General features: G+C 48.9%; 2 protein-coding genes across 2 annotated transcripts in view; both read left to right on the top strand.

Moving 5' to 3' along the window:
- The first annotated feature begins 19,074 nt into the window (after nucleotides 1–19,074).
- On the top strand, nucleotides 19,075–55,130 carry OPRD1 (opioid receptor delta 1). Its single transcript, XM_029229318.1, has 3 exons — nucleotides 19,075–19,425; nucleotides 51,753–52,102; nucleotides 54,572–55,130. The coding sequence occupies exons 1-3, from the start codon at nucleotides 19,211–19,213 to the stop codon at nucleotides 55,111–55,113; spliced, it is 1,107 nt and encodes a 368-aa protein (XP_029085151.1). The 5' UTR covers nucleotides 19,075–19,210; the 3' UTR covers nucleotides 55,114–55,130.
- A 7,683-nt stretch (nucleotides 55,131–62,813) lies between these two features.
- Nucleotides 62,814–70,941, top strand: part of EPB41 (erythrocyte membrane protein band 4.1) — a 212,491-nt gene continuing 204,363 nt past the window's right edge. Inside the window, exon 1 of the mRNA XM_029228300.1 lies at nucleotides 62,814–62,864. The gene's annotated coding sequence lies outside the window, so the exon portion shown is untranslated. The remainder of the gene's footprint in view (nucleotides 62,865–70,941) is intronic.

Here is a 70,941-nt window from a genome sequence, read left to right as displayed (position 1 = left end):
AACTTAAGGAAAGAAAAGAAAATCGTATGCTGATGTTGCTAAGACCTACAGTAAGAACGAATCTTCTATCCATGAAATTGTGAAGAAGGAAAAAGGAATTTGTGCTACCTTTATTTATTTATTTATTTTATTTTTTTTGCGGTACGCGGGCCTCTCACTGTTGTGGCCTCTCCCGTTGCGGAGCACAGGCTCCGGACGCGCAGGCTCAGCGGCCACGGCTCACGGGCCCAGCCGCTCCGCGGCATGTGGGATCCTCCCGGACCGGGGCACGAACCCATGTCCCCTGCATCAGAAGGAGGACTCTCAACCACTGTGCCACCAGGGAAGCCCATGTGCTGCTACCTTTTAAAAAATATTTATTTATTTATTTATTTATTTGGCTGAGTCGGGTGTTAGCTGCAGCACGCGGGACCTTCGTTGCCGCATGCGGCATGCTGGCTCTTTTAGTTGCGGCATGCTTGCGGGCTCTAGTTCCCTGACCAGATATCATATCTGGCCCCCCTGCATTGGGAGCGTGGAGTCTTAACCACTGGACCACCAGGAAAGTCCCCAAATTTGTGCTACCTTTGCTGTTGCACCTCACACTGCAAAAGTTGTGGTCACAATGCAAGATTAAGTGTTTAGTTAAGATGAAAAAAAGCATTAAATTTGTACAATAAGATATTTTGAGAGAGGTAGACCACATTCACCTAACTTTTATTGCAAAATGTCATTATAATTGTTCTATTATTGTTGTTAATTTTTTTTTGTTGGTTTGTGTTTTTGAATTTTATTTTGTTATTTTATACAGCACGTTCTTCTTAGTCATCAATTTTATACACATCAGTGTATACCTGTCAATCCCAGTCTCCCAATTCATCACATCACCATCCCCTCCCCCCGCCCCCCCTGCCCCGCGGCTTTCCCCGCTTGGTGTCCATACGTTTGTTCTCTACATCTGTGTCTCAATTTCTGCCCTGCAAACCGGTTCATCTGTGTCATTTTTCTAGGTTCCACATACATGCGTTAATGTTGTTAATTTTTTAAAAAAAATATTTATTTATTTAATTTATTTTCCTTATTTTTTTTGGCTGCGTCGGGTCTTACTTGCGGCACACAGGATCTTTGTTGAGGCATGCGGGATCTTTTTTTCCTTATGGCACGCAGTCTCTTTGCGGCGTGCTGGCTTCCCTCTAGTTGCAGTGCTTGGGCTTCTCTCTAGTGGCGTGCGGGTTTTCTCTCTCTAGTTGTGGCGCGCAGGCACCAGGGCGTGTGGGCTCTGTAGTTTGCGGCACGCGGGCTCTAGTTGAGGTGTGCGAGCTCAGTAGTTGTGGCGTGTGGGCTTAGTTGCCCCGCAGAGTGTGGGATCTTAGTTCCCTGACCAGGGATTGAACCTGCGTCCCTTGCATTGGAAGGTGGATTCTTTACCACTGTTAATTTCTTACTATGCCTAATTTGTTTACTTTTTTGTTTGTTTGTTTTGGCTGCACGGGCTCTTTTTTGCGGGCTTCACTCTAATTGCGGTGGGCGGGCTTCTCTGGTTATGGCCCGAGGGTTTCTCTGTAGTTGCGGCAGGCGGGTTCAGTTGCCCCGCGGCATGTGGGATCTTAGTTCCCTGACCTGGGATTGAATCTGCGTCCCCTGCACTGGAAGGCAGACTCTTAACCACTGGACTGCCAGGGAAGTCCCACTATGCCTAATTCATAAATTAAACTTTATCATAAGTATGTATATATAGGAGAAAACATAGTATATATCTGGTTTGGTACTATCCTCAGTTTCAAGCATCCACTGGGGGTATTGGAACGTACCTCCCAAGGACAAGCGGGGACTGCTGTGCCGTATGTATAACGCGTGTCATGTATGCTTCAATTCAACCATATGAAATTGCTGTTTTGTGTTCAAATATGGTTGAGAGGTAAATTCATATGGTTTGACCTAATAAGGACCCAACAAACACAGGACATTATTTTTATTGTTGTTGGTATTGTTATTATTATTAAGTACCTCCTCTACAGAAATATCGGCGAGAAGACTGGAGTTCTTGCAGTTGTTCAGAAGGAGAGATGGAACAATTTGGATGTGATATTAAAGGGAAGGGGAGGGCTTCCCTGCTGGCGCAGTGGTAAAGAGTCCACCTGCCAATGCAGGGGACACGGGTTCGAGCCCTGATCCTGGAAGATCCCACATGTCACGGAGCAGCTAAGCCCGTGCACCACAACTACTGAGCCTGCACTCTAGAGCCCACGAACCACAACTACTGAGCCCACCCGCCTACAGCCCCCGCTCCGCAGCAAGAGAAGCCACCACAATGAGAAACCTGCGCACCGCAATGAAGAGTAGCCCCTGCTCACTGCAACTAGAGAAACCCCGCGCGCAGCAACCAAGACCCAACATAGCCAGAAATAAATAAATAAAATATATTTAAAAAGAAAAAAAGTGAAGGGGAGCCAGGCATATCGGAAAACAGGACTCTCAGGTGACAACTGTTACCATCTTGATAACAATTTCTCTCACTTGGACCATTCACTAAATGTACCTTGGCCTTTAGGTTCTTCTAACCTGTGTTTCCCTTTCAAACCCCCAACCCCTCTGCAGATTCTACCTGGACCATAATCTGATGAGGGGGCTAGTGGAAGCAGGTGAGGAAGAGTCTGGGCTGCAGAGAGGAACCAGGGCGGGATCCGGGTGGGGTCTCCAGGAGACAGGTGGGAGAGGCCTGGCTTCCTCTGGCCGCAGCTCTCCCTGACAGCAGGGCCGGTGGGTGTAAAGGGCTGGGGGCTTCAGGAGGGCACTGGAGGCTGCAGACAGAGGAGGCCTTTTCCGGGATGCAGGCAAAGGGCCAGGAGCCAGCCCTCTGGAGAGCAGCACGGTCAGGTCCCTCTCACTCTCACTGTGGAAAGAGAGAAGGGAGAGATGGGCAACTTACGAGGCTCCTTGGGAGCTCTGTGTTCGTTTTCGCAGACACTTGAAGAGCAAGATGAGTCTTGTTTCCAAGTGCGGTGGAGGAAGGGCACCCAGCCTACATCCTCCCAGCCCCTCTCCATGTCCCCTACTGGCGTCTCGGCCACTTCAGCAGGACTGGCAGCAGAAGTTGTACTGATTTCTAAGAAAAGGAAAATAGCTTTGTTGGATTTTTTCTGCTTATTATAAAAGATTTAGACAGCTGCATAAAGATTATCTATCTATCGTCTCTCTATCATCTATCTATCTATCATCATTTATCTATAAAGTAAACAAGATCATGGCATCCTTCCATCATCCAGATATAGCCACCGTTAGCATTTTGGTGGCAAGATTTTCACACTTTGTTTTCTTATGCTTTCATATCCAGGTGACCCAGAAGTCAGCTGGGGTCTTAAGATGAAGATAAGGTGGGCTTGAACCCTTCCTCCCATGCCCATTGGAAATTCCAATTCCCTCCTCAGAACTGAGTTACCCCAGGGAGCCTACATGAGCCCAGTCACATCTGGATCCTACCTTGCCAACTCCACCGAAATTCTTTTATTATTATTATTATTTTTAATGTATTTATTTATTTTTGGCTGCGTTGGGTCTTCGTTGCTGCGCCCGGGCTTTCTCTAGTTGCGGCGAGCGGGGGCTATTCTTCGTTGCGGTGCATGGGCTTGTCATTGCGGTGGCTTCTCTTGTTGCGGAGCACGGGCTCTAGGCGCACCGGCTCAGTAGCTGTGGCTTGCGGGTTTAGTTGCTCCCCTGCATGTGGGATCTTCCTGGACCAGGGCTTGAACCCGTGTCGCCTGCATTGGCAGGTGGATCCTTAACCACTGCGCCATGAGGGAAGCCCTCCACCGGAATTCTTAGTCTCTGCTCTGTATCCTTTTGGCTGTTCTCGTGTGTAACTCCTGGGGCAACAGGACCAGATGGTGACTGAGACCTGGAATTCAGCTCCTTTCCTCCATTTCCAGAAACACTCCCTTCATAAGAAGCCAGGTATATACATATTGCAAACATTACTAAGGTAGGAAGGACAATCATGGGGAATACAACCATTTAAAATTGAATGTTGGGAACTTCCCTGGTGTCCAGTGGCTAGGACTCTGTGCTCCCAATGCAGGGGTCCTGGGTTCAATCCCTGGTCAGGGAACTAGATCCCACATGCATACCACAGCTAAGAGTTCACATGTCGCAACTTAAGATCCTGCATGCTGCAACCAAAGATTCCGCATAGATCCCACATGCCGCAATGAAGATCCCACACGTGGTAACGAAGATTCTGCGTGCTATAGCTAAGACCCAGTGCAGCCAAATAAATAAATAAATAAATATTTAAAAAAATACAAATAAAATCGAGTGTTGACAAGCTGTTAAGAAAAGTCCTTGGATCCTCTCTCAGGGCGCCCATCCCACCCTCCTTCCTTTCCTTGTTCCTTCCACAGTTCATGTTGTTCTTGTTTTTTTAAAAATAAATTTGTTTATTTATTTATTAATTTAATTTTTGGCTGCGTTGGGTCTTCGTTGCTGCGCGTGGGCTTTCTCTAGTTGTGGCGAGCGGGGGCTACTCTTCGTTGCGGTGCACGGGCTTCTCATTGTGGTGGCTTCTCTTGTTGCGGAGCACGGGCTCCAGGCGCGCAGGCTCGGTAGTTGCAGCATGCGGGCCCTAGAGCGCAGGCTCAGGAGTTGTGGCGCATGGGCTTAGTTGCTCCGTGACATGTGGGATATTCCTGGACCAAGGCTTGAACCCGTGTCCCCTGCACTGGCAGGTGGATTCTTAACCACTGCGCCACCGGGGAAGTCCCTCCCTCATGTTGTTCTTAATGCATCTCTCTCACAGGCTGGTCTGAGAGTTAATGCCCTTGGGTGCACACTTTCCTCCTCAAGTGGTTTATCAAAGTGTGATCTTAAAGAGAGACAATTCTCTCCCCAAGGAACCTGCTGCCATCTGTTAAGATGACAATTCTTTCCATCCTGCTAGACACATCTCTCTCTTTTTTTTTTTTTAACAAAAATGAGCTCATTCTATACATCCTCTATGACAACGGAACTGATAGTCTTTCCTCCATTTTACAAAAGAGGAAACTGAAATGAGTCTTGCCTGTTGCCTAAAAGCTGCTCTACCCAGCTCTTCACCTGGGCAGGGAGAGCTATGCCCTGGGGTTGTACACACTTGTAAACATCTCTAATTAATGTGCTTAATATTGCGTTTCTTTTTTAAAATATTTATTTATTTATTTATATTTGGTTGCACCGGGTCCTAGTTGCGGCAGGCGGGGCTCCTTAGTTGCAGCTTGTGGGCTCCTTAATTGTGGCATGTGAACTCTTAGTTGTGGCAGGCATGTAGGATCTAGTTTCCTGACCAGGGATTGAACCCAGGCCCCCTGCATTGGGGGTGTGGGGTCTTAACCACTGTGCCACCAGGGAAGTCCCTTTTGTTTCTCATTAGTTTCATCTTCCCTTCAGAATGTAAACTCAGTGAGGTCACAGGCTGTGCATTTTGCTCACTGCTCTACCTTCAGAACTAAGCACAGAATAGGCTGTTTCTTCAGAGAAATGGAGTCAACAGGATGTGTATATGTAGAGAGAAATAGTTATTTTAAGGAATTAGCTCAGGTGATTATGAGGGCTGGCAAGTCGAAACCCTTGGGCTGGGCTGGCAGGCTGGAGACCCAGGGAAGAGCAGTTCGAGTCTGAAGTCTGTCAAGTTGGAGAATTCGTTTTTTGCTTAGGGGAGGTTAGTCTTCTGTTCAGTTCAGTCCTTCAACTGATTGGATGAGACCCACTCACATTATGGAGGGCAATCTACTTTACCCAAAGTCTGCCAACTTAAATGTTAATCTCATCCAAAAACACCCTCAGAGAAACATCTGGAATAAAGTTTGACCAAATATCTTTTAACTGTGCCCTGCCTAGTTGACACATAAAATTAACCATCACGATATACACATGATAACTATTTGTTGAATGAGTGGCAGAGTGAATGAATGAATGAACGAATGAACTTCAGGAGGGTGAGAGTCTTGCCAGGGTCACAGAGCTGGCAAAAAGAAGGCCCAGGTCTTCAGAACTCAATGCAGGCAGCTGTTCTTTCCACCCTACCACAAGGCGTCTTGGAATGGTGACCAGAGCCAGCCTTGTGTGGTTCCTAGGGCTGTTGTCAGAGCACAGAAGACATTCTCCTGCAAGCATTTTACATTCCACAAAGGTCTTTGCTCATGTCTGGCATCATTACAAAATGCTCCTGTCTGACATTATTACAAAATGTCTCTTTTGATAGAAATTGCCACTACCTATGTGACCTGAAGCAACCAAGAACTTATTCTTTTACAAAAAGGAGAGCCTCGCCTAAAATCTTCTCCTGCAGGCATGAATAAGCTAAGAGCTGAACACTCTGGTGTGAAGATCTGACCCTAACCCACTAACCTACTCATTAAATCCTTGCATGCTTCCCTTTGCGCTCCCTACTCTCCAGCCAGACTAAGCTACTTCCTGTTCAAGGTACAGACCCTGCAGTTAATTCTCTCTGTTGTGTTTCACCTGGTGCTGTTATCACATCTGGAATGTACCTCCCCCTCCTCTACATTTTATCCATCTATTTATTCAACAAAAATTTCTTAAGCACCTACAACAGGGCATGTAGTGGGACTTAGCACTGGAGACACAGTGATGAACGGAGAGATAAGGTGTCTGCCCTTCTGGAGTGCACATGCTAGTATTGGGAAAACAGACACAACTCCAGCCAGCAAACTGAAGAAGATAATTTCAGGTGGTGATAAGCGCTGGGAAGAAAAACAGGAAGTAATAACTGTTTGCAAGAGGCTGGCGTGAAAGATAGTGATGTGGGGGAGGAATGTAATTTAGATTGGAGCTCAGGGCTGCTGTTTGAGGTGAGACCCCAGCCACGTGGGGAGTGGGGGAAGAACATTCTAGGTAGAAGGAACAGTTAAGTGTAAAGAAAAATCTTGTACCTATTATGTAGTTTCTGTCAGACATGTGCTAGGCTCTGGGAATACAAAGATAAATAGGGTATGGTCCTTTCCCCTAAAGAGTTCCTTATTTGGAGGGAAGACAGAAATGACAGCTGACACCCTCCGGGAGATCTATCCGGACCAGCAACCAATGACCTCACCCCTGGCAGCCATATTTGTACTCTGCGGTTATGGCTGATTGAGTCGGGGGGGGGGGAGGTCACCTGACTTAAGCAGGACCAATCAGGTTTCCTTCCCTCAGGACCACTGAATAGGGGTTCAGACACTACCCTTGCTTGTAGCTGGCACTAGAACCTTTATGAACTTAGTATGTCTTGAGCAGCTATCGTCAGGGTGACTAACCCTCCTGATTTTCCCAGGACTGAGAGGTTGCCGTGGAAAAACTAAGAGAGTCCCGGGATGGTTGGTTGCCCTATTTGCTGGGTTCCAGGCTGAGTGTTAAACCTGAGAATTTAGGAGCTGCGGGTGGTCAGACCCATCACTTTGGCTGGAGCTGCAGAAGAAGCTGGTCTGTAGATAGAGAAGAATGGGGCGAGGTGAGAAACAGAGATTGAGTTCCTGGGATTCTATTCTTGGTCCCAGGTCTTTCCAGAGCCAGTCTACATCCCTGACTATGTATTCTCTGACACCCCGTTCCCGTACAATAAATCTCCTTTGTCGGCTTAAGTTAGCTGCAGTGGGTTTCTGTTACTTGCAACCAGAGAGACAATGGCTGTAAACAACTATAACTCAGGAAGTGTATGCTTAACAGGGGTGTCTGCAGTCCGGGGTACAGTGAGGATGTGGCCTCCCTACTTTGCTACATCCCCAGGAAAGCCTTTCCCAACTCAAGCTATGGTCTCTGTCTCTCAACTCCCAACACTTCCATCTGACCCTTGCTCATAACACTTACTCCTCCCTTATAATGTCACCTTCTAGCCTGTAAAGATTCAGGTACTTTGAGAAGTCTTTGTACTTCTCCCCAAACATAGTGTCTAATGTGGCTTTTATATGGAAAGTGCTTGGTTCAGTTATTATATGCAATAAAGGGTCCTACACAGCCAGGGGAGTGTGAATATTCTTACTGGGTAATAATAATATCTTGCACTTGTGCAGTGCTGCCCTATATAAAGCTTTTTTTTTTTTTTGGCCGAGCTGTGTGTCATGCGGGATCTTAGTTATGTGAACCTGGGCCCTCTGCAGTGAGGGCACAGAGTCTTATCACTGGACCACTAGGAAATTCTCTATAAAGCATTTTCAAGTTCATTAGCTGATGGGCATCCAACTCTTCAAAATTTGAATATTAGTATTAATAATAGTAGCTGCTATTTATTTTGTGCATACTCTATGTGCTAGGTGGGAAAAAAAAACTTGAGGCTTAGAGAGAATAAGTGATTTGCCCAAGATCCCCAAATTTATATGTTACGGATCTGGCCATAGAACCTTATTTTCAGGCTACAAATCCATGCGCTCTCTGCCCTGGCAGGATCTCTGGGGCAGAGTGTAGGCTGCTGACCCCTCCCCTGGACAACCTGTGGTCTGATTCAAGTCCTTTGGGCTAGCCGTGCCTCTGCCTTGACCCTCTCCAGTAGGGCAGGCCTCAGGTCACTCAGTTTGCCAGTCTGGCCAAGTCAGGCGAATTCGGCTCCCTGGAGCCGCTGTGGTTGCCATGGCACCATCCCTGGGCTCCTCTCAGTGTAAACCTGGGGGCTAGCTGTTTTGAAGCAAATTCTCCCACGAATGTGGGCAACTAGCAAACAGCCTGCCTCTCCTTGGAGTTCTTTTTGATGCCTCGCAGGTGGGTCTTAGGGCCATGAAGTTCAACTCGTCCATTTAACAGGTGAGGAAACTGAGGCCCAGGGTGCTTAATGTTTCACAAAGAGGTTTTGTGCCGTGGCCAGGAGGGTCTCTGGAGTCAGAGAGACCTGGGTTGCAATCCAGCCCCTGCATGACATTGGGCAAGTTCCTGAAGTGCTCTGAGCCTTGGATTCCTCATCTGTAAACTGAGGATCATGACATTTCTTCCCTGAAAGAGTTAGGCGAAGGGTTAAACCACATCATATACATAAAAGTGCTTCCAAAGTGCCTGGTATGTGAAGAGATGCAGTTGCCCAAGGTCACCCTGCCTGGTGTGGGAGAAAGCACATTGTTACATGATTCAGGAGACATAGGTTCTGGTCTTGACTTTGCTACTAATTTGCTGCGTGTAAGTCCCTTCACCACTCTGGACCTCAGCATCTTTTTTTTTAAATTAATTAATTTCTGTGTTGGGTCTTCGTTTCTGTGCGAGGACTTTCTCTAGTTGCGGCGAGTGGGGGCCACTCTTCATCGCGGTGCGCGGGCCTCTCACTATCGTAGCCTCTCTTGTTGCGGAGCACAGGCTCCAGACGTGCAGGCTCAGTAGTTGTGGCTCATGGGCGCAGTCGCTCCGCGGCATGTGGGATCTTCCCAGACCAGGGCTTGAACCCGTGTCCCCTGCATCGGCAGGCAGACTCTCAACCACTGTGCCACCAGGGAAGCCCCTGGACCTCAGCATCTTTTTCTGTAAACGAAGGGAGGGTTGGATGAGACGATGCCTAAGTTTTTTTTCCCCAGTCCTACAGTTCTGTATATCTGGTGACAGAATGCTAGTCTCAGGGCTCCTAATGTTGTGTTTGTTCACCACACCACCCTGCCTCACCGCCAAAATGGCCCTGGGAGGTCAGCACCCTGAGCCCCAGGGCCCTTTGCAGGAGGGGGAGAGATGCCCCTGAAGGCAGGATCTCTCCACAAGGGCTGAGACTGTCGGCACTCAGTCTAGTCCCCCAGTGTCCTCCTCTGGTTCAGAGTCCTGCCCAGGCTTTGGGGGGAGGACAGGAATGGGTGGAAAGCGGAAGAAGGAGGCCAGGGACTTGCCGGTGGGGAATACGCATCTGATGAGGTCAACTGAAAGCAATTTCTAATACCGTCAAGTGTGGAGTGTGGAGGTGAGAGAACTGCAACGTCAGTGCTACTGGAGAGTAATTACTGAGGTTAGACAAGGAGGAGAGATGGGAGCGGGTGGCATTAGGGATCCAGTGGAGGGAATGGGAATCCAAATTCGGGGCAGGAGGAGGTGAGTGGTGGGAAGGGGAACTGAAGGGAATGAGCGGAGAAGAAAAAGTAGAGAAAGGAAAGGGAAGAACTACTTTTTGTAGAAGGAAAATGACAGCCTGATAGAAAAAAACAGGAGACAGATGGAGCACGTTCACTTCCACCATCCTGTGGAGGCAGGCGGGGAGGTAGTGTGCACTGTCCTTGAGGGTAAGTCCGCGGAAGGCCCTTCTCCCCACTGTGCAACGCTTGCTGGGCTGGGCTGCTGGGGGCCCGGGCCTCCGAGGCCCCTCGCCTTCTGCCTGTAGCACCGAGGCCTCTATTCACGCAGAGGTAGTTGGCACTGAGCTGGGGAGCTCTGAGCCTGTCCCGTACTCTCCTCCCAGCCACTGTTCCTTCCCTGCTGCCGCTCACTCATCTTTCAAGCCCAACCCCCCTTTTCTTTTAAAGATTGTTTTTTGATGTGGACCATTTTTAAAGTCTTTATTGAATTTGTTACAATATTGCTTCTGTTTATGTTTTGGTGTTTTGGCCGAGAGGCACGTGGGCTCTCAGCTCCCCGACCAGGGATGGCACCCCTTGCATTGGAAGGCAAAGTCTTTTTTTTTTTTTCGCCACACTGCGCAGCATGCGGGATCTTAGTTCCCAGACCAGGGATCGAACCCAGGCCCCTTGCATTGGGAGTGTGGAGTCTTAACCACTGGACCACCAGGGAAGTCCCTCAAGTCCCTTCTAATCCCTCCCCTCATCACCCCCCACTCTAAACAAACACATCCTGCAATTTGACACTTGGGGATGAACTCCAGGCAGGCCCCAGCACACTTACCCAACACTGGCTAAATGCCAGGGATGGATCCATCTAAATCTGGGACCACTTTGCCTCACAAGATTGAGAAAGGAAGTTTGATACAAACATGGGTTCTTGTTATTAATATTAGGCATGATTATTGTAAGAATGGCACTAGCTAAGACAAGAGCTTATTGAGGACATCCCTGGTGGCACAGTGGTTAAGAATCAGCCTGCCATCGCAGGGCACACGGGTTCAATCCCTGGTCTGGGAAGATCCCACATGCCACGGAACAACTAAGCCCACATGCCACAACTACTGAGCCTGTGCTCTAGAGTCCACGAGCCACAACTACTGAAGCCTGCGCACCTAGAGCCCGTGCTCCACAACAAGAGAAGCCACTGCAGTGAGAAACCCGTGCACTGCAACGAAGAGTAGACCCCGCTCACTGAAACTAGAGAAAGCCCATGCACAGCAACTAAGACCCAATGCAGCCAAAAATAAATAAATAAAGTAAAATAAAATAAATTTTAAAAAAGAGCTTATTGAATGTGTCAGGCACTGCAACAAGTTCTGTGTTTGTATTACCCCAATTTTCTCCTTCATAATCCTATAAAATATGTATTATTATCACTTCCTCTTAACAGGTGAGGAAAGTGAGGCTTTGTGAAGTTGAGAAACTTATCCAGAATCACATAACTAGCATGTGGCCAACCCAGTTTCAAACCCATACTCTTAGAGAGCTCCACCTCCCAGTCTCCAAACAAAGTTGTAGTCATGCCAATAAACCATGTCTACTTATTCTTGTGTCATTCTTCTTGGATGTTACCCACACACTGGTACCTCCTTTAGGAATGCTTTAAGCTACAAGTAACCAAAAAGCCATGACTAGGAGTGGCTTAAACAAAAGGTCTTGAAGTCCAGAGCCGGGATACTTAGAGTTCAACAACATCACCAAATACCCAGGCTTACTCTATCTTTCTACTGACAACCTCACCTACTGGTTTTTCATTCTTATGCTTATTGATTTGTAATTGCAGGATGGCTGCTATAGCTCCGGGCATCAAGGGGTTTGGGCAAACAGTTTTCTTCTGATGCCGCTTTACTTTTTATTCTGGAAAAAATGATATCAAGCAGACTTCCCTAAACATCTCATTGGTTACATATCCACCCCCAGACCAATCACTGATGTAGGAAGTTATGTATCATGATGGCTCCTGCTTAACAGATCACACCAAAACCTAGGGACTGGAAATAAGCATTCATTGTTGCTATGAGTCTGTGGATCACTGAATAGTTCTGCTGATCTGAGCAAGGCCTGGCTGATCTTGGCTGGGCTTCCTCCTGGGCCTGAGGTCAGCTGTTGGGTTGGCTGGGAGTTGCCCGGTCTAGGACGGCCTTACTTCCTCACATGTCTGGTGTTGGCTGGTTGCCAACTGGGGTGATGGAGTGACTAGGTGTCTCATCCAGCAGGTTAGCCCAAGCTTGTTTCCATGGCAGTGATAGGGTTCCAAGAGATTGGGTGGAAGAGGGCAAGGCCTCCTGTGGCCTGGACTCTGGACTGGTACACTGTCATTTCCATCGTATTCTTATGGGCAAAGCAAGTCACAAGCTGGGCCAGGTACACGGGTGGTGAAATAGATTCCATTGCTTGATGGGGAGAGCTGCATAGATGCAGAGAGTAACGAAGAATTGTGACCGTTTTGCAATCTACCACAGATTACCATGATTCATTTAGGCCAATTCATCCCCTGAGGCAGGGAAAGGGCTCCCTTACCCCAGATCAAGGGAATACCCCTACCTCCTGATCAGGTTACGGGTTGCAGGAAATAAAGGGAGGACATGGCTTGTGGGCAGACTTGACAGTGTCTGGACAGGGGGTTAATCCCAGGCACAAGGAGGAGGAGGGAGGTTTTGCAGCTTCAATTTCTCCAGGTCACCTTTCTTCTTCTGAAGAGGGTAATTTTCATCTGCCTTTTGTTGATGCCTGGTCTGGGCCTCATGACGGTTCCTCTAACAGGCATATGCATTTCCTCCATGACACTCAGATGCAAAAAAAACAATTAAAAATAAATAAATAAAATGAACTCTACCTCTGCCCCCATCCACTAGGGTTGTGGGAAAATCCAGAGTCAGTCACTGGAGGGCAGTCCAGGGGGTCATCTTAGTCCTTCTGCCTGAGGTTTGCCTGATCTAGGAAACATGGGGCAAAGCCTTTGGCATTTGGTCCATTCAGGTTCCTTCTGAGGTGCTTTTGTCCAAGCCCCAGGGGTCCCTTCGAAAGCAAGAGACTCTATCTCTGCTCTCTTGACCCTGAACTTATTGCAAAATTTCCAGGCCCATGGGAATTCCCTGGTGGTCCAGTGGTTAGGACTCTGCACTTCCACTGCCAGGGACCTGAGTTCAATCCCTGGCTGGGGAACTAAGATCCCCACGAAGCCGCAGCGCGGCCAAAAAGAAAAAAAAAAAGAAAATTTCCAGGCTCTTACTAACCATTAAAATCTTCACTCAAGGAACCTACGACCTCCTCTGTCCTTCCCTTCTCAAAGAATCAAACTGTATCCTGCCTTGGTCACCCTCTCTCTCCAGCTCCATTCCCTCCTCTTCCTGACAGACCCAGGCCTCCCGGCAACATCTGGGTGGAATAGTTTTCTAGGAACTCAGGACCTGACTATGCTTCTGGGAGGAAGATGAGCCCCAAGAGAGCGGACGATATGTGATAGAAATTAATCTGAGGGAGGAGGGAAGAAAGCAATATCTCAGTTGAGACGGGGTGGGGGTGTAGGAGTAGGTTAGGTGACAAAGGGGCTTGGGAGCCTGAAGTAGAGTATTCCAGGCAGAGGCGCCATCATCACAGTAATAGCTAACATATTGAGCACTGCCTACATGCCAGGTTCCGTGAAGCAGGTGCTTTTGCTGTTCCCACTGCATGAAACTTTCAGAAGAAGTTAAGGAACTTACCCAAGGACGTGCAACTAGTGAGTTGCTGAGCTGGGATTTTCAATCCAACCAGTCTGATGCCAAAGCCCCACTCTTAACTACTTAGATGAACACAGATGTGAGAGAAGCAGGTTATTTGGAGAACCATAAGGAGTTTATTTTGGCTGGAACATAGCGTGTGAAGGGGAAGGTGGTACAAGAGGCTAGCAAGGCAGAGAGAGGTGCACGTGTGAAGAATCCTGCAGCCACGTTTCTGCTTGCGGGCGGTGAGCCTGGAAGCAGGGGCTCAATTTCAGAGTCTGTTTCAATGATTTCAGCAAGAAATGATGATGCACAGACTAGGCAGACAGTAGTAAAAACAAAGAACAATGGCAGGATTCGCGGGTTATTAGGAAGAATGCACACGACTTGGTGATTACCTAGAGGTGGGGGTTTGGAGGAGGGAAGAGAGAGGGGTCAAGAGTGACCCTCAGGCTTCTGATTTGGGCAACTAGACGGAAGGTCCCAACGCTATTTCCTTCGCTGGCTTGCTATGAAATCATCTCACCCAGGCTCTCTAGCTATCTGTCATCCTAGCTATAAAATGAAGATAATGAAACCTGACCTTCCCATTATCCAGATGGGGTCAAGATAATATGAAGTCATCAATTTCGAAGTGCTCCGGAAAGTCAAAAGTACTTTGCAAATGCAAGTGGTTATTATTTTATGGTTCTTGCTAAGGTCCTTCCTCCTCCTGGGGCTTGCAGATGGAGCCAGACTAAAGGCAACCCAGGGGAGCTGCTCGCTCACTCACTCACTTAGAGGCAGCCACACTATTTCCATCAGGCAGTGTCTCTTTGGCAGGTGGGAGCCACAGTCCCACGTACTAAATTGTTAATAGCTTCCCCGGGGAGTTCCTTTCTGCTCCGACTCCTTCAGAAAATTTCTGTTTCTCTACCACTGACGCCTTCTGATGCCCTGGGTTGGCCCAGGATTCCCCATCCATTTTTGTTTTTGTTCTAATCTGAAGTCAAGGATGGGGTCGAGGAAAATGGAATCGTTTGGCAGCCCAGGCATGGAGGGCTGCATCTTCTCTGCTCCACCAAGAGCAGGGACGGACTCAAGAATCCCCTGAGTTCACGTGACTCATCGCCCTTCACACGGGGAAACTGCTGAACAGAGACAGCAGCCATGGGTTCTGGTGTGTTTTGGGGTGATGACTTTCTAGGATCTGCTCTGAGAGGCAGTAGTGTGGTTGTCAGGAGTGGCTTTTGGGCGGGTCACAGAGACCTGGCTTGGCATCCCTGCTGTGGCGTAGGCACGTTAACCTAACCTCTGCAAAACGGAATAACAGTAGAAAGACCTCACACCTCTAGAGCTGCCGAGAATTAAATGAGATAAGCCACAGAACACTTGGCCCCGTGCGTGGCACACAGCAAGTTCTCTCTAAATGGTAACCAACAGGATTATTTATGAGTTGTGACCACAGAAATGAGACTGTCTTTTAAAGATAAATAGACTAGGGGCTTCCCTGGTGGCGCAGTGGTTGAGAGTCTACCTGCCGATGCAGGGGACACGGGTTCGTGCCCCGGTCCGTGCTGGGCCCGTGAGCCATGGCCGCTGAGCCTGCGCGTCCAGAGCCTGTGCTCCGCAACGGGAGAGGCCACAACAGTGAGAGGCCCGCGTACCGCAAAAAAAAAAAAAAATTAAAAATAAATAGACTAGAACACTCACATTCGGGTAAGGATTGATCTCTTCAAAGTATTCATTTTGGGAGGCCATTGGGGAAACCCCTTTAGATGCCTTTCAAGTTTCCATGTGTCCTTCCAATGTCCTGGGTGGGGAGAGGAATTCAGCTCCTTAGTCATTTGGGGCTGCTATAACAAAGTACCATAACTGAGTGGCTTATCAACAACAGACATTTATTTCTCACAGTTCTGGAGGCTGGACGTCTCAGGGTGCCAGCAGGGTTGGGTTCTGGTGAGAAACCTCTTCCAGGCTGCAGACTGCTGCCTTTCGGCAAGCAAACTCTGAAAAGGCACAGCCCATGACAGCACGTGTGCTTTCTTAGCAATTATGTCGCTCTTTACTTGGTCATTTACATATCCGTCACAGCTTCTTGATTGCGAGCTCCTTTAAGAGAGCAATGGTCTTACTCATGCTCCTGGTTTCGTAACTCGTGCTCATGCAGCCCTTTCTCAGTTGGAAGAGCATCTGTCGTTTCACCAGATCCTCACCCAAATCCTGCCCTTCTCTACTTTATGGATGATAAAACTAAGGCTCAGAGAAGTTAAGGGAAACTCTTTTTCTGTCATTTGCCTCCACCATAGCTATGGCTTTCCACCATAGCATTTCCTTACCCAGGAAGGACTCAAAAATACAATGAAATTTAAATACAATGAAAAAAATACAATGAAAAAAAATTCTCTTCAGCCCAGTATGGCTGGGGTATGCGATTAGGGTGGGGTTAGGAGTGGAGTCAGAAGAGGGCGGCAATAAACCCTGGTTAGGACCAGACTGGGGAGGGCCCCAAATGCAACGCCAAGGGGTGAGGACAGACTTGCTTGGTGACAGCCAGAAGCCAAGGGTGGGGGGTGGTGGAGCGGGGAGCTAGTATAGATGGTCCCTGATTTACGGTGGTTCGATTTATGATCTTTTGACTTTACAATAGTGCAAAGCTGGTACACGTTCAGTAGAAACCATACTTTGAATTTTGATCCTTTCCAGGCTTGTGATATGCGGTATGGTTCTCTCCTGTGATGCTGGGCAGCGGCAGCGAGCCGCAGCTCCCAGTCAGACAGGCAATCCCAACAGCAAATAACCAGTTACAACATCCCGCACCCACACAACCGTGCTGGTTTTCAGTACAGTATCCAATAAATTATATGAGATAGTCAACACTTGCTTATAAAACAGACTTGATGTTAGATGGTTTTGCCTGACTGTGGGCTAATGGAAGTGTCCTGAGCATGTTTAAGGTAGGCTAAGCTATGATGTTCGTTAGGTTGGGTGTATTAAATGCATTTTTGATTTACCATGATATTTTCAACTGACGTTAGGTTTATTGGGACGTAACCCCATTGTAATTGAGGAAGATCTGCACTTCAGTTCCAAATAAGATGTGATTGCAGAGTTGATGCAAAGGGTTTTAGTTGCTTAAAAGAATTCCTAGGTCCTATATGAAGCTATAAATGCTGTGTCTCCCTCATCAGAATGGCAGCTCACCAAAGTTGGAACTGAGCTTTCTAGTCAACCACGCATCAAGCACTAAGGTGGAGGTACGGAAGTGCACAAGACCTATTGTAGACGTGATGCGCACAAATCCAATGATTGCCCAGATAAATATGTGGGGAATTCTGTAAGGAAGAGGTACGGGACGCTATGAGAATAACAAGGACACCTGGTCTAATTGTGTGTGTGTGTGGGGGGGGGGCAGTCAGTGAAGCTTTCATGGAGGAAGTGGTATTTAAGCTGAAACTTGAAGGATGAATAGCACTTAGCCTGAGGAAATGGCCGAGCCTTCCAAGTGGAAGAAACAGAATACGCAAATGTCCTGAAGTTGGAAAAACTTTGGCTTGTTGGAGGGGTTGGGAGGGGGCCAGGACTCTAGTAAAATAGCCCTCCTTCTTCCTGTCTCAATGTCTCTCCCCTGGCACCAGAAGAGTCTCTGTGGATAGCAGCCCCTTTGGGACAAGGGAGAGAGTTTTGGCAGCATATGTGACCACAGAGCAAAAATCACCAGTCTGACGAGTCCTTAGATGATTGGGTGGGACAGCCTTGGGGTGGGGAGTCTGCTGTAGCTTGTAGAGGGGCTTGGACAGCAGCTGGGAGGGGAAAAGAGAATGGACAGAGGGTGAACTTGGGAATTCTGTCTTTGTTCTCTCTGGGAAAGGGTAAGAGCCTTGCACATAGACAGATGACTCAAGCCAGGGAGTGATGTGAATGAGGGGTCCTTGTCTAGCCACTCACAGGGCCAAGAGTGTCACCCCAGAGCCCAGGAGCCCCAATATTGTCCCATTCCATTCCCCTTGGGACTTTTATTCATCCAACAAGTATTTCCTGAGCACCCACTATGACCCCAGCCTTCCACTGGGTCCAGGGATCAATCAGGTCTGGTTTTCCGAAGGAGAAAACAAACTTGGATAGAAATAATTACCATATGGGATAATTTAGTCTAGTCTTCTCGTCTGTAAACTGGGGACACTAATAATAGAATCTACGCCAAAGTGTTGCTGCATGGATAAAGGGCTCAGCACAGTGCTGGAACAGTAGGGAGAATGTTCTGGGAAGGACAGGAGTCCCAAGAAGGAGGATGGCTCTGGGTCTGGGCTGGTCAGGTTAGGGAGAAGGTGTCAGAAATAGCCCCCTTCCATTTGCACCTACAGCAGCCAGAGTGATCTGTAAGGTGGTCTTTGAGACCCTGCCCACCACCTCATCCCCTTCTCCCCACACTCCCTTTCTGCCTTCTCCTCTTCCTGGCCTTTAAATCCCTCTGACCACAGGGTCTTTGCACATGTGGCTTCTTTGTCTGATATGCTCTTCCCTAGTTTTTCCCTAAGTCAGTCCCTCCTCACACTTCACATCTTACCTTAGGTGTCATTTCCTCAGGGAAGCTGTCCTGACCCCTGGGTTTTGTAGGTCCTGCCACAGGAATGCCTTGCTTTCTTTCACTTTTCCTCCGTGTGTAACTGTATCTTCATCAGTATGGTCCTGGGATTGATGTCTGTCTCCTCCAGTGGGCTGTAAGGAGGCAGGGGCCGCATCTGGTTTTATGCACTAGTGGCTCCCCAGTAGTACCTGGTTCTTATATTCGGCACCCAAAAAAGATCTGTTGAGCAAATGAATGGAGTAAAAGAAAGCCATGGGTAGTAATGGTTAGTTACGGAGCATTTACTGTGTACCCGGCACTGAGCTAAGTTCTTTACCCGCATCATCTTACTAATCTCCCCAACAACCCTCTGAAGGAGGTGGTGCGATTATCCTCATTTTTCAGAAGAGAAAAATGAAGGTGAGAGAGGTTAAGTGACTTGCTCAAGGTCACTCTGTTAGTGCAGGAGTGGGAGGTGGGATTCACATGGAGGTCCTTCCAATCCCCAAGCGGCAGAGGATGCAGAAGTGAGTCCCAGCTGGGGTGGGGGCGCAACCGAGCCGGCAGAACATCCCCAGGGAGAGAGTGGGTAGCTTCCCTGGCTCCACTCCAAGTTGGTGGTGCAATGCCCGGCCCCCGGTAGCGGGCGCAGACTGGCTGCCGCCTCCGGGCCACGTGGTGCGCGCGGCGGGCGCGTCCGAGGAGCCCGCAGCGGCTCCTGGCTCAGAGCGGTCCGGGCTCGGAGAGCGGGCGGGAGCTGGGGGCCGGGCCGGTGCGGGCGGCGAGGCGGGCGGAGGGGGCGCGGAGATAGCCGGGCTGTCGGGGCGCAGCAGCCGGCGGCGTCGGGGCCGCGGCCTCGTCCCTTGGCGCGCCGCTCGCACCGGGTTTCTGCGCCCAGGGCGCACGGCGGGCAGGGACGCGGCGCCGGCCGCCTGGCCGCCATGGAACCGGCCCCCTCCCCCGACGCCGAGCTGCGGTCCTTGCTCCTCGCCAACGCGTCGGACGCCTTCCCCAGCGCGGGCGCCAATGCGTCGGGGCCGCCGGCAGCACGGAGCGCCTCGTCCCTCGCCCTGGCTATCGCCATCACCGCGCTCTACTCGGCAGTGTGCGCCGTGGGGCTGCTGGGCAACGTGCTCGTCATGTTCGGCATCGTCCGGTGAGTGCGCTGCGGGCTGGTGCGTCGGGCTATGCCCCGGGGTGGGGTGGGGACTACGGACCTGGGACCCTGACCTCAGACCCCGCACTCCCGGGGCCTCCGCACTTCCTGAAGGGGGCGCCCGGGGCTCAGCGGAAAGGCCACTTCCATCTCGAGGGGGACGCTGGCGCGCGCGCGTGCGTGCGTGCGTGTGTGTGTGTGTGTGTGTGCGCGCTCCCGCGTTTAACTAATAACATTTGATCATCTGTTGGCATCCCCTATTTCTCTATCAATCTATGTGGGACAGTTTGGCGACAGTTGTGTGTCTGTCACAGTTTGTGAGTGCGTGATTTTGTTTGTGACAGTACAGATGTGTGTTTGGACCTCCAAAAACCTGGTAGGGGTGGGCAGAGATGCCGGAAGTGCCATGGGCCTCTGGGGAGACAGCAGTGTGTGGGCTGACTGCATCATGCTGAGGGGGCACTTACCAAGTCACACTTGGGGATCTTCTGCTGGGGTCCCAGTGTTGGTGTGTGTGCTTGTCTCACACTGTCAGTTTGTGATTCTCTCTGTAGGAGCACGTGACAGTGTGACTTGTTTCTTGTCAGACCCCTGAAACCCTCGGAGGAGGAGAGCATCCAGAGTGGCTTTGGACACTTGTGTTCATGCACCTGTGTGTGCGTTTGTTAAGGAGTAGCCATGGTTCCTGGGTACAGTGGGCCAGCTAGTCGCTCTCTGCTTCCTTCCCCAGTGGCCCTCTAGTCCATGGCTCTGGACGTGATTCAGAGAGACCTCAGATCCTCCTCACAAATGCTCCCTCTCACCTTCTCCTCCTCTCCTCTAACAGTCTTTTGTTTTCTGGAAAAGACAAAAGTGATTTGTTTGGGCTGGAGTGGAGTTTGTACTTTCATCTGAGGAAGTGAAGTTCGCTTCTTGGTATCTATGTTCAGTGCGGGGACCTTCTCAGAGAGTCTAAAACATCACTGGCTTGTCCAAAAGGAGCCTTCCTGACCCAGCTCTGTCAGTGCAGACACTGGCAAAAAGAATTGAAAGGAAACTCCTATCCTTATAACAACAAAGATGCCCGGGTATTTACTGTTAGTTGGAAATGGGTCATCCACGGTGGTTGACCAAGAGTACAACCCTGAACATCTCTGGGCTCTGGTGTCACCAAGCCGGGCAGAAGGCACAGGGCAGATTGTGGATTCTGAGGTGGGAGATGTGAACTGTGGTCTTGGTGCAGTCACTGATGCCTATCACATTGGGGGCCCATTCCCCCTGCCCCACCATCTGCCCCATCTGCCTCAGTTTCCCTGTCTGAGGGATAGAGACCCAATCTCCTCAGTTGGGAGTATGAATTCCAGAGTATGGGGTCTCTGCCAGGCAGGGTGCAGTATACAGGAGAGTTGCGTTGGTGTGTGGGTGTTGAGGGAGCTTTGGCGTCGATGACTCCAGGGGAAGCTTTGCTCCCCCAGGAAGAGTGGAGGGCACAAGAACGTCCTGTGCTTTCAGTGACTCATCACCAGCCACAGTGGGAGAGTTCCCCCAAGCACAGGCAGGATTGATCTTTGCTTTGCATTTTTGTCGGTGATGCTCCCCACTTTACCTTCGGAAGTAGTGTGGCCTGTAGACTTGGGTCAACCTGAGTGTTAATCCCAGCCACGAACTGGCTCTGTGACTTGGGTAAAACACTTAGTCTCTTTGAGCCTCAGTTTCTTCATCTATAGAATGGGGGAATAGTAGAAGCTTCCTCGACAGGGTTTTTGTGAGGTGTCACTGAGCGAGCGTATGTAATGCAGCTGGCGTGGTGCCTGGACCCAATAAGTGGAAGCTGTGTGTATGATGCGGATGAGCAACTTTCCAGATTCTTCAGAATCCAGTGCCTACGACAGAGGAGAGTGAGGGGGCGCTTGTCCTAAGGTGGGCCTGGGAGTAGCTCTGATTCAGGGAGTCCCAGGTTCCTGGCACTTGCGCTCTCTAGGGGGGCTCTAAGTGCTCTGATCTGGGGAAAGCTGAGTGTCAGTGTGTTCGGTTCCATCTCCGGTCTCTTTCCTGGGGCCTCTGGCTGGTGGGCTGACGAGCACAGCTCCCGCTCTACCACTGAGCCAGGGGAGGGCCTCTCACTTCTGAGGGTCCACTCAGGGCAGGCCCTGGGCTCTGCCTGCTAGGGTACTCCAACCAAGCTTCCCAAAATCTCATTGTCAAATGCATCTTGGAAGCAGCATAGCTGGCCCCTCAGGTCCCTGTGTTGCTAAGATATTTCCTGGGCCAACCATCTATGTGATCACTGTATCTCTGGGCCCGACTGATTTAATCCTCACCTACAACCCTGTGGGATAGGTATTAGCATCCCCTTCATTGTCACCTCCATTCTACAGGTGAGGAATCTGCAGTTCAGAGGGAGGCAAGGTGGCCTGTCCCCCTTAGGTCCCACAGCTGGCTCCAGACCCAGAGTAGAACCCTGGTCTTGTCCAGAACTTTTTCCGGAGCTGCCTGGGATAGGGGACAAAGAATTGCATGGAAGGCGGGGACAGGATCCTGTCCCTCCTCTTGTCCTAGGATTCTCAGAGAATGATGGAGACAAAAGGACGATGAGCCTACACATTTCTCAGCACACGTATTTTAGGCTGCCGTCCTTGGGGAGGGGAATGACGGGCCCCTGCACTTAGTCCTTCCCCACTGAAAGGGAGGCTAGGGACAGGGCAGCTGCCTGGGGCTTGGCTTCTCCTGGTAAAGTCCCAAGAGTAGTGCAGGGAGAGGAGCCAGGATGGAGTAAAGCCTCTGGTGTATCTGTGGTTCCCTGACACCCCATGCAGAGCCCAGCCCCACCAATAAGTGACTCAGTTGACTGGTTGAATGAATGAGTGATTGAATGAATGAATTCTGCCTGTCAGTCCTGAGCTGAACCTATCTGGGGAGCAGGGGAAGGTTTGCAAAGGAAGATCCAGAGAACCACTGAGGCAGAAAAGCAGGGAGGTGTAGTGGCAGAGCTGGGGCTCTGAAGTCAGATGCATCAACGGGCAAATCCTGATTCAAAGCCACTTACTTGCTGTGTATTTGGACTAATGACTTCACCTTTCGGAAGTTCATTTCTTCACCCGTAAAGTGGAAGTAACAGCAATGCATCTGGGGTTGTGGCGAGGATTAAATAACACGTTGTGTCTGAGCCTTTTAAGTCCTTTGAGAACAGGGAGGGTCTCTATGTGAAGGAATGAAAAGAATTAACTCATTCAAGAAAAATCCTATGGATGCGCTGTGCTAGATGCTGAGATATGATGGTGGGGGAGAAAATCTCCCGTCCCTGCCCTCATGGAGCTCAGGTCTGGGAGAAATAGACATTCATCAGCCAGCCAGCCAATGGATTTAAGTTTGTAGCCGTGGTGAGGGCCGTGGAAGAGTATGAGGGAGCTGTGGGAGCCCCCGAAGCGGGGAGGGTCTCACCTGGTCTGGAAGTTTAGGGAAGGCCTCTGAGGAGCTGAAGGATGAGGAGGGGGTAACTAAGTAAAAAGGTGAGGGAAGAGCCTGTGACGGGAAGCCTGACATGGATGAGGGGCTGAAAAAACAGAGCATGGGTATCTCAGAATCCCAGAGCACAAAGCACTCTCCGTTCCCTCCTCCCCCCCGCAACTCTGACCCTCTCCTTGATCCACGGACCCGCCTGAGAAGCCCACTCATCCTTCTGGATACATGAGAGGGGCCTCTGGGAATTGCGCTCTGAGCAAACAGCCTGTGGTTCCTGAGGGCTCTGTGAAGTGTGAGCAGGAGTTTTGGGGATGTGTGGTCCCCAGGCAGACACTCCCTACTCCTGCAGGGTGAGTTCAGCCAGGGTGCTGACTTGGTGGGTCTTTAGAGCAGACACCCAACAACCCCTCCTTCTGGGTGCAGTCGTACCCTGAGCAGGGCTGGCATCTCAGAGTCCCCATTGGCAGCCCTCTAGGCAGGGTGGAGTGTGAAGGGCTTAAGGACCCCTGCATCTCCGATGGGTGATCCCATCTTCCCTCTACGTGGCTCAGGGTTTCCTAGTTTGCCTGTCCTGAATCCAGTAGGAGATTGGAGTCAATGCTTCTCCACCTGGTCTCTTGTCCGCCTGCCCTGACCCCGGCCTCCACCTCTCCCTGACCCTGGTTTCGGCAGGTTTGCACCTTGCTGTGTCTCTCACCACCCCCATCACCCCCGCCGGGCCTCCCTGCCTCTTACCAGCCCGGCCTGCCTCTTCATGACTCTGTTTCAGACTATGCGTTTCTCTGCCCCTTGAGCTCTTCCTGGGCTGGCGTCTCTTCTGACTCTTGTATCAAATGTCAGCTCTGCCACCTGCTAAGATCCTTAGCAGGGTGGATGGCCACTCTGCACCGCAGTTTCTCTATTTATAAAATGTGGATCGTAGCACCTGCCTCAGAGGCACCTTCATCTTAAAGATGACAAGACGACGTTGGTAGAGCATCGTGTTTTCCCTCCCATCCCAGGTGACCGCAGCACAGAGCGGGCGGGGGAGGCTGGGCCTGGCAGCCTGGTGTGGGGCGGGGCCGTGACAGGTGAGTAAGGGTTCTGGGTGTCCCCTCTGTCTACTACCGAGGTGCCAGGGGTTGCTGGGACAAGTGCTCAGGGTGAGAGCTCTGAGTCCCCGTCCCGCTCTTGGGGACACAGCGTGAAGCCCTTGCCTTCTTGTCTCCCTCCCCTCTCTTGTCCTGATTGGGATCTGCGGACGCAGGGCTCCTGGGCCAGGAGAGATCCCAGTGAGGTGACACAGTGCAGTGGTGAAGGTTCATGGCTGGGGGTCAGGTCATGCTGGTCTCCATCCCCGCTCGACCATGTCCCAGTGTTGTGGCTTTGGGCAAACAGCTTAACTCCCCTGAGACCCATTTCTGCATTTGCAAAATTGGGGTGATCAGGATAGGTTATTGGGAGCATTAAGTGAGATCATGAACGTGAAGGTCATAGCACAGCACCTGGCACATAGTAGGCCTTCAGTATGTGTCAAATGCCGAGATTAACAGGCACCCCTGCAGCTGCTCCAGGCAGGCAGAGCTGACTGTCTACACTTTCCACCTTGGGTCCTTTCCTGTTTCCTGCATCGTCTGCACGTTCACTCATTCAACAAGCCTTTGCTGATGCTGACCCGTGGCAGGCCCGTCCAGCCTCAGCTCCCACTGACCAGACTCTCAGCTTAAGCCTCAGCATGGCCTCTGGCTTCTGATGTACCCCCAGGACCCCCTAGTTAGTTACAGCTCCAGGGACAATTGCAGCTTCCTGGAGCTGAGGGAGTCCAGGGGGGCACCTGACCCAGCCAGAGCAGGTGTCTGTGCTGAGTCGTGAAGGGGGAGCAGTAGTTGGCTCCACGGAGAGGGGGGTAGAACGTTCCAGGCAGAGGGAACAGCACAAGCAAAGAAAGCTTCAGTAGATGATCGCATGGCAGAGCTGCAGAGGGCAGGGAGGTTCACCGTGGCAGAATGGAGAGAGCCAGGGGCTGGGCTGGCTGTGAGGCTGCAGAGGCCATAAGGACCAAAGCGCGGGGGCCTTGCGGACAGGTGTCCTCCTCACCGTGGTTGTCAGCAGCGCATGCTGTGTGTTGAGCTGCGGCCAGGCCCTGGGGCCAGTGATGCACCCACCGGCCTTCCAGAATTCCTGGGGGAGGGTGCAAATATTAGAGGAACTCCATGGACCAGCCCCAGGGAATTGGAGGGAGTCATTCTGGTGAGGGCGGGTGGGGAGGGAGGGCGGAGGAGGGGCCTGGAGTCCGGCCCAGCGTGGCTGTGTTAGGGGCCAGAGGCCGTGCTGTGGCTCGAGTTGTGCTAGACAGGTTCTTGGGGCTCATGGTAAGGCAGCCATGCTGGGAAATGAAGGAGCTTTTGGTCACAGGCCATGGGGAAGAGGACTTTGGAGCAGTCTGTGCAGAATGGAGTTCAAGAGGACGAATTTGCTGTGGGTGGGCTTGGGGTGGATTGGAAGGGGTCAGCTCAGGGTGATGGAAGAGAGCTGGGTGACCTGGGACAGGCCCCAGAAACCCTGGCCTTGGTTGTTCCTTTCTAAGCCGGAGCGCTGTGGGACCTGCAAAAGGCAGGAGGCTGGGCCAGATGAGCTCTGGCGAGGCAAGTGGGGAGGGCAGCAGCCCTGGATGGTGTCCCCGAGCCTCCTGGCCCTGCCCCAGGGCCTAGCTTCCCAGGTCTTGGGTTCATTCCCTGGGAACATGTGTGACTCACAGACACACCGGGGAGAATCCAGAGGAGTCACTCCCGCGCTCCTGCCACGTGCCAGAGGCTCCTCCAAGCTGCGTGACAGGCCTGCGAGGGTATGAGAGATGAGGGCGGGAAGGCTCCGAGGGAGCCTCTCACAGCCAGAAGGAGGCACACCCAGGTCTTTCTGACTCCCAAACCCCTCCACATCCACTCTGCCGCTGCCATCCATGGGACACATGGGGAGTGGAGGCGAGAGCTGGGGCTGTCTAGTTAGAGGAGGGAGGACCAGGGCTGGGGAGGAGGGCAGATTGCTGTCTGCAAACCTCCGAGGCCTCTGTGTGGGGTGACAGCACTTGGGAGTCTGGACATCATAGCCAGACTGACCTGGGATCACATTTACTAAGAGAGTGAGCTTGGGAGATACATACATAACCTCTCTGAGCCTCAGTTTTCTCATCTGTGAAATGGGAGTAGCAATACCCTCATAGGGTGGTTATGAGAAGTTCATGAAGTTTATGTGAAGGACTTCAGCACAGAGCCAGGAACTTGGTAAGTATTCTATAAATATTTTCTATTATTATGTCTGTTTAGAAGAGGAGTGAGACTTGCTTCTCACTCATTTGATCGACATTTATCAAGCCCCAGAGGAACTAGAATTATTGGGTGGATGCTACAGGGAAACTTTGTCAGCTCAATACTAGACATTTTTTTTTTACAGTAAACACAGTATCATAAATCACCACAAGTAACACTGTAGTTATTTCAGAAAATACTGAGACGATTAGGCAGCGACAAACATTACCCATAATCTTACCATAAAGAGAAAAACTTTGTCGTTTTGGTGTATTTCCTTCCCATCTCTTTCTGTGTCTCTCGCTCTGTGTTTGTTTGTATGTGTGTGTGTGTGTGTGTGTGTGTGTGTGTTTTAATGACATCTATATCATACTACATTGAAATAATGATCACATCATATATAATATTTTGTAAGCTGCCTTTTCACATACCATTATGAGTGTATTCTCATGTTATCAAACATTCTTTGAAGACATGATTTTTGACAGCTGCATTGTATGAATGTCTTCTATATGGGGAGACTTACATCGTTTCTCATATCATGCCAGTCTAAATAATATGTCTGTGAACGTTCTTGAACCCATATGTTTGTGCACATCTCATATTATTTCTAGAAGAAAGTTTCTAACAGTCAGAGCTCTTCAGGAAGGTATGGGCTGCTGTGTAATATAGGGAGTTTCCTGTCCCTGAAGCTATGCAAGAGGGCACTGGCAAACCACTGTGTGGAGGTTTGGCGATGGAGATTTGGGTGGAGAAAAGGTAGACATACATAATTTCAGGCTCCTTTCCCCACAGCTGAGACTGGAGGAAGAATGCTTCTCAGATTCTGTGATCTCAGATTTCCCTTCTCCCCTTCCTGGCGGATGATGCCTGAACTTTAGAGGACGGGGGCTGTGCAAGGGCAAGGCATGATTTCATTAACCTCGGAGTCCTGGGACCTCGAAATCTAATTGGCTACCCAGACATCATAATATGCACAGGAAGAGGGATAATCGTGGCGTAGAGCAGAAAGCCCAGCTTAAATTAGCAATTTATCATCTTGCAGGCTGCAGAGGCCCCAGTACCATCTGGGAGGCATCGGGTGGGGTGGGGTGTCTGCGTTGTGTTCTATTGATTTAGAGCTCCCAGTTCAGCTGCAGAAATCAGCAGCTTTGTCTCTGGCCGGGGTGGGTGTGTGCAGCAAGAATTTTTTCTTCTGTAGCTTCCCAAGTCTTTCTTGATAAGTGGAAGGAACTCAAACTTCAGAGTCCTGTGAGGTCAAAGAGTCCCATTCAATAAACATGACACAGGGAGAGGTAGAAATGGCCTCACTCCCCTCCCCTGCCGAAGTAACCTTTTCACCAGGGCGTAGAATTTTGAATCACGGGTCATTATTCTCTTCATTGCACATTTATTTTGTGCCAGGCACTCTGCTTAGAGATGTATACATATTATCCTATTTAATCCTCATAGACCTCTATTAGGTGAGTGCAGTTGCCCTTATTTTCTAGATGAGGAAACTCGAGGCTCAGAGAATGTTTGATATAACATGCTCAAAGTCCTGGAGTCGGATTGAAGTCAGGTTATTCTGATCGCAGAGCCTGCACTTTTTTTTCTTTTTAATTGAAGTATAGTCGATTTAAAATGTTGTGTTAATTTCTGCTGTCCAGCAAAGTGATTCAGTTATACATATATATACATTCTTTTTAATATTCTTTTCCATTATGGTTTATCTCAGGATATTGAATGTAGTTCCCGGTACTATACAGTAGGACCTTGTTGTTTATCCATTCTATATATAATAGTTTGCATCTGCTAATCCCAAACTCCCAATCCATCCCTCCCCCACCCCCCTCCTCCTTGGCAACCACAAGTCTGTTCTTTATGTCTGTGAGTCTGTTCTTTTTTTTTGGCGGGGGGGGTGGTATAGTTGTTTTACAATGTTGTGTTAGTTTTTACTGTACAGCAAAGTGGAGTTCCCTGTGCTATACAGCATATTCTTATTAGTTCTCTATTTTATACACATCAGTGTATACATGTCAATCCCAATCTCCCAATTCATCCCACCCCCCACCCCCACCCCCACTTTCCTCCCTTGGTATCCATATGTTTGTTCTTTATATCTGTGTCTCTATTTCTGCCTTGTAAACTAGTTCGTCTGTACCATTTTTCTAGATTCCACATGTATGCATTAATATACGATATTTGTTTTTCTCTTTCTGACTTACTTCACTCTGTATGACAGTTTCTAGATGCATCCATGTCTCAACAAATGACCCAATTTTGCTCCTTTATGTGGCTGAGTAATAATCCATTGTATATATGTACCACATCTTCTTTATCCATCCGTCTGTCGATGGGCATTTAGGTTGCTTCCATGACCTGGCGATTGTAAATAGTGCTGCAGTGAACTTTGGGGTGCATGTGTCTTTTTGAATTATGGTCTTCTCTGGGTAAATGCCCAGTAGTGGGATTGCTGGGTCATATGGTAATTCTATTTTTAGTTCTTTAAGGAACCTCCATACTGTTCTCCATAGTGGCTATATCAATTTACATTCCCACCAACAGGGCAAGAGGGTTCCCTTTTCTCCACACCCTCTCCAGCATTTGTTGTTTGTAGATTTTCTGATGATGCCCATTCTAACGGGTGTGAGGTGATACCTCATTGTAGTTTTGATTTGCATTTCTCTAATAATTAGTGATGTTGAGCAGCTTTTCATGTGCTCCTTGGCCATCTGTATGTCTTCTTTGGAGAAATATCTATTTAGGTCTTCTGCCCATTTTTTGATTAGGTTGTTTTTTTTTTTTTAATATTGAGCTGCATGAGCTGTTTATATATTTTGGAGATTAATCCTTTGTCCTTCGATTCATTTGCAGATATTTTCTCCCATTCTGAGGGTTGTCTTTTCATCTTGTTTATGGTTTCCTTTGCTGTGCAAAAGCTTTTAAGTTTCAATAGGTCCTATTTGCTTATTTTTGTTTTTATTTCCATTACTCTAGGAGGTGGATCAAAAAAGATCTTGCTGTGGTTTATGTCAAAGAGTCCTCTTCCTATGTTTTCCTCTAAGAGTTTTATAGTATTCGGTCTTATATTTAGGTCTTTAATCCATTTTGAGTTTATTTTTGTGTATTGTGTTAGGGACTGTTCTAATTTCATTCTTTTACATGTAGCTGTCCAGTTTTCTCAGCGCCACTTATTGAAGAGACTCTTTTCTCCATTGTATATACTTGCCTCCTTTGTCATAGATTGGTTGACCATAGGTGCATGATCCATTCATCTGTCGATGGACGTTTAGGTTGTTTCTGGGCTTTCTATCCTGTTCCATTGATCTATATTTCTGTTTTTGTGCCAGTACCATATTGTCTTGATTACTGTAGCTTTGTAGTATAGTCTGAAGTCAGGGAGTCTGATTCCTCCAGCTCCGTTTTTTTTTCTCAAGATTGCTTTGGCTATTTGGGGTCTTTTGTGTCTCCATACAAATTTTAAGATTTTTTGTTCTAGTTTTGTAAAAAATGCCATGGTAATTTGATAGGGAGTGTATTAAATCTGTAGATTGCTTTGGGTAGTATAGTCATTTTCACAATATTGATTCTTCCAATCCATGAACATGGTATATCTCTCCATCTGTTTGTGTCATCTTTGATTTCTTTTATCAGTGTCTTTTTTTTTTTTTTTTTTTGCAGTACGCGGGCCTCTCACTGTTGTGGCCTCTCCCATGTGGAGCACAGGCTCCGGACGCGCAGGCTCAGTGGCCATGGCTCACGGGCCCAGCCGCTCTGCGGCATGTGGGATCTTCCCGGACCGGGGCACGAACCCATGTCCCCTGCATCGGCAGGCAGACTCTCAACCACTGCACCACCAGGGAAGCCCTTATCAGTGTCTTATAGTTTTCTGAGTACAGGTCTTTTACCTCCTTATGTAGGTTTATTCCTAGATATTTTATTCTTTTTGTTGCAGTGGTGAATGGGATTGTTTCTTTAATTTCTCTTTCTGATCTTTCATTGTTAGTGTATAGGAATACAAGAGATTTCTGTGCATTAATTTTATATCCTGCAACTTTACCAAATTCATTGATTAGCTCTAGTAGTTTTCTGGTGGTATCTTCAGGATTTTCTATGTATAGTATCATGTGAGTCTGTTTCATAGATGGGTTCATTTGTCATATTTTATTTTTGTTTTTTTTTTTGCGGTACGTGGGCCTCTCACTGTTGTGGCCTCTCCTGTTGCGGAGCACAGGCTCCGGACGCGCAGGCTCAGCGGCCATGGCTCATGGGCCCAGCCGCTCCGTGGCATGTGGGATCTTCCCGGACCGGGCCACGAACCCGTGTCCCCTGCATCGGCAGGCGGACTCTCAACCACTGCGCCACCAGGGAAGCCCTGTGTCATATTTTAGATTCTACATATAAGTGATATCATATAGTATTTGTCTTTCTCTCTCTGGTTTACTTCACTTAGTATGATAATCTCTAGCTGCACCCATGTTTCTGCAAGTGGCATTATTTCATTCTTTTTTATGGCTGAGTAGTATTCCATTGTATTTATGTACCATGTCTTCTTTATCCATTCATCTGTCGATGGATGTTTAGGTTGTTTCTATGTCTTGGCTGGCTATTGTAAATAGTAGAGCTCGCACTTTTAACCATTGCCCTGACCTCTGCCATCTTGTGTATCAAGTTTAGCCCCTCTGATTTACAAATGAGTAAACTGAGGCCTGGAGAAATTCTGTGTTTTTTGAGTCAGTGGCCAAGGCAGGACTGGAACTTGCCTTTCCTATCCCCTTGCCTTCTCTTGCATCTGTTTCCATGCTTGGGATTATCTGGGCTAAGGGAGAGCCAAAGGGTGGCTGGGAATAGGAGTAGCTGGGAGCATGAGACGTTAGTTCCTACACAAGGCAGTCCAGCTTGGGGGCCACTGACAACACCTAAGAGGCCCAACGAACCCAAGTTCCCTGGGGCAAGGCCAGCAGCTAGTGAAGCAGCCATATCCTTCAGAGATTGGGTTCCAATCCAGGTCTTCTTCTTGCTGGCTTTCCACCCTTAGGCTCACCTCACAGAGCCTGTTTTCTTATCTGTGAAATAGGGATGATAGAAAAACACCTACATTGCAGGTAAACATACATTCAGCAACTCTTCCTAAGTATCAGGCAGAGTTCTAGGTGCTAGGTATGCAACAATGATCAAGACACAGTCCCTGTCCTCATGGAGCTGACATTCCAGTGGGGAAAAGATAGACAATAAAGAAATAGATGTAAGGCCTATAGGCAATGAAATCAGCTGAAACAGGCATGGTGACAGAGTGGCGGGGCTGCAGATGTAGGTGGGGAGGTTGGGGAGGAGGAGACAATTGAGCAGAGGTCAGTTGCTAGGAGGAAGTGTTTTAGCAGGGGGAACAGTGAGGGCAAAAGTTAAGGGAGATGATGTATGGCCTTAGCACAGGGCCTGGCCCATAACAGGAAATTGTTGGTGATAATGATGACTTTTGGCTGGTTGCCTAGGACTTGGGAACAGGGGCAAGGATTAAGCCAAGGGAAAGAAACTGCTTCTGCCGGCCAGGCCAGATGCCCCTGCAGGACAGATGGAGGTAATTTGTTTCCCTTGGTTACAAAAACTCATCTTCCTGAAGTGCTAGGAAATGCCCCACATCTAGTGATTTTCCCATTCCTCCCAGTGAAGAGGGAGCAGAACCCACACGTGGTCAGAGGGCTGTCCTGCTGGGAGGGGCAGGTGACCACAAGACGCTTCCTCCACAGGCTCAGGCCTGGTCATCCCAGGTAAGAGAGAGGTCAACAGCAAAGAATGGCATATTGACTTGTCGGACTTAACACCAAAAATAGCACTGCTGACCTTTCTTGAGGGCTGACAAGGTGGGCAGCTCTGTGCCGAGCGCCTCACATAAATGATCTCATTTAATTCTCCCAATTCTTTGAGCTTGGTACCATGTTTCTCTCCATTTGACAGATGAGGCCACTGAGGCTCAGAGGTGATAATTCACCTGCTGAGGGCAGAATCAGCCTTGGGTAAATGGCAGAATCAGCCTTGAACTGAGGCGCCTTGATTCCCGGAGCTCACTCATGCAGTGTCCAAGAAGGAACGTCCGTGAGGAAAGTCAAACTCATGATACCCTCTGATCCCAAATGTGGAAAAATGACTTTGTCATACACCCAGGGACTGGGAGAGGCCATGGAGCAGGACTGATTTATCGTTATTAAAATACTGAATTATTGGGCTTCCCTGGTGGCGCAGTGGTTGAGAGTCCGCCTGCCGAGGCAGAGGACACGGGTTCGTGCCCCAGTCCGGGAAGATCCCACATGCTGCGGAGCAGCTGGGCCCGTGAGCCATGGCCGCTGAGCCTGTGCTCCGCAGCGGGAGAGGCCACAACAGTGAGAGGCCCGCGTACTGCAAAATATAAAAAAATAAATAAAATAAAATACTGAATTATTAATTAATAAAACAAAAGTGAAACTCTATTGTGTGTCAGGCAGAAGGAAGTATAAGTGATGCCCAGCATGGCCAAAGGCCTAGAGGTGGGAAGCCTGGGCTTTTCAGAACACATGACTTTAGACCGTGGTTCTGTCCACCCTGTGCTTCTGGACAAGCACCTCTTCTCTTTGGGCTATAGGTTTCTTCTGTGAACGAAATGGGAATGTATTGATACCCACTTTTCCCGGTGGGTGTGAGTCAAAGGAGAGAATGTGTGTGAAGCGGTCTGCATGGGGCCTGCCTTGCCCATTGTCCTCAAGGAGTGGCCCTGGTGGGTGAGGCGTGGGGCGGGGTGGGAGGGTACAGATTAGGCAAACTGTAGCATCCATATGAGGCCACTAAGAATGAAAAACTTGAGGGCAATTTTTTACATGGAATTATGGGATTGGAACATTTACTTGGCAATGGTAAGTACTCAAAGTAATTAAGAATTCACCAATTACAACTGTGGCAAAAATGAGCGTGCGCTTTTTCCTTTTTTTTAATACATTTATTTATTTATGTATTTATTTTTGGCTGCATTGGGTCTTCGTTGCTGTACGGGCTTTCTCTAGTTGAGGAGAGGGGGGGCTACTCTTCGCTGTGGTGTGAGGGCTTCTCATTGTGGTGGCTTCTCTTATTGCGGAGCACGGGCTCTAGGCACATGGGCTTCAGTAGGTTTTTTTTTTTTTTTACCTTTTTTAAATATAAAAGTTTTATTGAGATATAATTCACATACCATACAATTCACCCATTTAAAGCATAGCAACAGAGTTGTGTAACCATCATCACAACCAATTTTAGTACATTTTCATCACCTCAAAAAGAAACCCCATAACCACAAATAGTCACTCACTTACCACACCCTACCCCAGCCCTGGGTAACCACCAATCTACTTTCTGTCTCTGTAGATTTGCCAAACCTGGACATTTAATATAAATGAAATCATACAATATGTTGGGCTTCAGTAGCTGTGGCATGTGGGCTCAGTAGCTGTGGCTCGCAGGCTCTAGAGTACAGGCTCAGTAGTTGTGGCGCACGGGCTTAGTTGCTCCGTGGCATGTGGGATCTTCCTGAACCAGGGCTCGAACCTGTGTCCCCTGCACTGGCAGGCGGATTCTTAACCACTGCGCCACCAGGGAAGTCCCAAGCATCCGTTTTGGCCCTATTACCATGCTCCATACAGGAGACCGTCCATGCAAAATCTCACTTAATCTTCACGACACTTCTGTGAGGTAGGAACCATCTGCCTATTTTACAGATGAAGAAGCTGAGGCTCAGGGATATAAGACTTTTGCCCAAGGACACCAAGGTTAGAAAGTGATTGCAGGGCCTGCCCTCTCCATTGGATCACGCTGCCTCTCATCACACTGGACCCCTGAAACAACCCAGCGTGGTGGCAGTTGTCATTGTCCTTTTCCGGGTGAGGAGATGGTGCGGCTTCCTGGCACCATCCTTAGCCTAGAGCATGGCTTTCGGGTCTGTATCCGTCAAGGTCCTACCAGAAAAGAAAAAAGACCAGTAAGATATATTTTGAGGAATTGGCTGATGCGATTGTGGGGTCTGGCTAGGCAAGTCTGAAATTTGTAGGGCGGGCTGGCAGGCTGGCAACTCTCAGGCAGGAGGAATTTCTTCTTCTGGGAAACCTCAGTTTTGCTCTTAAGGCAGACCCTCATTATCATGGATAATCTCCTTCAGGTCAACTGATTGCAGATGTTAATGACATCTACAACATCCCTTCACAGCAACACCTCGATTAGTGTTTGATTAAATAACTGGGTACTATAGCCCAGCCACTTTGACACATAAAATGAATTACCATCACAGGGTCCGACAGACCTGGGCTTGAGTCCTGGTCCTATAACCTATAGGCTGTGTGACTTTGGGCAAGTTTATCTGCCTCTCTGAGCCTCAGAGTCCCCTTGTCTGCCAAATGCAGTGATAGTGCTTACTACCGTCATTTGTTGTGAGGATTAAGTGCAATGATGTAAATCAAGTACTTTCATCCAGTGCCTGTCATGTAGGAAGAGGGGAGATACACACAAACATTGATGGTCTTGAAATGGGTGTTTTCTAGTTGTAGTGTAATTGCTTGTTCCTGTGTTTGACTTCCATTTTAGACTGGTGGCTCCTGGAGGGCAGGAACTGTATCCCCTTCATCTTCTTTCCTGTTTCCTAGCCCAATCCCTGACTCTAAGGAGGCATCACTGAGTGTTTCTTAAATATCTAGTTGGCACTTTGTTAATGAAATTCCCTCTGTGGGGTTCTTGGGATCTATAATAAAAATCCCCCAACTACAAGAGGGAAAGCAGACATGTATGAACCTCAGGCCTCTGTTTCCTCTAGAGAAACCCCTTACTTTTCGGCTTAGTAAGTCTTTCCTCCAGGGAGCCTTCTTTGATGCCTCCTCTGTGTTCCCACAGTGTCCTATGTGTCCCCCATCAGAGACCATACACTTTTCAAAAGGCTGATCGCTCATTTCTCTCTCTCTCTCCCCGAATGAGGGGGTGTGGGGTAGAGCGAGCATCCTTTGTTTGTAGCTGGAACCCCAGCCTAGGGTCTGACACTCATGCAGCATGTCAGTACACGTTTGTAGGAGGGACATGTCCTATTTCCAGAGACCCATGGGCCGACATGCCACACTTAAGGAAATCTGCTTTTCCAGGGCTTCCGTTGTGTCTGGCTGCCCCACGCCCTGGTCCAGCCATCCTTATGCCGGAAGCAGAGCCGGGGTGATGGAGAAGAACTTCTCTTCCCTGCATCCCGTGAGCATGTTGTGGTTCTTGAACTGAACCGAACAAGGTGTCTGCCCTGTTTATTGCTGAGCGCGCCCTGGTCGGCCTCCCCGCTCATGTGCGGCTCAGGAGCTCTGTATAGCCATGTTCCAGTCCTTAATCTTCTCTTGGTGACACACTCGCTGGGCCTCGTTATAATTAAACACTTTCCTTCCTCAGGGTTTGCCAAAACTGAGATGGCTAATTCATTTCTGGCCTCTCGCCACTCCCATGGAATGGTGGGCAGGGTTGTAGCTCCCAGCGCTTGCTGCCCAGCCCTGCTTGTTCTGCCAGCCAGAAGAGCAGCCACTCTTTGTCTACAAATAGAGGGAGCCCCAGCTGGACCCAGTTTTATTTAAACTGCTTATCCCCTAGCGTGGGCAGAGCCTTTGGGATCACTGCTGTAGCTCTGCCTTGGTTTCCTCATTTGTAAAACAAAGGGCTTGAACTTGACAGATAGGGAGAAGATGGGGTAGAAGTCAGGACTCTGGGTTCTGGAGTCAACCCAGGCCTAACCTAGGCCCTGCCACTCCCAGCTGCGGGACTTTGGGTAAGTTACTTCATCCCTCTGAGCCTCAACGTTGCTCACCTGTAAAATGGGGAGAGTAATGCTTACCTCCTGTGATGGTTGTGTAGATTCAGTGGGATAGTGAACACCCATATGGCCCTTAGCAGGGCAGCTGGCACATAGTAAATGCTCAGTAAATACTCTCATCAGCCATCTTTCCTTTCAGTGCCAACAATCTGTATTCCTGATGAAAAAAGTTGTTATGTTGAGAGAGCTGTGGAGTGGAGCAATTTTAACAGACATTGCTTTTGTGTTTTAGGCCATGGCTGGCAAGATGATTAACCCCTCTGTATCAGTTTCCTAGGGCTGTCATAACAAATTACCATAAACTAGGTGGTTTAAAACAACAGAAATGTTTTCTTTATAGTTCAGGAGGCCGAAGAAGTCAGAAATCAACAGGGCCATGCTCCCTCTGAAGGCTCTGGGGAAGAATCCTTCCTCGCCAAGCTTCTGGTGGTTGCCGGCAATCCTTGGCATCCCTTGAGCTTGCAGCTGTATCACTCCAATTTTTGCCTCTGTTTTCACATGGCCATGTCCCTCTGTGTGTGTCTCTGCATCATATTGGATTTAGGGCCCACCCTAATCTAGTATGACCACATCTTAATGAATTATATCCGCAAAGACCCTAATTCCAAATAAGGTCACATTCTGAGGTTCTAAGTAGACATGAATTTTGAGGGCAACTGTTCAACCCAGTACGCTCTCCAAGGCTCACTTTCCTCCTCTGTATGAAGATGATAATAGTAGCAATTTCATAAGGTTGCTGGAGTGATTGAATGAGATAATCTATGTAAATGTCATGGTAGGACCCAATAGAATACATCAGGCCTGTGTAAGCACTGAGTCAGTGTAGCTGCTGTGATGGAGATGGTGGCAAACATGATGACAGTAATGGGAACAGTTCCATCCATGGACCCACCCTACATTGGTTAATCACTGGACACAGGGACATAGAATGTAGGCCAGGGCCTTGTCAGGAATTCTGAAGCCTTGGATAGGAGCCCCTGTTTCTTTTTGGCCTCAGCCACCTTGAATCCTCATCTGAGACTTAGCTCCTGGGAGGGCAGCTTGGAGAAGTAGAAAGACCTTGGGCTCTCAGAAGTCAGGGAAACCGATACCCTGTGTAACATTGCACAATTGTCTTTCCCTCTCCAGGCCTCAGTTTCCCTATCTGTAAAGTGGGAGAGGAGGTTTGAACTCAGTGTTAGATCAGAGCCTCTTCTAGTATTGAAGTTCCAGCACAGGACTCTGTGTCCCACCCCAATGGTAGTAGGTTACCAAGGGCCAGGAAAGGAGTCAGGAGCCTGGGACCTCAGGGCAGCTCATCACAGGTCATTCTGGGCTCATTTTCCTCATCTGGACAAGAAGAGAAGCCACTATGATATGAGTGTGCCAGGCAGTGTGCTAGGGACATCATAGGCATGAGTTCATTCCACACTCACGACACCCTCCAGAAGTAGGATGCTTATACCCACTTCACAGAGGAGCATACTGAGGCTCAGAGAAGTTAGAATTCACCCAAGGTCATACAGTGAGAGGTAGAGCTGGGGCTTAAATCTAGGTGTGTCTGGTGCCAAAGTCCATGCTTCTCCTTGGCTGCGCTTTTACTGTGTCAGTTTCCTAGAGCTGCTGTAACACATTAGCGCGAACTTAATGGCTTAAGACAACAGAATTTTACCCTCTTACAGTTCTGGAGGCCAGAAGTCCAAATAGTGTATTCAGGGCTGCACTCCCTCTGAAGGCCCTTGGGGCAAATCCTTCCTTTCCTCTTCAGCTTCTGGTGGCGCCAGCAGTCCTTGGCTTGTGACTGCATCGCTCTTATCTCTAATCTCTGCTTCCATCTTCACATGGCCATCTCTTCTCCCTGTGTGCTGTGTGTCTCTTACAAAGACACTTGTCATTAGAGTTAGGGCCCACCCATATAATCCAGGGTGGTCTCAAGATCCTTAACTTAATTACATATATAAAGATCCTTTTTCCAAATAAGACCACGTTCACAGGTTCTGGTGGTTGGGACGTGGACTTGTCTTTTAGGGGCCACCATTCAACCCACTACAGTTATTAAAGCCTTGGTGGTGACAGTATCTGCTGGAGGTGCAGGGAGGGGGAATTTCTGGAACAGCTTAGAAGTAGAAAAGAGAGGGGTACTTCCCTGGTGGTCCAGTGGTTAAGACTCTGTGCTTCCACTGCAGGGGGTGCCAGTTTGATCCCTGGTCAGAGAACTAAGATCCTGCTTGCTGCTTGGTGCAAATAAAAAAAAAAGTAGGAGAGGAACAAAGTTGTGAGCTAGGGAGGCCAGTCTGGGGACCATGAGTGACAGGGGGTGTGGCTTAAGCTGGTGTTCCGCCAGCAGTGATGTCAGTGAGGTAATAAATACACAAAAACCACATCTGAAAAAAAAAAAGAACCCTCCCTGCCACCCCCCATGCCACATCTGGGTATGGTGAATACAGCCAGCCACAGGGCGGAAACCTGAAAACTTGTCCACAGAGGCCACGCTTCCTATTGTGACATGTGTCTACATTAATGACTTTGAGGTTATAGATCCCACAGAAAATGGATTTGGCCTTCCTTACTTGCCTGGAGAGATGGGACAAGGCCTGGCCTGAGTGCCTGTGATGTGATTTACATGCATCATCTTGGGCCCTCCCTTAACCTAGAGGGTGGTATCATCTTTTTTTTTTTTTTTTTATAAATTTATTTATCTATTAATTTAATTTTTGGCTGCGTTGGGTTTTTGTTGTTGTGCACAGGCTTTATCTAGTTGTGGCGAGCGGGGGCTGCTCTTCGTTAAGGTGTGTGGCTTCTCACTGCAGTGGCTTCTCTTGTTGCAGAGCACAGGCTCTAGGCGCGTGGGCTTCAGCAGTTGTGGCGCACGGGCTTCAGTAGTTGTGGCACATGGACTCAGTAGTTGTGGAGCCCGGGCTTAGTTGCTCCACCGCATGTGGGATCTTCCCGGACCAGGGCTCGAACCCGTGTCCCCTGCATTGGCAGGCGGATTCTTAACCACTTCGCCACCAGGGAAGTCCTGTGGTATCATCTTTACTCAGATAATCACACTCTTGAATGCATGAGGACCAACCGAGATGAGGGCTCCAAGGAATGACTACACGGCTTGAGAAGGCAGCTCACCAACTGGCCAGAACCCCTAACACATACTGAGCACTTGTACTAACTCAGTTCTCATCATAGCTAGGTGAAGTGTGTACAGTTTTTTTTTTTAAATAAATTTATTTATTTTATTTATTTATTTTTGGCTGCATTGGGTCTTGTTGCAGTGTACAGGCTTCTCATTGCGGTGGCTTCTCTCGTGGAGCACGGGCTCTAGGAGCGTGGGCTTCAGTAGTTGCGGCACACGGGCTCAGTAGTTGTGGCTCACGGGCTCTAGAGCACAGGCTAGGTAGTTGTGGCGCACGGGCTTAGCTGCTCCGTGGCATGTGGGATCTTCCCGGACCAGGGATCGAACCCGTGTCCCCTGCAATGGCAGACGGATTCTCAACCACTGTGCCACCAGGGAAGCCCCTGTGTACTGTTAATATCTTTATTTTCCAAGACGTGGAAGGGAGAAGGGTTAGGTTTAGATTCTGTGATTCTGTGAGCAGAACCAGGAAAAATGGTGCCAGGTGAGAAGGAGGCAGTTTTCAGCTCAAATAAAACAAAGAACTTGTTATCCTGTGAGTGGTCCCAACAATAGGATGGACTGTGCCTACAGGTGGTGAGTTCTCCGTCTCTGGATATACTCAAGCAGAAGCTGCGTAGCCATTTGTCTGGAGTGCCACAGAGGGAATGCCCTCACTGTGAAGCTTCCTTCTATCTCTGAGATTCTAGGAATTTTCCCCAAGGAAACCATCAGATATCCGTGTACACAAAGATGTTTATCACACTATTATTTATAATAACAAAAAGGCAGAGACAACCTACATGTCTTTTAAAGGGGGATTTATTAAGTAACTGTATTCAGGAGCTTTAGTGTCTATAAGTGAGACTAGCTCTAGCCTGTAGTCTGTTTTTGTATGGTCCTTGGGCTAAAGATGGTTTTTACACTTTTAAAGGCTTGTAAAAAAAAAAAAAGAACAAAAGCAAGAAACAGAAGAATATGCATCTAGGCCTACCAAATATTTAGGCCTCCCAAGCCTAAAATATTTACTCTCTGGCTCTTTACAGAAAAAGCCTGTTGACCTCTAGACTAGAATAACAGCCGGTCACCAAAAATTATATTAATTTGTATCTGCGGATATAGAAAGATGGTCACAACATATTTTTGAGAAGAAAGAAACAGGTTATTTAATAATGTTAGAACCAGATCCCATTTATATAAAACAGGGCCTGTGTGTTTGCCTGTTGTCTGTTAATGATAGTCTGTACTATTGATGTTGGTTTTTAAATTTTCTTTATGAAGTGATTCTGTATTGTTTGGACCTTTTATAGTGAGCAGATGTTATTTCTGAGATCTCACAAAGCATTGGGGAATAAAATTAACTCTAAATGCTCCAGCAGTCCACGCTGTTTGGGACCAAATGAGTTTTGATCTAGGCTCAAGCATTTTGTTTGATTTGGTTCCTAAGGTGCCATAAGGTCGGTCAGACAGAGGGTTGGTGCTCTTAGCTTGTTGCTGTTGCTGTTATTGTTTTTAGGTCTCTTGCCCTGGCTTTGACTCCCATGAGCTCTTGTGCCTAAGGGAAAAAAAAATACCCCTCAGTTTAGTTAAAAACAAATTAGCTGCTTTGGGTAAATGATCTGACAACATTTCCCTTTGCAGTGGCAGAGCTGAGTCACTGCAGATTCAGGGCAGACAGGGTCAGGCCCAGGTGTCCTTCAGGGGACCTGGGTTGGTCCAGGTTAAGGATAGAAGGGAGGAGGGGAGGAAGGGAGAGAGGGGGGAGGCGGGAGGAAGAGCTGTCCTAATTTGTCCCAAAGCTCTTGGGTCTGTGGCTGGTTACTTCCAAGAATCAGGGCTCCTGACTCTCTGTCCCACAGGGAGTCCTCCAGTAACCACTATGTCCCCTCTGCACAGCATGAAGGGGACACGGTTCCTGCCTGCAGGACGTCCCAGTCTAGTGTGGAGGACAGACATGTCGATGTTCATCCACTCAACAGATGTGGTTTTTTTTGTTTGTTTTCTGTTTTTTTGGTTTTTTGGCTGCGCCTGTAGGATCTTAGTTCCCCAACCAAGGATTGAACCTGGGCCCCAGCAGTGAAAGTGCCGAGTCCTAACCACTGGACCACCAGGGAATTCCCTAACAGATGTGTTTTGAGCGCCTGCTCTGAGCTGGGCGCTGCTGGAAGTCCCAGGCACATAGTGGTGACCAAGACAATGCCATGCCTTCGGTACCTTATGTTTTCCTTGTCAAAGAGAATACGTGGGTTTCCCTGGTGGCGCAGTGGTTGAGAGTCCGCCTGCCGATGCAGGGGACACGGGTTCGTGCCCCGGTCTGGGAAGATCCCACGTGCCGCGGAGCGGCTGAGCCCGTGAGCCATGGCCGCTGAGCCTGCGCGTCCAGAGCCTGTGCTCCGCAACGGGAGAGGCCACAACAGTGAGAGGCCTGCGTACCGCAAAAAAAAAAAAAAAAAAAAAAAAAAGGAGAGAATACATGAGGAGCGCACAATTTGGGTCCTCAGGGGAGAAGCTGAAACTGAAGTCCAGAGGAAGGCACCAGGGTCTCGGGGAAGAGCACAGGGTTTGAATCTCTGCTCAGCCTCTGACTGCAACCGTGGACAAGTTCCTTTACTGCTCTCTATAAATCGGGAATGATAAATACTGTCTACCCTGTAGGGGTGCTAGGAAGATTAAATGATGTAAAATGCTTTCCCAGTGCCTGGCAAAGAGTCAATGTCCAACAACTGTTTATTATCCATTAAAAAAACAAAACACAGGTGTAAGAAGTACATAAAATCATGCCTGAGAAAGACCTGGCACGTGGTTGTTGTACCACAATACTGGTTGCCACCCCCTTGTGACCAGAGGTGTACGTTTTGTTCTGAATTGACCTCTCCTCCTTGCCCCACTGAGCCCTGTCACGGTGCCTGTGACATTGTTCTGTTGTTTATAAGTCTGTCTCTCCCCCACCCTGCCTGGGCTGTGAGCAGATTTTCTCCAAACCCTCGCGGGGTTGAGGAATGTGTGAAAACAGGCAAAGGCTCTGGAGGCAGCCCACCTCTGGACCAGTTCCCTCCCTTTGGTCCCAGCCTCCAGACTGGCCCCCTCCCCATGGCCAACGTGTGATAAGCTAGCGCAGGTGGCAGGTGGTGGGGAGACAGTGAACAGTGACGTACAGACTCGAGTGGTTATAAGTGTGGGCTCTGGAAACCAAGTCTGAGTTTGAATGCTGCCATTGTCACTTCCTAGCCGCGTGTCTTTGTATGAGCCGTCTAACTTAGCTCCTCTGTAGAATGGGGACGTTCCATGCATGGTCTTAACACTCAGGGTTGCAGTGACGATGAAATGAAATCATGCATTCACTGCTTTTGGCATAGTGCCTGGTACATGAAAGAAAAGACAGAGAATATTGCTTAAAGAAAACAAACGACCCGCCCAAAGCTGTTAGACCAGTCCCTGGTCTAACAGGGACTGTTAGAAAGGAGAGACCATTTCAACCTTCTTCTGGGCACCAGGCATTAAGATGTCAGCACGCTGCCCTGGCTTTGCCTGGGGGAGGAAATTCTTACTAGGAGCTTCCTTGTCGGTTGAGAAGCCCAGCTCTCCAGAGATCCAGCAGCGTGTGTGGATTTAATGTGGCCTAGGTTGTACGTCAGTCAGAGAACATGCCCAGTCGCCATCAAATTGAAGGAAAATGCATAGAGGTGGTTGTGTTCTTTCCTGCCAGGGGGGCCTGTTTGACAGATGACGGACTGGATTTAGGGCTCTGAAACCAACATGGTTGGCCACTTGGTGCTTCATATAAGGGTAGCCTCCGTGGGGTCTGAAAAGGATGGTTGGGAGCAAATTCCCCAGCAGCTATGGAATTCAAGATGAGCTTAAAGGGGATTTTGATCTAGAAGAAAACCAAAGAGCTTCCCAAGGCATTGCAGAGGCAGTAGAGTTCACCCCCAGGGTTAGGTCCAATCCATAGAGGATTGAATTCTATGAGAAAAAAAAGCAAAAATTATCAGGGGAAATAAACGCAAAAGGGTTGCTAATTCTTGTTTGTGTGCTGGCTAGTAAGCTAGACACTTTCACATGTGTTGGCTCCTAAAAAGCATGAGTACACTGAAATTACCAATGAGGGAAACAGCTTCAGAGAGGTGAAGTAATATATTCAAGATCACACAGCTAAGTATGCTGAGCTAAGATCCAAATGGCGCTAAAGGACTCCCTCACCAAACTCTCTAGCTTAGAAAGCAGACACAGTGCGAGCACTTGATTATAGCCACAGCTTCTTTTTTGATAGCGGTACAATACACATAACATAAACTTTACCGTTTTAACTGTTTTTAAGTGTACGGTTCACTGACGTTAAGTACATTCACATTGCTGTGCAGCCATCGCCACCATCCATCTCCAGAACATTCTTTTTCATCTTCTCAAACTGAGGCTCTGTACCCATTAAATAATGACTCCCCATTTCCCTTTTCCCCCAGCCCCTGGCAGCCACCATTCTACTTTCTGCTGCTATGACTGACTAAGTACCTCATGTGAGTGGAATCATAGAGGTTTTTGTCTTTTTGTGGGTGGCTTATTTCACTTAGCCCAGTGTCCTTAAGGCCCACCTATGTTGTAGCGTGTGTCAGAATTTCCTTCCTTTTTAAGGCTGAATAATGTTCCATTGCATGTATAGACCACATTTTGTTTACCCGTTCATTCGTCAATGGGTACCTTTTGGTTATTGTGAATGATGCTACTTTGAACATGGGTGTACAGATATCTCTTCAAGACTCTACTTTTAATTCTTTTGGATATATACCTGGAAGTGGAATTGCTGGACCACATAGCAATTCTATTTTCAATTTTTTGAGGAATTGCCATGCTATTTTTCACAGCGGCTGCACCATTTTACATTCCCCCAACAGTGCACAAGGGTTCTAATTTCTTCACATCCTCGTCAACAATTGTTATTTTCTGTTTTTGTTTTTTTTTTTAATAGTAGCCATCCTAAGTGGTATCTCATTGTGGTTTTGATTTGCATTTCTCTAATGATTAATGATGTTGAGTATCTTTTTTTAAATAGTTTTTTAATATGATTTTTTAAAATTAATTAATTTTATTTATTTATTTTTGACTGTGGTGGGTCTTCGTTGCTGCTCACAGGCTTTCTCTAGTTTTGGCGAGCGGGGGCTACTCCGTTGCAGTGCGCGGGCTTCTCATTGTGGTGGCTTCTCTTGTCGCGGAGCATGGGCTCTAGGCACGCGGGCTTCCGTAGTTGTGGCTTGCGGGCTCTAGAGCGCAGGCTCAGTAGTTGTGCCGCACGGGCTTCGTTGCTCTGTGGCATGTGAGAACTTCCCGGACCAGGGCTTGAACCCGTGTCCCCTGCATTGGCAGGTGGATTCTTAACCACTGCGCCACCAGGGAAGCCCGATGTTGAGTATCTTTTCATGTGCTTACTGGTCATTTGAATATCTTTAGAGAAATGTCTGTTCCAATCCTTTACCCATATTTCAAATCTAGTTGTTTGCTTTTTTATTGTTGAGTTGTAGGAGTTCTTTATATATTCTAGATATTAACCCCTTATCAGATATGTAATTTGCAAATATTTTCTCCCATTCTGTGGATGGCCTTTTCACTCTGTTGATAGTGTCCTTTGATGCATAAGAACTTTGACTTTTTTATTTTAATAAATTTATTTATTTTATTATTTTATTTTATTTTATTTTTTGGCTGCGTTGGGTCTTTGTTGCTGCACGTGGCTTTTCTCTGGTTGCAGTTAGTGGGGGCTACTCTTCGTTGAGGTGCACAGGCTTCTCATTGTGGTGGCTTTTCTTGTGGCGGAGCATGGGCTCTAGGTGCATGGGCTTCAGTAGTTGTGGCATGCGGGCTCAGTAGTTGTGGCGCACGGGCTTAGTTGCTCTGTGGCATGTGGGATCTTCCTGGACCAGGGCTCGAACCCATGTCCCCTGCCTTGGCAGGTGGATTCTTAACCACTGCACCACCAGGGAAGCCCCAAGAGCTTTGACTTTTGATGTAGTCCAGTTTATCTATTTTTTCTTTTGTTGCCTGTGCTTTTGGTATCATATTCCAGAAGTCACTGCCAAATCCAGTGTCATGAAACTTTCCCTCTATGTTTTCTTCTAAGAGTTTTATTGTTTTAGCTCTTACATTTAGGTCTTATATCCATTTTGAGTTGATTTTTAAATATGGTATAATATAAGGGTCCAATGTCATATCTACAACTTTTTGAAATAGGAAAAAGAAAAAAGGAATTAGAGACCAACAGTAGGATTTTGAGATGTGGGGAAATAAATAATTTATCTTCCTAGGAAATTCATTCTCTCACCCATTCTTGCTCTGCCCTACAACTAGCCTCCACACAGTAGAGTCAGAATGATCTTTTGAGAAACACGCGTAAATCAAACCACATCACTCCCCTGCCTAAAAAGTGCAGCAATTTGTTCAGTGTCTGCCCCCTCCCTGAGACCATAAATTTCAAGAAGTCAGACTGCCATCTTTACTCCTATATCCGTTACTCAGTGCCTGGCACATACCAGCTGCTCGATTAATACCTGTTGGATGAGTGAACAAACCTCAGCTTATAATAAGCTCACATTCCTTGACTTTTTGAAATATGGGGGACGAAGGAAGTGGAGGAGGAAGGAAGGTAAAAATCATGGAAGGGCAGAATAGCAAAGTCATTACCAGGTGTTGGCACTAGACTTCCTGAGTTAAATACCAGCTCTGCCACTTAATGGCCATGTGACCTTGGGCAAAATCACTTCATCTCTTGTGTCTCAGTTTATGTTCTTTAAGGTATGGCAACACATATTTGGATGATGAAAAGCAATTCAGAGAGGAGGAACAGGCTAAGAAGGGGTGAGATGTGGGGCTGAAAACAGGGGCAGGGAACTGATTACCTATAGAGAGAGCAGTGAGACCCTTAGTCCCCCATCCCTTGTACCCTGCATATCCAGGTGGCCACCCCTCCACTCTGCAGGAGGTCAGGGTTTTTTCCTTGGAGAAGTTAACCTGGAGGAACTGAACTTGGGACCAGTAGACACAGAAAGGGTCAGAGTGAGGTACCAAAGGAAAAAATGGAGGTTTCCCAGACCCCTTCTCCAGCTCTGCTACCAGAATCCTGACAGCCAGAAGTGTGCTCCCCAGGCAGGAAATGGGAGGATTCTCTTCTGAAGGCCCCAAAGAAGAGACCTACAGACACTGATATTTAAATATTCCTACTGTAAAAGCCAGATCTTCATTCAATCCCCGTAGAATGAAGCACACCAGTTGATAGCCCCCCACCCCAAGAGCTATCAATTAGTTAATTAGTGCTTCACTCAAAGACCAACCTTTAGTCACATATCACCGGATATTTGAAGGAAGTCTCCAGGATAAAAGAGGGAAGCCAAAGCAGACAAATAAAGAAAAATGTTCGAAGCAGATAGACAATGCAGAGAGCAGAAGAAAATACAAAACAAAAATTATTAGTATCCTCAGAGAGAGTAGAGAAGATATTATATCCACGAAATAAGATGCTATAAATGCTATATAAAAAGGAACAATAAGAGAAGAAAGTACACTGGGAAAATAAAACATGAGAGACAAAACAAAGTTTAAAAAAATCAGTAGAAAGGTTGAGAGGTAATGAAAAGGAAATCTCCCAGAAGGTGTACCAAAAAGATGGAAAATAAAAAAGATAAGAAAATTAGATGATCAATCCAGGGGACCCAATATCTAACTACCAGATTGTCCAGGGATTCCAGAGAAAGCAGAGAGGAGGAAGTGATCAAAGAAATGATGAGAGGACATTGTATACTGAAGGGCATAAACCTGAGACTGAGAAGACCTAATAAAAATGAAAAAGAACCATCCTAAGGCACATCTTCACAAATGTCAGAATACTGGGAATAAAAAGAAGGTCCTAAAAATTTCAGGGGTGGGGAGGACAGATTACATACAAAACATCAGGAATCAGAATCGTTTCAGATACCTCGGTGACAACACTAGAAACTAGAAGATGAGGGAGCCATGCCTTTAATTTTCTGAGGGAAAATGATTTCCAATCTACTCTTTTATGTAGAATGAATGAAATCAGAAGTGAGGATAGAAGAAAGACATTTTCAGACATGCAAGGGTGTAAAATTTTTACTTCCTATGTGCCCTTTCTTAGGAAGTGACTAGAGGATATGCTCCACTAAAATAAAGGCATAAACCAAGATAAAAAGACTTGTAACCCAGGAAACAGGTGTGCAGCTTGTCTAGAAAGCAACCAGTCCCAGATTGAAAGGGGAGGAGGGAAGTTCCAGGAAGTGGATTCACTAGAAAAACAAAAGGAACTGATAGATTATGTGACTGCATGGAAAAAGCATTTTATGGATCTGCTGGAGTGCTTGAAGAGATTTATCAATATGTACCCAGAACTAAGCAAATGAAAAAAAGAAGCAATTATTAACTCCAGGAAAAACAAAAATCAGTACTAGAAAATAAATGTAACTATATTATACCATTTGGCTCAGTGGACAGTATCTACAAAGTCATAAGAATGTAAACCCTGTGGGGCTTCCCTGGTGGCTCAGTGGTTAAGAATACACCTGTCAATGCAGGGGACATGGGTTCAAGCCCTGGTCGGGGAAGATCCCACATGCCGCAGAGCAACTAAGCCTGTGCGCCACAACTACTGAGCCTGCACTCTAGAGCCCGCGAGCCACAACTACTGAGCCCGTGAGCCACAACTACTGAAGCCCACACGCCTAGAGCCCGTGCTCCGCAACAAGAGAAGCCACCATAATGAGAAGCCTGTGCACCGCAAGGAAGAGCAGCCCCCACTCGCCGACACTAGAGAAAGCCTGCACACAGCAACGAAGACCCAACACAGCCTAAAATAAAAATTTAAAAAAAAAAAGCTTAAAAGAAAAAAAAAGTATAAACCCTGAAAAAAAGTAAACCTTGAATATCAATTTAACTAGAAATTTTTAAATTGTGGTAGAACTATATTGGGAGGATGGAGAGAGGGAGTTGTGTAGTGTAAGAGAGTTAATCCTCATCTACCATATTTAGAGAGTTGTGGAGGATCTTAGCAGTGTTCACTAATATTTGGTTCTCCCTCCTTCTGGGCACATGAAAGACTACTTCTCAGCCCCTTGCAATTGGGTGGGGCCATATGACTAGTTCTGGTCAGTCAGCTTCAGGTGAAAGTACTGTCTTGCAGCTAGAATGAAGCTTCGATGACCCTGTGGCTGTCACTTCTCCCTCTGTGGTGACCAAGGAGGCCTTGGGTTAAGATAGCAGAGCCACAAGGTTGAAGCAGGCTGGAAATGCCTCATGGAATATGGTTGTGCTGGAGACACTGAATGGATTCTGCAAGGGTAAGAACTAAAGCTTTTTTGTGTGTTAAGCCACTGAGATTTTGGGATTGTCTGTTACTGCTGCAGAGCCTGGCTTGGCCGAATACAAACTTCAACAGATACTGTCTAAAATAGGTACATCAAGAAATAGACATTTAAGCATATTATTTAGAATTCTGGAGATAATCACTAGAAAGATAGTTTAAAACATTAAAAGCGGTTGCCTCTGGTGAGCAGGACAGAGAAGTGAGGATGGGGTAGGGCAGAGGGGCAAGTGTTTCCATTATAGTACTGTAACACTAGGTAATTGTATTACATTGGCAGGAGCCACATCTATGCGGTTTGGAAGGATTCCTGCCAAACCATCACAGTGGCTGTCTCTTAGGAGGGAGGGCTTGCTAGAATGAACGAGCATCTGAGGGAACCACAGATGTGGCTGGATGTGATGGGCAGGCACAGTGGGAAAGGAGGCTACCCAGATGGAATGCCAGTGTGAGGAGTTTGGTTTTTATCCAGATGGCAGTGGGGAGCCATGGAAGGATTGTAAGCGGTAGAGTCGAATGTGCCTGCGAAAATCTACCTTTTCATGTGGAGGATGAAGTGTGGGGCAGGGAGCCTGCTGTGATGGTTCCCGTGAGAACTGAGGAGGCTTGGACTAAGACATCTGTACCACAAATGTCTACTGAGAGCCTGCTATTGGCCAGGTACCATTAGCAGGCCTGACGATACAGCAGCGAACGAGATGGGCAAAGTGCCCTGCCTTCAGCGTGGTGGTTCGTGCTGTAAAGAATGAAGCAGCGTAAAGAGAGGGAAGAGAGGGTACTTAAGATAGAGAGGGTAGGGCAGCTTCTCTGAGGAGGAGATATTTGAATAGAGTCCTGAATTAAGTGAAGGAACAAGCCAGGCAAAATTTGGAGGATGAGGGTTCCAGGCTGAGCGAGCAGCAGTCTGGAGGCCCTGAGGTGGGATGGGCTTGATGTGTCCAAGGAACAGCAGAGAGGCCGGGATGGGGGCTGGGGGGCACGTCCATCGGGGAAAGGTTCTGGGAGCTGGGACCCAAGAGGTGGTCAGGGCCAGTTTGTGGAATGTGGAGGAACTCTGGGGGGCCCCTATGGGGCTGAGAGCCAGAGAGTGGCAGGATTTGTCTGAGGAGGTGAAGAGGACGGGTGAGCTGTGGGAGTGGTGGGGGGGCCTGTGACGGGAGGCCTCCCTCTCCCTCTGCTGGGGCCCCGCCTGCCAGAGTCAGCTATGCCTCAGCCCTGCCCGGACCAGCTACAGCAGCTTCATCACCCACTTCCCAGCGTCCCAGCCCCCTCTGGGAATTGAAGGATCCTTTCCAAATCAAAATAGCAGGCAAAGAACAGCCTCTGATTGTTCTGCGCAGAAGAAGTGAAATTAGACAAGTCAGCTGCGGGATTGAGGCGGCCTCCCACACAGCTGTTCCTGCACCCACTGAAGGCGGACTTCCCGAGACGTGCAGTTCTGCTGCCTCCGAGCAAAACTTTCTGCTTCTCCAGCCCAGGGCAGACAGTTATGTTGGGAGGGAGTGGGACAGATGCTGGCCCCGGAGGACCGTGAAGGAGTCAATTTTTTTTTTAACCAGAAAAAATCAGTCACTTCATGAAGGAACAGCCTTAGCTGATATGAGTTTGTTCAGTCATTCAGAACACACTGGGTGTGCTTATCCTGGGTGCCCCGGGCTCGGCATGGTGTCAGGGGGATTCCGGCCCGGAGGAGTAGAGGCACACAGCGTGCTTCCACCCTTGGTGGAGGGTGGAGAGAGCACTGTCTGGGAGCCGGGAGGTCCAAGTTCTCACCTTGGTTCTGCCGCTGTCGCTCTGTGACCTTGGGTCAGTTTCCCATCTCTCCCCCGTGTGGGCTTTAGGCTACATATTTTTTCTCAAACTAAACTCCGTGAGAATCGTGTGTGTATATGTGTGTGTGTCTGTGTGTGTGTGTGTGTGTGTGGTGTCTTGTTAAAGATAAAGATTCCCAGGCCTGAATTCCAGAGATTAAGATTGAGAAGGGGACTTCCCTGGTGGTCCAGTGGTTAATACTCTGTGCTTCCAATGCAGGGGGCATGGGTTCGATTCCTGGTCGGGGAGCAAAGATCCCACATGCCGCGCATGGCCCCCCTCCAAAAAAAAATATTGAGAAGGTCTGGGGTGGGGTCCAAGAATTTGCACTTCTCACAGGCTCTTCCGGTAATTCCTTTGGGAGTCCTTGGACCACACGGTAGCAAAATCACTTCCCCTCAATCTCTCAGGGCTCTTCCTGCTCTGAAATTTGAGGAGTTGCTCATGCAACCCTTCCCTGGGTTTCTCAGATCATTCCAGGGGCATGAAAGGCATCCTTACCCCTGCCTCAGTATACATGTGTTTCTGTGATGATCACACTGCATGAGGATGGTCTATTTCAGTGTATTTAGCCTCCTCCAGGCTATCCGGTGCCCAGCCCAGGCCCTGGTACAGAGGCGTTGTGATTATACATGTTGGCCCGACAAGGGGTCAGCTGTAGTGCAGGCAGCTGGGCGGCAGCGTAGAGCATGGAGGGACGTTGCAGAACTCTGGGTGCCCAGCTTGTTGCAGACATCTGGCTTGGACACTTGGGCTCACGCCCTGGGTCAGATGTGTGACTCTTGTCACCTGCTCCCCCTTCCCCACAGCTGGGTGAGTCCAGCTACCCGGGGATAAGATGGTCTGGATGGGACCATAGACTGGGAGCCCTGGTCTACCATGGAGAATATCCAGGCAGTGTAAGGCCCCAGCCAGTTTGCCCTGGCTTCCTTGGAGCTGGCTAGTCATATTCCCAAAAGGCCAGATCAGTGGCAGAGGCCAGAGGGTCAGGGCACTCTGGTCTAGCCCCCAGCTTCACTCTTATATATGAGGAATAATAACAGCTATCACATACTGAGCACTTACCATGCTTTGAGCTCAGTGCTAAATGCTGTATCATCTCATTAAATTTTATAACAACCCTATGAGGCTGGTAAAAGTATCACCCTTTTTTTTACAGTTATGGACACTGAGGCTTAGAGAATTCAAGTTACTAGTCTAGAGTCACTCAGCTAATAAACAGTAGAGGCAGAATTAGGACCTAGACCTGTTTTCCTCTGAAGCCCAGCTTTATCTTTAACCATATCGCTTAGAACCCCTGGGAAGATAAGGGTTTTTCCTCCAATACCTCCTGCCAAAGCTACCCCCTGCCAGAGAACTCCTTTTGCATCTGTTATAGTGGAAAGGAGCGGTGCTGAATCTGCTAGTTCAGGGTTCCAGTCCCACTTCTGCCCCTGACCTTTTGTGTGATCTTTGGCAAGTCATTTCCCCTCCCTGAGTTTCATGTGAAACTGAAATCTGTGAAGTGGAAAGATTACAAATGCACTTCCTTTTAAGGTACACTAAGATGAAGACGGCCACCAACATCTACATCTTCAACCTGGCCTTGGCAGACGCCCTGGCCACCAGCACACTGCCCTTCCAGAGTGCCAAGTACCTGATGGAGACGTGGCCCTTTGGGGAACTGCTCTGCAAGGCTGTGCTCTCCATTGACTACTACAACATGTTCACCAGCATCTTCACGCTCACCATGATGAGTGTCGACCGCTATATTGCCGTCTGCCACCCTGTCAAGGCCCTGGACTTGCGCACACCTGCCAAGGCCAAGCTGATCAACATCTGCATCTGGGTCCTGGCCTCGGTCGTTGGGGTGCCCATCATGGTCATGGCCGCGACCCGCCCCCGGGGTGAGTGAGGGAGGGAGCCTTGGTACAGGTCACTGACCACGGGAGGCAGCTCACGGGCCTCCGTGGGTTTGCAGGCCACTTACCAGGGTGGGTGTAAGTGGCTCACCAATGGAAGTATGGATTGCCGATCAATGAAAGTGTGGATGGCTGGCCAGTGGGACTGTGAATAGGCAACCAATGGGAACGTGAATGGTGGACTGCTGTGAGGATGAATGACTGGTCGGTGGTCATATGGGTAGCTGGCCAAAGGAACTTTATAAATGGGATTACAGATGGCTAGATGTGTGGATGACTGGCCTTTAGGGAGATGGATGGATAGCCGGTGGGGTGAGGGTGTCACTGACCAGTGAGCAGTGCGGGCCACAAGATCTGCAATCCCGTCCCAAATCCCCTTCCACCCCGTTGACCCAGATGACCAAAGCAAGGCCTAGAGAATGGCCTGCACAGAATGTCAGGTGCATTTTCTCAGAGTAAAATGGTAATTAGTACAGTAACCGCCTGTATCAGTCAGGATGGCCGCTGTAACAATCTCCAAAGCTCCAAGGCTTAACACAGTAGAAGTTTCTCACTCAAATCACAATCCAATGTGAGTAAGCGGAGGAGGGGCTCTATTCCACACAGTCATTCAGGGATCCAGGCTCCAAATGATGGTTTTGGAAGCAGTGTGCTGGCATCTGGCCAGCAGATGAATATGGGAGTGGTGAGAAAGCACAACCACTTTTAAATGTCAGGGCACATCACTTCCTAGTGATGGCTGGTCACATGATCCCTACTTGATGTAAGTTGGAAAAGTAGTTTAGCAGGGTGCCAAAGACACTGGTCACTAACCTATCTGAGCCACACTCTATCATGGAGTGTTGAAAAGATTAAATGAGGTTATATGTGTAAAAGACTTAGGACAAGGCCTGGCTCATTGTCAAGGCCCAATAAGTAGCAGCTATCAGAATGATTAAGCCTGTGAGATAGACAAGGCAGGGACTCCTACTTCCACAGGACCGAAAGAAAACAGAATCAGAGAGGTCAGGTGGTTTACTTAGGGTCACAAAGCCAGACATTTGGTAGAATCGGCCTAGAACCCAAGGTTCCTGCCCCCATATCTGTTGCTCCTTTTGGCTGCTGGGGTGAAGGTTTGTGTTGTGGTAGGAGAGGGAACAGGCTTGGTGGGAGGTTTCTTGGCCACCCTCTGCTCTCACAAGGGTAGAGCTCCTGGTGCCTTATATAGTCTCTGTGTGATTAGACTTGACTCACCAGCTGGGCCCCGTTCCTCACTGTCAGCCTTCAGTCTACAGGCCATTAACTGCAGCCCTGCTGGGGCCAGGCCAGATGGGCCCCCTCATCCCCAACCCCCCCCACACACACTCTTTTACACACACACATACACTCCCCCAGTGTGTGTCACTGGCACTCAGTTCTGTAAGCCACTTGCTGTGTGACCTTGGACAAGTGCTGTTCCTCTCTGGGCCTGCTTCTGCCATCTGTACAATGAAGTCCTTGGGTTCAGTCATTGGTGGGGGTCCTGCCAGCCTGATGTCCTGTGGACCCACTCTGTCTGTGGATCCCAGCCCTTTTCTTACAACTCTCAGGCTCCAAGTCCACTGGGTGGGTCCTCAGATTCCAGAATCCCAAGAGGTCCTGGAAGTCCCCTGGGTCAGCCTCAGCCCTGTATCTGAATCCCATAACATCCCCTGAGGTGCTCATCCAGCCCAAGCCCACACTCCTGGAACAGGGAGCTCATTCCATCCTAGGTGCCCCTCTTATCTTTGGACAAGTGTGGCAGTCAGACAGTTCTTGACATTAAGCTGACATCTGCCTCCTTGGCCCTAGTTCTGACCCCCGGACTCCCACACGTTTCTGCTCCTCGGCCCTGTGAGTGTACCAAGCGCTTGAACCCCACTGTGCTAAATGCTTTCCATGCCATGGCCCATTTAATCCTCACAACAACCCTATGAGTTTAGGTACTGTTGTTAGTCCCACTTTATGGGAGCTCTGATAGAGGTTCAATAATTTGCCCAAGGCCACATCACACAGCAGGGCCTGAGTCCTGCTCTTAACTCATGCTCTCTAAGTCAATCCTAGCAATATTTTCCCCATTGGAGCTACTTTGGAAATGTGTGGGGGTATTTTCAGTTATCATAATGACCGTCATTTAGTGGGCTTGGGCTAAATTATATCATTATCATTATATCACTGCTGCCCATGTACATAGAGGCTGATAAAGGGACTGGGAGAGAATATAGAAAGCAGACCTCCTAGGTTAGGGCCAATCCTGCTGAGGTCTTGAAGGATGAGTAGGAGTTCACCAAGTGCAGAAGTGATGGAGGACATTCCAGGTAGAAGAATCACCTTGAGAAAAGGCCAGGAGGAGGCAGTGGGGCTTGACTAAGCCGAGAAGGGTGGGTGAGCAGGGAGACAAGGTCCTTAGGCTCACGAGCCCCTCACCCACTGTCTTTCCTTGTTTCCCCGGCCCAGACGGGGCAGTGGTGTGCATGCTCCAGTTCCCCAGCCCCAGCTGGTACTGGGACACGGTGACCAAGATCTGCGTGTTCCTCTTCGCCTTCGTTGTGCCCATCCTCGTCATCACCGTCTGCTACGGCCTCATGCTGCTGCGCCTGCGCAGCGTGCGCCTGCTCTCTGGCTCCAAGGAGAAGGACCGCAGTCTGCGGCGCATCACGCGCATGGTGCTGGTGGTGGTGGGCGCCTTCGTGGTGTGCTGGGCCCCCATCCACATCTTCGTCATCGTCTGGACGCTGGTGGACATCGACCGCCGCGACCCGCTCGTGGTGGCCGCGCTGCACCTGTGCATCGCGCTCGGTTACGCCAACAGCAGCCTCAACCCCGTGCTCTACGCCTTCCTTGACGAGAACTTCAAGCGCTGCTTCCGCCAGCTCTGCCGCACGCCCTGCGGCCGCCCGGAACCCGGCAGCTTCGGCCGCGCCCGCGAAGCTACGGCCCGCGATCGGGTCACCGCCTGCACCCTGTCCGACGGTCCCGGCGGTGGTGCCGCCGCCTGACCCCGCCGGGCCGGCCCGCCGCGCAGCCCTCCGGAGTGACCCGGCGGCGGTCATGCCGAGTTCTAATGGGGGCGGGGGCCACGACGCGGAGTGGGGCGGAAGGGGGCCGCTTGTCTGGAGATGGGGCCCCTGCAGTGGGGTGGACCTCTGGTCTGGGGAAGGCGGGGTGGGGGCGGGGTGGGGGGAAGGATGGTGGGGCGGTGCCTCTAGGCTGAGCTCAAGGTCAAAGGCTTTGGGTTGGGCTGGGGAAGCTAGCGAGCCTAGGGGAGTGGGACCTGCTGCTGTAGGATTGGGCGGCTAAACGGGGCCCCCGCGCGGGGGGCGGGGCCTCAACCTCGAGACAGCCACGAGTTCTAATTGCAGCTGGGCTTGCAGGAATTGGGGTCTGGCCTGAGACCGGGCCCAGGACCAAGGAGGGAAAGTGGTGAGGACGGTGGAATTGAGCTTCAAGATTGGGCCTCTGTGTGATGGGGAGGGGCCCCTTCTGGGGGTGAGTCGAAGGACAGGACAGCGAGGCTGCGTCTACAGCTCCAGATTGGGCCACGAGATAGGGCCTGTGTGCAGGGCATGGGGCCTCAATTTGCGGTAGAGTACTAACCCGAGTTCCGGAAAGAGGCGGGGCTTGCCGAGCTCCAGGTCCAACTCGGCATCTTTATAAACAAAGAGAAAATAGAAACACCCTACCTTTTCTCTCCTTGACAGTCGTTTCTCTGGAATGGACAGAGATGCCCCGCATCGAAGTAGTGTCTCCAGCACTGTGTCCCTGTGAGGCTTGGGATGAGACAGTGGAGCAAGGACAGAGGCTCCAGGATAGGGTAGCCTCAGATGGGGTAGGGTCCCAACAGGAAGGAGTAGGGAGGGCCTGCGGATCCAAAACCAGAGTTGCCGGTTGGCCTCTGTGCCAAGGGCTGGTGGGGGTGGCAGAGAGAGGGGGCTTCTGCTTTGAGGTTAGGTCCTCAAGTTGGAGAGCAGATGCTTTGCGGATCCCCACGGCCCTGGCTTCTCTGGCCCAGGTGCTGGAGGACAGATGTCCACACTAGTTAGAGCTCCGTGAATGTAGATGGCACCTGGGACTGGGTGGGGGCATCTGAAGCACCAGGGTGGAATTTTCCTTCTCTCAGTCTCTGGCGCCTTGATAAGAACCTCCAGGAAATCCTCTCTCCCTCCTCCCAACATCTGGCTGCACCCAACATGTCCAGTGAACTGGAACCACATCCCCTCCCCGGGACCTGACTTTGAAGGAACTCGGGGGAAGAAGATTTTTATAACTGCAGTGCCAGCATCAGTGTGCGTCCCCAGGTCCCCCACCTGCTCGAGCTGTCCCCTTCAAGCTGCGAAGGGCGAGGTCCACCAGAGCTAGGCATAGAAGTTTTTCTCTTTGTTTGTTTGGCATTTTATTCAGCCACTGCCAGGTCTTTGCTTCCCCCCAGTATCAGGGTCTGGCCTGTTCCCTGTGCCTCCCCCATGCTTCATCTCCCCACCTCCCCACCTCTCTCCCCTCTCTCCCCAGCACTGTCTCTATCACACACCCCTGAATCCCTACTGAAGCAGTGTGCTGACATCTTTGTAAAAACAAATTTAATTTTCTTCCCTTTTTGGGACAGATGGAAAGAAATTGACGTCTTTGTCTCAAACAGAAAAAAAAAAAAAGAAACGATATACCTCTTCTCCCTTTGACAGTCATTTCCTTGGAACAAAAGCCTTTCTGCTGTCTGGGAGGCTGTCACTCTAGCAGGGGCTGAGCTAGCATTCAGGGGCTTTGGCACTTAGGCACCAAGGTGGGCTTTGGACACATTAGGGGTAGGGATGCCCTTAGTGGGCAAAGCATAGTCCCCTTCTCAGGAAGCCCCAGACCTGGGAATTTTCTTCCCTCAGGAAATGGCTCTACTAGGACCCTGGAAGATGTGGGACCATGACCAGCACTCAGCTCCAGGCTGCTAAGCTACCAAGGCCTGGGGTCCCAGCCCACCTAGACCACCTTCACCATCCAAATGGATCCTTGGACTATAGAGATCTCTGTGTCTGAATGGCGGGGTGTCAGCAAGGCAGGGGACACACTCCTGGACACTTGTTATCACTTGGGACCCCTCCTGCTAGTGCCTTGTGGAGATGTCATAGAAAGGGGACAATTTAGGAACGGGGGAAGACTCCTGAAGGAGGTGATATAGGAGCCAGGGCTGTTTCTTCTCCATGTAAAGACTGTGTCCCCTTCAACCCCTCCTAGGACAGGCCTGTCTCGAGGCTGCTCTGGATCCACTCACTGCCGTTTCCTGTGGCTGTAACAGATCTGCCTGTTTTTTTTTTGTTGTTGGTTGTTTGTTTTTTACCACTTCTTATATATAAATTTGTCTTGGAGTCATCAGGGGCTGACTACTTCATGTGCACACTGGGCACTGGGACTCGGAAATGAGTCAGATACGGCCCTGCCCTCAGAAGGTTCAAGCCCATGCTCAGACAAGAGCATAAACAGATCTTTGCATCTCAGTGTGATGCATTCCGTGACAGGGAGGGCGGGGGTGTCACAGGGAAGTGCCTTTCCCAGCTTTTTACTGAAACCTATATTTGTAGGAATTCTGGAAGAGGTGGAAAGGGTCAGAGGGCCTTCAAGGATGACTAGGAGTTGACCACCGAGAAGAGAGAACAGCGTGTGCAAAAGCTGGAAATGTTCAAGTGCTTGGCAAACCCAAGAAGTTGTGTGTAGCCAGAGTGTGGGGCTTAGCCGAATGCTTCTGTGTGCCAGGCCCCATGCCACGTACTTGATGCACATTATCCCTCTGATCTTCATGACAGCCCAGTGGGCAAGTGTATCGCCCTTATTTTATTTTATTTCATTTTTATTTATTATTTTTGGCTGTGTTGGGTCTTCGTTGCTGCACGCAGGCTTTCTCTAGTTGCGGCGAGCGGGGGCTACTCTTCGTTTCGGTGTGCGGGCTTCTCATTGCGGTGGTTTCTCTTGTTGTGGAGCATGGGATCTAGAGAGTGCGGTCTTCAGTAGATGCGGTGCGTGGGCTCAGTAGTTGTGGCTCTTGGGCTCTACAGTGCAGGCTCGGTAGTTGTGGCACACGGGCTTAGTTGCTCCGCAGCATGTGGGAACTTCCTGGACCAGGGCTTGAACCCGTGTCCCCTGCATTGGCAGGCGGATTCTTAACCACTGTGCTACCAGGGAAGCCCCAGCATTGCCCTTATTTTAGACAAGTAGTCAGGCTCAGAGAGGTCAAGCCACTTACCCCTAAGTCACGGAGCCCGTTCGTTGGTGGTGGCAGAACTCAAGTCAGTGGAACTCCAGGGTCCAAGTTTCCAGTGAATTCCAGGCATTGTTGAAGTGGAAGAGCCTTAGTAGCTGGCATCCTGGGATGAGGTTTTTGAAGACTTAAAACTTAAATGGAAAAATCTGAGGGAAAGGGGCAATTTTCCATGAACTTTTGTTCCTCCTGAAGCCCTCCAAATCTTCACGTTTCAAAGTGTATCGTGCATGATGCATGTTAAAGCTCCAAGTTGGCAGTGTGGTTCTGGATCATCACAGAGCTCTCAAAGCGGTGCGGTGGGTCTGGTTTCCTCCAAAATTTCCACTCCTCTCTTTTCAAGAGGTGGGAGGAAAGTTTTTGCCTCTGGTTTCAAAATGTCCTACAATTTCATATCTCTTCTTGTAATAGAAGTAGTGGTTAATTAAGGCTGGAGTCAGATCTTGGCTTTCCCTCTCTGTGCCTCAGTTTCCTCATCCGTAGAATGGACTTCCTTCATGGGATTGTTGTGAGGATTTAATGAATTAACGTATGCATAGGGCCCAGCACATAAGTTCTTAGCACGTGGTAAGTAGCCTCTATTACTTAAAAGTGGAGCTGCAGTGTAAGGTCAGAGCTAGAGACCTAGATGGAAAAGGAGATGAGCTTTCAGAGGTAGTGATGAAGAGAAGAGATGGGGGACCCAGACTGGGGATCCCCCTGCATCTTAAGCTCAGGAGCCACCATGGAGAGTGAGAAGCTGCCAGAGAAGCAGGAGGAGGATGGGGGAGAATGTGCTGCCATGGAAACCGGAGGAGGGCGTTCCCAGGGGGAGAGAGTGGTGGATAATGTCAAGTGTAATGTAAGAGAGGTTGGGTGGGGAGGGCAGGAGGGTGATGGGAGTAAACCAGAGCCCTCAAGTTCAGTCTTCTGCATGGCCTGGGAAGCCCCAACAATGGATTCAAATCTCAGCTGTGATGCTAACCGGCTGGCTGTGTGACCTCAGCAAGGGATTTGCCCTCTCTGAGCTTCTGTTTCCTCCTAGATTTAAGACGAGGGAATGAGTCAGTCTCTAATACGATGCTCAGTTTCTAGTAAGTGTCCTGATTTTGCCAAATTATTGGCCACTTGCTAGCAGTGTGATCTTAGGCAAGTCCCTTCACTTCCAAGCACTCTCTCTGAAGGATAGAGATGTTGCCTGGCACATAGTAGGCCCCCAATACAGGGTTATCCTGTAATAATAATGGGGGCCAGAAGCTGCTGTCTAAGGAGGTTTGTTTGGCTTGGAACTTGAAACGTTCCCCAAGATGGAGAGGGGTCACTATGTCCTGAGAGGACTTCAAGGAACAACAGTCCAGGCTGGGCCCCTGCTGGGCCTCCACCCAAAGACCAGCCCCTCTGTCAGCAGCAGCAGCTCCTCAGCCTGGCCTCGGCGTGCCTTCCCGCCTGGCAGCTACTGCAGATCCAGGCTGGGAGCCAGCTTGGAGGCTTCAAAACACCTAGGAAGTGATCCCCCCGGATCCTGGCACCAGCATTCACACTCGCACACACACACACACACACACACTCCTTTCTCTTATCGTTTATATTCTCATCATCATGTCTTCCTTTATGTCATTTCTGGGCACTGAGCACATAGTGCTGGGTGTTGGGGGGGGTGACAGGAGAGGGTCAGGACTCTCTAGCAGGGGCTAGAATAGCAGGCTGTGTGGCTCTGGTGGCGGGCAGCTTGGAAATTCAAAATGGGGGCCAGAGAGGGGCTGGTGAGGTGCCTTCCTGACGGAGCGGAGCGCTAGGCTTGGGGGTTGCTCCGGTTCTGGCTCCATGAGCACCACCTTCATGAGCCCCACCTGTGCGCAGCTCTCCCCAGGCACAGACCTCAGTGCGAGGCCAGTGTAAGCATAACAGGTAATACAGCATGCAGGGCCCTTCATTGTTCTAGGCACTTTACATGGGGTAGCATTTCATCTTCACAGCATGACTGTGAAGTAGGCATTATTACCCCTATTTTACAGATGAGGAAACTGAGGCTCAGAGAAGGGAATGACTTGCCCAAGGCTACACGGCTTGTCCATGGCTGGGCCAGCTAGGATGCTGTTTTGGGTCTGTCGAGTGCACTTCCTCGGCTTTCCTCCTCCTGGCTCCCAAGAGGACACTCTGTGATTACACTGGTGGTACTAGGGAGACCCTTGTGTCCGGCTGACAGGTGTGAACTGAGCATCCTCCTGCCAGGCTCTGTACCTCATCACCTTGGCAGCAGGGGCACAGGCCAGCCATCCAAGAAACTGCTGTGACTTTGGCAGGTCGCTCTCCCTTCCAGTTTCTCCCTGCCTTGGAAGACCTGCTTGTTCAGTGATTTTTTTTGACTGCCTGCCATGTCTTTGCTGTGTGACTTTGGGAAAGTCACTTCACTCTTTGAGCCCATTTCCTCCATCGTGGATGACGACGCTTATCTGGTAAGAAGTTGTGAAGATTTACAAAGAGGCTATGAGCGAAGGACCTGTCTGTTTGGGTCACACAAGTGTCCTCGGCAGCTGACACTGCAACTGGCACAGGGCAGTTACTCTACGGAGTGGGTGAAGGAGTGTCAGGCAGAGGGACCTGGTTTGGTAACACTACACCTGGTGCATAGTAAGTGCTCAACAAATGGAGCTTTTTAATGTCATCTAACGTGACACCTTATACCTGCTCTGACCCCCGTCTCTTAAGTGCTGTAGGTGGGTCAGGAGCAAAGAACTTTACTTTTTAACCATCTCCTCGAGTTTCAGAAGCGGGGACAGCATGCATCAGAGAAGCAAATTTCAAGAGGATGTCTTCTCTCCAAGTACCCTCTACATAGCTGTCCCCTTTTGTCCTCACCGGGGCTGCCTGCCCAGGGACCCGAGATTGGGGCACAACCTGGGAGGGAAGAAAGGTCCCCGGGTGGCACTGGCCTGGGCCTTTTGGCTTGCATGTTTGAGTCATGGGGTTGGTCGCTTGGCGGGTGTTGGTGCAGGTGACATCCATCTGATGGGGCTCATCTTCTAGAATCTCCTCTTGGAATGAGTCCCAAGCCAGGAGACAGGGCATGTGGGTTTGACTCTCCATCCTCCACTTGCTGACTGTGTGCCCCTGGGCAGGGCTCTGTCCCTCTCTGGGCCTCTGCACAATGGAGGGGCAGAGGCAGGAATTGATGGGTTCTGAGTGTGCTGCCATCCTGGGAGAGAAAGAGACATTTCCCTCATGTTCCTTGATCCCAGAAGCAGACATCTATTGGTAAAATCCCCTGGGCATTTGCCCAGAGACTGGGGAAAACCAGAGACCCCCTGGGGGTCTGGTGTTTGTAATTGGCGCTGCCCCCCTTTGGGGGTGATGGAGGCAGGCATGTCAAAATGAACTTGACTTAAACACCTGGCTTTTGCCTCTCCCAGGTCCCATTTTGGGACCAAGGACCCAACCTTCTGTTTTCCCAATAAAATGAGCCCTATTCTCAGTGTCCACTTCTCTGGCTGTTTCTTTTTTTTTTTTTTTTGCAGTACGCGGGCCTCTCACTGTTGTGGCCTCTCCCTTTGCGGAGCACAGGCTCCGGACGCGCAGGCTCAGCGGCCATGGCTCACGGGCCCAGCCGCTCCGCGGCATGCGGGATCCTCCCGGACCGGGGCACGAACCCGCGTCCCCTGCATCGGCAGGCGGACTCTCAACCACTGCGCCACCAGGGAAGCCCTCTGGCTGTTTCTTTTGCTCACCCTCTGTGGTCCGCTCATGAGGGGGCCCCAGTCTGGGGGGTGACATAGACCTGCCTGCTCACACTGAGTGGAGAGGGTAGCCCTACCCTCAGGACCTGTCTCAGTGGGAGATGCTACACTGTCCTTAAGAACCCCACCTGACGGGAGAGATAGACACAGCAGGCAGCTGTAGCCACTTCCTAGAGCGTCTCCCACCCCCACCCCTCCAGACTGGCTCCTCCTTCTTCGCTGTGGCCCACCCCCTAATCTAAGGCCCTTGTCCTCCAGAGCCCTGCCCACACGCCTCTTGGGGCTCCCACTAACCTTCCTCCCCGCTTCCACCCTCCTCCCACCTGCCCTACCGTGACCCTGCCTTTGGTCATAGAAGCCCCAAGTCTCCTCGCCCTGATGGTTGGTTACTCAATAACTCTGTAACGGGAACTTCCTGCCCAGGATGTGCCTCCCCACCATGTGTGACTGGGTCCTTAAGAGAGCACCAGGGCACAGAGCCCCTCTTCCCCTCTGGGGCAACCTCCCTTTCGAGCCCCAGCCCTGGGCTGCGCACCTGGGTCCTGCTGTGTCAAGGTGAAAAGCTCCAACTCAGGTGGGTGCCCTGACCCAGACTGGGATCTCACCCCACCCCCAGCTGCAGACTGTGTGGGCAGCGGTGGAGGCAGGGCTACCGGGCTGCGGGGGGTGGGTAGGGAGGGCCTTGACTGCTTGGCCTCACTCTACTCAGGGAGCGGCTCAAGTCCAGACCTCCCAGAGGCTCTGCAGCTCTGTCCAGAGCCAACTCCCACTGAGACTGGGAAGAACAGCTCTGAAGGTGAGGCAGGGAGGGGAGGGAGAGGAGGGGAGTGGGGAGAGGGAGGCACGTGCCAGAGCATTAGGCGTTTATGTGAGTATGTGCACCGTCGAGATTTTTTAATTCACCTCTGGAGTTGCCCTGAGGAAAAGCACATCTGCAGGACCACTCTGGGCATCACTTTCCTCTTTGGTAAAATAGGGTAACAATTACTGTAACTAACTTGCCAGGATTCTCTTGAGGACCCAACAAGACAACAGCTGTGCATGTAACAAGGGCACCTTATTATTAATGGGGAAACACACTCTGCTTTTAACCTTCAGTAGCTTCCAGTTGCCTGAAAAATCCAGATGACCTCTCGTGCTCCTTCCCAATAGAGGATGCTAGGAGTCTAAGTTCAATCTTTCCTGCCTGCCACCTCAAAATCCCTTGGAGAGAGAGGGGGACCCTCTACCGGAAGGGGACTACTGAGGCCCAGCCCAAGGGCAGGCGGTTCTCAGAGAAATGGGGCGGGATGGGCAGACTTCTGTCAGGTGCCAGCTTCTTCACACTTCCAAGTCAGTGCCGCTTCCACTGCCTCCAGGAAGCCTTCTCTGACTGCACTGTGCTGACCCTTGGCCCTGCCTGCTTATCCCGCAGCTGCTATCAGAGCACCCCCATGCTGAGCAAGACCTGCCCTCTCTCAGCAAGCTGCTGGGCCCTACAGCTCGTCCAGACATAGGGGAACCCAGCTGCTTCCTAAGGGGTTGGGAGGAGAGGGAAGGAAAGACTGGTGGAAGGGAACACGGGGGTTTTTTTCTTCAGTGATGTTTATGGTCACTATAAAATGCTCACTATAGAAACTGAGAATAAGCTTGAAAAGAAGGGGCAAAATGTCATCCATAGTTCTCCATTCTATTAACATTTGGATGTACTTCCTTACCCAGGGAAACCAGGGGTTTCACAGTGATTCCAGAACCCTCTGAAATGGGGTATGCACTCTGTGTCAAGTACGTACTTTGCCACGGGATTCACTGGGTGCCCAGGGCTCCAGGACCCAAAAGGTTAAGAGGCTGCTCTGGGGGTTCGGGGAGAGTCCATACACACCACACAGCCACATGCAAATAGACCTACACTGACCCGGAGGCAACACGTACACATACCTGACTGGGTGCACGAACCTCCTCCCACCACACACCTTCACACTGCTGGGTACGTTCTGTTCTCTCACCCAGACTCACTCCTGGCACCTGTACACGTATTGTTGACATACACATGCACACGCACTTCCTTGTACACACACCTCCCACCAGGACACACACTTGTTCACACTAATGTGTTCACTGTATGAATGCAGCCTGGTCTGGGAGAAATTTAGGAGAGGCTGCAGTAGGACAAGCTCATTTTACGGACGCTGCTGCCATCTACTGGCCATGCCTGACATTAGCACCCTTATTTGGCTCCTATTCCTTTCTCCTGTTCTGCTGTCCACTGGCCCAGACTTCTCCTCATCCCTGGAAATTGTGGACTGGAACTGGTTTCTGAAAGAGGGTCCTAAATGAGGGAGGCATTCTGTTGGGAGATACTGGGTGAGCATGGAGAACTATAACTGACACCACTCTTTATGTGTCAGGCACTGCTGTCCTTTAAAGCTATTACCGCCTTTAGTCTTTAAATCTATGGGCCTTATTGCAGTGCCTGGCACGTGAAAAGCCATAATAAATATTTCAATTGAATAATTTAAAACCTTGAAAGTGAGTTTAAAAAATTTTTTTAATTAATTAATTTATTATTTTTGGCTGCATTGGGTCATCGTTGCTGCACGCAGGCTTTCTCTAGTTGCAGTGAGTGGGGGCTACTCTTTGTTGCAGTATGTGGGCTTCTCATTGTGGTGGCTTCTCTTGTTACAGAGCACGGGCTCTAGACTCACGAGCTTCAGTAGTTGTGACACGTGGGCTCAGTAGTTGTGGCTCACGGGCTCTAGAGCACAGGCTCAGTAGTTGTGGCACATGGGCTTAGTTGCTCTGCTGCATGTGGGATCTTCCCGGACCAGGGCTCGAACCTGTGTCCCCTGCATTGGCAGGAAGATTCTTAACCACCACGCCACCAGGGAAGTCTGAAAGTGAGTATTTTTAACAAATGAGGAGCTGGAGGCTCAGAGAGGGGAAGTGACTTGCCAAACTCACACAGCAGCTTCCTCTGATAGTCAGGATGTTGCTCCAGAGAGAAAGAGAAGGAAGACACAGCAAAGTTGAAAATATTTACTCAGAACTGTAGGGGGCTTCCCTGGTGGTGCAGTGGTTAAGAATCCGCCTGCCAATGCAGCTGAGCAACTAAGCCTGTGCGCCACAACTACTGAGCCTGCACTCTAGTGCCCACGAGCCACAACTACTGAAGCCCGCGCGCCTAAAGCCTGTGCTCCACAACGAGAAGCCACCACAGTGAGAAGCTGCGCACCACAAGGAAGAGTAGCCCCTGCTCGCCGCGACTAGAGAAAGCCCGTGCGCAGCAACGAAGACCAAATGCAGCCAAAAATAAATATATAAATAAATTTGTATGAAAAAAAAGAACTGTAGGAAACCCAGCCCAGATCCCCACCCCCAGAGGACCAGGAGAAGCACCCAGAGGTGGATGAGGTCAACCTGGAGGGATGATTTCCCCACCCAAGAAGGTTCCCCTACCCTGAGCTGCTGCCTCAAATTCATTCATTCAACTAATATTTATTGTGCACAGTGTGGTAAGATCTGTGCTCAGACTGAGGATAAGCAGTGAATAAACAGATGAAAGTCCAGTCTTTCCCCTTGTACAGTGTGCGGCTCCAAAAGGGCCCCTTCCTTGATATTCCACTCCCATGGGCCCCTGGGACCCCTTTGAGATTCTCTTCACCATCCTGGTTGTACTGAGTGGATGGAGAATCCAGAATGAGAGCAGAAGGAGATGTGGGTCAGGGGTGGGAAGGGGTGGTTCAGCCTGGACGGTCCAGTACTGAGGTTGAGCAAAGACAGCCTGACACCTTGAGTCAGGCAGACCTAGTGTTACCGATCCAGGTTCGTCTGCCTGACACATGGCAAGCCAGACACTGAGATGCCGAAATTTGCAGCAGAGAAAGGGTTTATTCACGTGGCAGCCAAGTGAGGAGACAAGAGAACAAATCTCAGATCTGCCTCCCCAAAGGCAAGGGGTGGGGGATAAAGAAGCAGGGTCTTACGTGTGTGGAAAGGTGGTCGGCGGTAGGGAAAGGGTGAGGTAATCAGGGTTCTGCACAGGTGTATCTGAGTGACATGGCTTCTTTATAGGATGCATGTTCAACAACGGAGGTGCTTAGCATGATCTGAGGTGGAGTTTTTGGCCCTCTGATGTCAAAAGGTCATTCATCAGACACCTGTGCAGGCCCAGTTTTAGGGTCAGCGGCCCCAACCAGTCTTAGCCAGCTTGCACTGGACAGGAGCTGATTCCAAATTCCTGCAAAACAATGTAAGCCCCCTGTTACGGTAGTGACCCATATGTCAGAGGTGTTGTCTCTGGGTCTGAGTCCTCTCTCTCTCTGTCTCCCACCCTCATGCCCCAGCCCGGCTGTAAGAGGAGGGGCTTAGGGTGTGTCCATCTAGACTGACCGCACGTGGGTGATATCCGACTGACAGCACTGCAGGGACTCAGACAACAACTCTGTACTGACCAAAGGCCTTGGTGCCAAGCACAGTGCTGGCACTGTCTGGGGAGGCAAGGGCAGGCAGAGAAGCCTTCCTGGGGCTTATGGGCTTGGACCTCCAAGCCTGGAAAGCAAAGGAGGATTCAACTGATGGAACAGAGGATCCCTGAGTAGTCCTGGCTGGAGCAACCTAACTGTTAGTAGGTGGCCACACAGAAGGTACATTGAGTATGGGCTTAGTTACAGGTAGGAAGCTCTGGAAGATCTGGGTGAAAGCCTGCCTGTGAGGCACGGCAGTGGGGTTGGGAGTGGAGGGGATTGGCTGGGAGACATGAACCCAGATCCTGCTCTGGCTCCAGAATTCCCAAATCTCCCATGGACACTTCATACTTGACCTTACCAGGCCTAGGGGTGGACTCACCATGGGGTTTATTTGTCAGTCAAGACCTCACACTTGCATAGGCCCTAGGAAGGACCATGGCCTTGTGTTCACAAGGTCATATGTGTCCGTAAAATTGGCAAAAGTAAAATCCATGAACTTCAGATAGCCTCATCCACAAGAGGGCAGACAGCAGAAGCAAGAAGAACTACATTCCTGCAGGCTGTGGAACAAAAACCACATTCACAGAAAGATAGACAAGATGAAAAGGCAGAGGGCTATGTACCAGACAAAGGAATAAGATAAAACCCCAGAAAAACAACTAAATGAAGTGGAGATAGTCAACCTTCCAGAAAAAGAATTCAGAAGAATGATAGTGAAGATGATCCAGGACCTCGGAAAAAGAATGGAGGCAAAGATTGAGAAGATGCAAGAAATGTTTAACAAAGACCTAGAAGAATTAAAGAACAAACAAACAGAGATGAACAATACAGTAATTGAAATGAAAACTACTCTAGAAGGAATCAATAGCAGAATAATGGAGGCAGAAGAACAGATAAGTGACCTGGAAGACAGAATGGTGGAATTCACTGCTGCGGAACAGAATAAAGAAAAAAGAATGAAAAGAAATGAAGACAGCCTAAGAGACCTCTGGGACAACATTAAACGCAACAACATTGGCATTATAGGGGTCCCAGAAGGAGAAGAGAGAGAGAAAGGACCCGAGAAAATATTTGAAGAGATTATAGACGAAAACTTCCCTAACATGGGACAGGAAATAGCCACCCAAGTCCAGGAAACGCAGAGTCCCATACAGGATAAACCCAAGGAGAAACACGCTGAGACACATAGTAATCAAATTGGCAAAAATTAAAGGCCAAGAAAAATTATTGAAAGCAGCAAGTGAAAAATGACAAATAATATACAAGGGAATTCCCATAAGGTTAACAGCTGATTTCTCAGCAGAAACTCTACAAGCCAGAAGGGAGTGGCATGATATACTTAAAGTGATGAAAGGGAAGAACCTACAACCAAGATTACTCTACCTGGCAAGGATCTCATTCAGATTCGATGGAGAAATCAAAAGCTTTACAGACAAGCAAAAGCTAAGAGAATTCAGCACCACCAAACCAGCTCTACAACAAATGCTAAAGGAACTTCTCTAAGTGGGAAACACAAGAGAAGAAAAGGACCTACAAAAACAAACCCCAAACAATTAAGAAAATGGTAATAGGAATATACATACCAATGATTACCTTAAACGTGAATGGATTAAATGCTCCAACCAAAAGACACAGGCTTGCTGAATGGATAGAAAAGCAAGACCCATATATATGCTGACTACAAGAGACCCACTTCCAATCTAGGGACACATTCAGACTGAAAGTGAGGGGAGGGAAAAAGATATTCCATGCAAATGCAAATCAAAAGAAAGCTGGAGGGCTTCCCTGGTGGCGCAGTGGTTTAGAATCTGCCTGCCAATTCAGGGGACATGGGTTCGAGCCCTGGTCTGGGAAGATCCCACATGCCACGGAGCAACTGGGCCTGTGAGCCACAACTACTGAGCCTGTGGGTCTGGAGCCTGTGCTCCGCAACAAGAGAGGCCACGACAGTGAGAGGCCTGTGCACGGCAATGAAGAGTGGCGCCCGCTTGCCACAACTAGAGAAAGCCCTCGCACAGAAACGAAGACCCAACACAGCCAAAAATATAAATAAATAAATGAATTAATTTAAAAAAAAAGAAAGCTGGAGTAGCAATACTCATATCACATAAAATAGACTTTAAAATAAAGAATGTTACAAGAGACAAGGAAGGACATGACATAATGATCAAGGGATCAATCCAAGAAGAAGATATAACAATTATAAATTTATATGCACCCAACATAGGAGCACATCAATATATAAGGCAACTGCTAACAGCTATAAAAGAGGGAATCGACAGTAACACAATAATAGTGGGGGACTTCAACACCTCACTTACACCAATGGACAGATCATCCAAACAGAAAATTAATAAGGAAACAGAAGCTTTAAATGACACAATAGACCAGATAGATTTAATTGATATTTATAGGACATTCCATCCAAAACCAGCAGATTACACTTTCTTCTCAAGTGCACACAGAACATTCTCCAGGAGAGATCACATCTTGGGTCACAAATCAAGCCTCAGTAAATTTAAGAAAATTGAAATCATGTCAAGCATCTTTTCTGACCACAAAAATTTCCCTGTAATTGATTTCTATGAGATTAGAAATCAATTACAGGGAAAAAACCATAAAAAACACAAGCACATGGAGGCTAAACAATACATTACTAAATAACCAAGAGATCAATGAAGAACTCAAAGAGGAAATAAGAAAATACCTAGAGACAAATGAAAATGAAAACACAACAATCCAAAACCTACGGGATGCAGCAAAAGCAGTTCTAAGAGGGAAGTTTATAGCAATACAAGCCTACCTCAAGAAATAAGAAAAATCTCAAATGAACAATGTAACCTTACACCTAAAGGAACTAGAGAAAGAAGAACAAACAAAACCCAAAGTTAGTAGAAGGAAAGAAATCATAAAGATCAGAGCAGAAAGAAATGAAATAGAAACAAAGAAAACAATAGCAAAGATCAATAAAACTAAAAGCTGGTTCTTTGAGAAGGTAAACTGATAAGCCATTAGCCAGACTCATCAAGAAAAAGAGGGAGAGGACTCAAATCAATAAAATTAGAAATGAAAAAGGAGAAGTTACAACAGACACCGCAGAAATACAAAGCATCCTAAGAGACTACTACAAGCAACTCTATGCCAATAAAATGGACAACCTGGAAGAAATGGACAAATTCTTAGAAAGGCATAACCTTCTCAGACTGAACCAGGAAGAAATAGAAAATATGAACAGACCAATCACAAGTAATGAAATTGAAACTGTGATTAAAAATCTTCCAACAAACAAAAGTCCAGGACCAGATGGCTTCACAGGTGAATTCTATCAAACATTTAGAGAAGAGCTAACACCCATCCTTCTCAAACTCTTCCAAAAAATTGCAGAGGAAGGAACACTCCCAAACTTATTCTATGAGGCCACCATCACCCTGATACCAAAACCAGACAAAGATACTACAAAAAAAGAAAATTACAGACCAATATCACTGATGAGTATAGATGCAAAAGTCCTCAACCAAATACTAGCAAACAGAATCCAACAACACATTAAAAGGATGTTAAGTGATCAACACCCCCATGATCAAGTGGGATTTATCCCAGGGATGCAAGGATTCTTCAATATATGCAAATCAATCAATGTGATACACCATATTAACAAGTTGAAGAATAAAAACCATATGATCATCTCAATAGATGCAGAAAAAGCTTTTGACAAAATTCCACACCCATTTATGATAAAAACTCTCCAGAAAATGGGCATAGAGGGAACATACCTCAACATAATAAAGGCCATATGCGACAAACCCACAGCAAACATCATTCCCAATGGCGAAAAACTGAAAGTATTTCCTCTAAGATCAGGAACAAGACAAGGATGTCCACTCTCACCACTATTATTCAACATAGTTTTGAAAGTCCTACCCACGGCAATCAGAGAAGAAAAAGAAATAAAAGGAATACAAATTGGAAAAGAAGAAGTCAAACTGTCACTGCTTGCAGATGACATGATACTATACATAGAGAATCCTAAAGATGCCAGCAGAAAACTACTAGAGCTAATCAATGAATTTGGTAAAGTTGCAGGATGCAAAATTAATGCAAAGAAATCTCTTGCAATCCTATACACTAATGATGAAAAATCTGAAAGAGAAATTAAGGAAACACTCCCACTTACCATTGTAACAAAAGAATAAAATACCTAGGAATAAACCTACCTAAGGAGACAAAAGACCTGTATGCAGAAAACTATGAGACACTGATGAAAGTAATTAAAGATGATACAAAACAGATGGAGAGATATACCATGTTCTTGGATTGGAAGAATTAATATTGTGAAAATGACTATACTACCCAAAGCAATCTACAGATTCAATGCAATCCCTATCAAATTACCAGTGGCATTTTTTTTTTTTACAGAACTAGAACAAA

The sequence above is a fragment of the Monodon monoceros genome, unplaced genomic scaffold (genome assembly GCF_005190385.1).
Source record: "Monodon monoceros isolate NGI ecotype Baffin Bay Population unplaced genomic scaffold, NGI_Narwhal_1 Super_Scaffold_18, whole genome shotgun sequence".
Classification (NCBI taxonomy): domain Eukaryota; kingdom Metazoa; phylum Chordata; class Mammalia; order Artiodactyla; family Monodontidae; genus Monodon; species Monodon monoceros.
The sequence above is the reverse complement of the archived record's forward strand: the minus strand, read 5'-3'. Positions and strand labels throughout refer to the sequence as shown.

Coding starts and splice junctions, on each gene's coding strand:
- OPRD1 (XM_029229318.1), top strand. CDS start 19,211: ATGGAACCGGCCCCCTCCCCCGACGCCGAGCTGCGGTCCTTGCTCCTC. Junction 19,426..51,752: donor GTCATGTTCGGCATCGTCCG/GTGAGTGCGCTG, acceptor CTTCCTTTTAAG/GTACACTAAGATGAAGACGG. Junction 52,103..54,571: donor GGCCGCGACCCGCCCCCGGG/GTGAGTGAGGGA, acceptor TCCCCGGCCCAG/ACGGGGCAGTGGTGTGCATG.